Here is a 70,236-nt window from a genome sequence, read left to right on the forward strand (position 1 = left end):
CTGGGAAAACGTGGAGAGGCTGCGAGGCTGGAGTCGGTGGGCGCAAGCGTCTACGCGGGAGCGGGAAGGGGGGAACGAGTAGAATTATTTCACTCTCTTCCCCAAACCCCACAAAATTGTTCCCGATATCGTGGACCATTTAACGAATCCACGGCGAATTTAGAGGATTATATTCTCAGGATATCGCTCCTTTGCCCGCTGCGCCTTTCCCCCATGGACGCCTCGGCCTGCCTCCTCAGGTGGGGGTCAGGGCCACTCGGTTTCTATAATTTGCCTCTAAAACCTTTATAGGGCATTCTTGACGGCCCTAAGCCTGGAAACTTCCCGTTGATTATTATTATTATTATTATTATTTTGCTTTAATAATGACAACGCCCAGCGGACTCCACTCCACTCCAACCAGCACGTTCGCTTGGAATCCATTACACCTGGGCCCCGATAATTAGGAAATCTAATTATTCGCCTCATCACTCATTAATAAGAAAAAATAGTCTCAGGTTCTGTGCTACTTACAAGGTCTTTGGGGAGATATTGGACCACATTAATCAATTCGATTTTATATCTCAGACTAACTTTTATCTGCAAAGGAGCGTCAGTTCTTTTTCCCCTCTGGGCACGTGGGCCCATTAACCAAAATGTGATAATAAAATAAATTTTAATAAGATATAACTCTTTTTTAAAAAAATCTTTTCAAGTTAAGACTGAGCTGCAGTGAAGTATGATTCTGCGCGGCTGGGTCTTAGAGCCGACGGATTCCGGCGCTCCTCATCCTGATTGGCGCCAAGTCCCCAGAGCGGCTGGATTATTGGTCCAAAGTTCCCGGAGGGGGTGTGGCCGGAGCAAAGTAAAAACTCGCTTTCAGCAAGAAGACTTTTGAAACTTTTCCCAATCCCTAAAAGGGACTTTGCCTCTTTTTCCGGGCTCGGCAGGGCAGCACTCTGGATCCCGGCTCGCTGACCCTCAGGGCTGCCGATTTACTGGGGGGCTCGGAGAGCCGCCCTCCCTTTCCTGACGCGGACCGAGGGGCCAGCCTCGGTCCACCGCGCGCGAGGCATCTCTGCTCCGTCCCCGGCCGCCTGCCCGCCCGGGCTGCCACCCGCCGAGAATCGAGAGCGAGCAAGAGAGCAAGGGCCGGCGCTGCGCTCGCCGGGGCGCGCCCTCCAGGATGCTGCTCCGCCCGGTCCGCTGAAAACGAGCGTCCCTTCCCGGCCCGAAGGCGGGCGCCCAGCGCCGGCGCCTCCTCTAGCTCAGCCTTGAGGCTTCCAGGCGCCCGGGGTTCCCCGCGCCGGCTCCCTTCCTCCCTCTCTCGCTCGCGCTCGCTCTCCTAGGGCCTTCCTCGCGGTCCGTGCGCGCAGGCGGTGGCGTCTCGGACGCAGCATGCAGGCGCGCTACTCTGTGTCCGACCCCAACGCCCTGGGAGTGGTGCCCTACTTGAGCGAGCAGAATTACTACCGCGCAGCGGGCAGCTACGGCGGCATGGCCAGCCCCATGGGCGTCTACTCGGGCCACCCGGAGCAGTACGGCGCGGGCATGGGCCGCTCCTACGCGCCCTACCACCACCACCAGCCCGCGGCGCCCAAGGACCTCGTGAAGCCGCCCTACAGCTACATCGCGCTTATAACCATGGCGATCCAGAACGCGCCGGAGAAGAAGATCACCCTGAACGGCATCTACCAGTTCATCATGGACCGCTTCCCCTTCTACCGGGAGAACAAGCAGGGCTGGCAGAACAGCATCCGCCACAACCTCTCGCTCAACGAGTGCTTCGTCAAGGTGCCCCGCGACGACAAGAAACCTGGCAAGGGCAGCTACTGGACCCTGGACCCGGACTCCTACAACATGTTCGAGAACGGCAGCTTCCTGCGGCGCCGGCGGCGCTTCAAGAAGAAGGACGTTCCCAAGGAGAAGGAGGAGCGGGCCCACCTCAAGGAGGCGCCCCCGGCGGCGTCCAAGGGCGCCCCGGCTGGGCCCCCCCTAGCGGACGCCCCCAAGGAGGCCGAGAAGAAGGTGGTGATCAAGAGCGAGGCGGCGTCGCCGGCGTTGCCGGTCATCACTAAGGTGGAGACGCTGAGCCCCGAGAGCGCGCTGCAGGGCAGCCCACGCAGCGCGGCCTCCACGCCCGCCGGCTCCCCCGACGGCTCGCTGCCGGAGCACCACGCAGGCGCGCCCAACGGGCTGCCCGGCTTCAGCGTGGAGAATATCATGACGCTGCGAACGTCGTCGCCGGGAGGCGAGCTGAGCCCTGCGGCTGGGCGCGCAAGTCTGGTGGTGCCGCCGCTGGCGCTGCCCTACGCCGCCGCGCCGCCCGCCGCCTACGGCCAGCCGTGTGCGCAGGGCCTGGAGGCCGCCGGCGCCGGGGGCTACCAGTGCAGCATGCGCGCCATGAGCCTGTACACTGGGGCCGAGCGGCCGGCGCACATGTGCGTCCCGCCCGCGCTGGACGAGGCCCTCTCGGACCACCCGAGCGGCCCCACGTCGCCCCTGAGCGCCCTCAACCTCGCCGCCGGCCAGGAGGGCGCGCTCGCCGCCGCCGGCCACCACCACCAGCATCACGGCCACCACCACCCGCAGGCGCCGCCGCCCCCGCCGGCTCCCCAGCCCCAGCCGGCGCCGCAGCCCGGGGCCGCCGCGGCCCAGGCAGCCTCCTGGTATCTCAACCACAGCGGGGACCTGAACCACCTCCCCGGCCACACATTCGCAGCCCAGCAGCAGACTTTCCCCAACGTCAGGGAGATGTTCAACTCCCACCGGCTGGGGATTGAGAACTCGACCCTTGGGGAACCCCAGGTGAGCAGCAACGCGAGCTGTCAGCTGCCCTACAGATCCACGCCATCTCTCTACCGCCACGCGGCCCCGTATTCCTATGACTGTACGAAATACTGACCTGCCCCGGCCCGCTCCGGCTATGCCTACCAGACGCTACCCACTCAGACAGTTCAGGCAGCAGAGATGCAAAAAAACCCAAAACATGCCCACCGCTTTTTCGCTGACCCGGGAGCAGAGAGCGCGCGCGCGCCAGCCTCCGCCCTCTGCGAAGCTGCAGGTAACTTTAATTCGCCGCCCCGTTTCTGAGACCCCAAGAAGCCCCTGTACAGGGACGCGGCCCAGCGAAATGAATATTGGTTTAAAACTCCGCGTCCCCTTCCAGGAGGGCTGTGCTCACTGCTCCACTCGGGGTTTCAAAATTATAACTTATGGACCAAATCCTATAGCGACCCAGTAATGACTTTCTGTAGAGACCCCGGGTCTCTACAGATTATGTACTTGTTGTGTGTAATTTTAAATTTCTCTAACCGTGCTGTACAAATGTGTGGATTTGTAATCAGGCTATTTTTTGTTGTTGTTCAGAGCCATTAATATAATATTTAAAGTTGAGTTCACTGGATAATTTCTCATGTTGCCCAACCATTTCTAACTGCCAAATTGAAAATTCAAGAAACTTATGTGGGGTTTCCCCCCCTGTACAATTATGAGATATAATTCTTTTCCCAGTTGTAGGTCTCTCACAAAACAAGAAAATAATTTATTTTTTGTTGTTGGCGGATAAAGAAGTCAAGTATCTGATACTTTTTATTTACAAAGTGTGATGGTGTTGTATAGTAGAGTCCTCCCCAAGCATTCCTAAAAGAAAAAAACTAAAAATTTAACTTCACCTGTGTTTGTCTTACGTGGTCTTAATTGTTGTACTTGCCTTAAAATAAACCCATGTTGTTTTTCTGCCCAAAGTCCAAACAGTGTGTTTGTATTCTCAAATTAAAAAAAACTAAGGTGATTTCATGAATCCACCTGTTTTGTTATTCTTGTTACACAGGTGGGTAAACGTGTAGACCTCTACAGATGATCACAGGGGACTGGGGGAACCCCCCTCCTGTCTTGCTAGTGTTAGAAAAGGCTTTCGATTAATTCAGAGTCCCACCCTGACCAAGGCAATCAAGAAACAGTCCTGGCTGGACGTGGTTGCCTGAAGGACTGTGTGCCATAATGTCCTTTGCTGCAAAGCATTTTGTTAAATGCAGAAAAACATGCCAATAGTCAAAACAAACAGTACCATTCCATCCCCGTGTCCAGCCATCTCCAATTTAGGAGGTGACAGAGGGGAGGATAAACATTTTCCATTTGCTAACAGCAAACCAGGGGGAGTCCTGCTTTCCCTTGATTTCCTAAAATGCGGACTTACTTCCCCACTTTAAAGGTTTTCCAGAAAAGAATTTGAACTGGGATGGCGAAAATCCAAATGGGATTGATTTTGTACCATTTCATGACCATTCCTGGTGGCGGCCAGATCGGAGGTGAATTTCAGACCTCTTTACTTCTTGATTTGATTTCAACATCTTTACCCTATTGCAGTGAAAAAAATTTTAACCTTATAGCCCTTCAAAAATAATGTACAATGCTTTTAAGAGTTTTCGATTTGTCAACTCTTCCAGGACTTCAAATGATAGATTATTTTTCTTTTCAGTTCTGGTATCTCATCTTCCAAATTTTAAATAGCAATGCAACCTTTGTGAGGTGTGGCTGCGGGGGGGGGGCGGCTTTATTATATGTTTCACTGGCCAAAACACACAACTCCCCTCCTGGTCTCTGTGTGTGACTTTGGGGGCCAGAGCCCCAAACTGGGAATTAGTTCCCACCCCAGCAGGTGAGCTGTACCTTTGGAAGATGGTGATTTTCCAAAAGGTGATTTTGCTTGATGCAGTGGCCTTGACCGTAACCTGGGTGTTAAGTTGTTTTAAGCATGGTATTTTGTCTCTATGTTATGCTGAACAGAATTGGGCAAAGTGTGAGCATAATAATTGTCCCCATCTGTGGGACACAGATTCTTCTCATCTGTGGTCCCAGGGGTGGCACCTGGTTGAGACTCAAAGACTGCGTTGTATGCCTTTTCACAACCGCAGAAGCGGTGAGCCCGCGCTGGGTGCCTGCTTTTCAGCAGGGCCGTGGGCTGCCGAGCTCGTCTGCGTGAGGCGACCAGAGAGAGGGAGGAGCGGGTTTCGCTTGACTCCCGTTTGCTTTCTGCTGTTCGCGCAGCAGAGGAGAGCGGTCTAGCTGGCTTTGCCTTCCCCCAGGTGTCTCAGAGAGGCCCCCCTGAAAGCCTGCCTTCGCCCTAAGATGGGGAACGCACAGGAGGTCTCAGAGACACGGGGAAAAGCGCGGAGAGAGAATCGTAAGGAAGGGTCAGAGGTCTGGTCGGCCCGGGACAGCGCGCCGGGGCCTCCTACCTTGGGGAAGGCCTCTTAAACAAGTCCCCGCTGTGCGCCGGCCACTCGCCCGAGCGGGTAGATCGAGAAGGTTCCTGCACCCCGCGCGGGCCGCGGCGAGGGGCCCTTCCGCTCCCCTGGGAACGTGGGCACCCGGGGCGCTGTGCTGGGGGCTTCAGCAGGCCGCCGGCGGCGTCAGAGAGGAGGCGCCCGTCAGGCCGGACCCCGAAGGCTTCCGCCGTCGCAGGCCCGGGGGCGCGGCGGCCGGGGAGGTGCGGGCAGCGCCGGAAGGGAAGGCCGCCGCGTGCGGCGCTGCGCTCGGAGCCAGGCTCCGCCCGGCCTTCAGCAGCCGGCGCGGACCGAGGGGCTCCGCGGCCGCGGGGCGTCAGCTGCTCCCGCGGAGTGCGAAGGGCCGGCCCCGGGCTGAGCGCGCGGAGCCCCGGCGCCGCCCGGCCGCCCGCCGCCGGCGCGCGTGCTCTGCGCGGGGCGCGGGGCGCGGGGCGGCTGCGTCCACGCATCCGCTCGCCGCGCTCCTCGGGAGCCCTTCCGGAAAGGGGGAAAGGAGGTCCGGGGAATGCCGGCCGCAGGCTGCCGGGACCCCTTGCTCGGCGGCTCACTCAACGCCGTCCGCATGAAGCTGTCTGAGAGCCGTGTTCCTACCTGACCCAGGAAGACCAGTTCAGCAGGTGTCAAAAATACTGCAAATAAAATGGAAGCGACCCAAACACCACAACAGAGCCTGTTTCCCACGGAGTTAATCCTGGGTCCCTGACTGGCCTTGGCTGGGTGGACTGTGTCTCTAACAGGGTCCAGTTGTGACAGACGCCGGCGGCCAGAGAGACCCGGTGGCCTTTGAGCATCCGGCTTATTCTAAGCCCTGGAGAGGCTGCAGCTGGAATAGCCTCTGCTTCTTGTAAGACTTGAGAGACACCCCAAGCTCCCCGCTTTCAGGGAGAGAGGCTGAAAGCTGGGCCACTCTCCCACGGCCAGACTTGGGTCTGTGGCTGGGTGGCCCTCACTGCCCTAATTCAAGTGGCTTGCCCCTAGGACCCAAAATTGGTGGCAACATGCATCCTCTAATTTCTGGAGCGCTGGGCTGGGGTTAGAGGACCACATCTCACTGTGTGAACAAACTCCTCCCCTCCCTGGCCTTGGTCAGTCTTCTCACTTGTAAAATGAGCAGGTGAGTGCAAGGGCATTTTGGGCACCTCAGCTGTTCCTTCCTGCATAGCCCGGCTCCAGCCACCACCCCTCACTTACCCTGCTCTCCTTCCCTACCAGCAAGAAATGAAGGTCAGAAGTTAGAGGGAGAAAAAAACTCGAGTCCTGGGAACTTCAGCATTTGGGTCATAAATCTTTTGGGGTCCATCTCCTCCCCTTTACCCCAAAAAGGCTGCCTGGGAGTCACCTTTTGGCCTGAGAGAGGCTTGTGAGCTTCACTCAAAGCATAGAGCAGAGCTTCCAGGTTCCAGTGGAAAATGACCCCCGTGGCTGAGTGCTTCCTTCCTCCATCCTCATCCCCACCCCAAATCCAAAAACCTGGACAGGGGTGTTGGGCAAGGTTGGCCAATGGGAAGTTATTGATAATAACCATAATAACCATAAACCTGAGGGTGGGTGGAGAGAGCGACTCAGAGAAAAGACACTCGTTGATGAGTGAGCAGAACCAAGTTTCTGGAGGAAGCACTGGGGTCTCAGAGCCTCAGGGGATGTGTGCCTGTGTTGTCAGGACCATGCACTCCCGCAGCCCAGGGTGTGGTGGAAGTGACAGTAGAGACCTGAGGCTGGATGCCTTGGGTGCGGCCAGGCCGAGGATGGCTGGTAGTGGGGGGCCAGACTCCCCACTCCAGGTGAGTGAGACGCACTGGTCAGAGCCATCCAAGTGCCTTCTGGCACCACATACTTGACATGCTTTCCCAAACTTTGAGAAGCATTCCCTGCCTGCCTCTTCCTTCCATGGCCTCAGCTCACCAAGGCATTTGAAATGTTTGCTTTTCTACACAGGCATGCAAGGCAGGGGCGGAAAGTTGCAGGGAGTTTGGAAGGCTGGGCAGCTGCCTTTCGGACAGGGACAGCCGCTGCTCCTGGGAAGACACCACCGCCTCAGCTTACGCGAGCATTCCCCACCCTTCTGCAACGTTTCTGCTCTGCAGCAAAAGCAGAAGGGCGTTGCTTGCATGGGGTTTGATTCTTGTAGGCGTCTCTTTGGTGCCATGGTTTTTCCTGTGTCGGGTCAGCGGGGGTTTTATCCTGGGGCTGTGAGGGTGTGAAAACTGAAATGGAAGGAGCGGGTGGGCTGCCAGCTTGATGAGCTGGCCGGCATCCATGGTCCCTTTAAGGGAGTGGAGTTGGGGAGCACTGGGGGGCTTCCGTCCTCTGGGCCTGGGGTACTGCTGTGTGCTCAGTCTCTATGGCCACCTGGGCTGGGAAGTCGTGGAGGCCAGAGAGGCCGCCTTACCTCACGGAGGCTCAGTGGCCCTTGGCCCTGTGCCTTATGTATCCAACAGCCCCTCTGGGGCGCTCCTGCTGCCCTCACGTTATTTTTACAGACGGGCTCCCCAGTGGGGACTTTCTCTCTAAGCTGAATCCACATGCACCAACTCAGGGCCTATGCACAGGTCAACTGAGGGCTCACATGACCTCGGGCACATTACCTCAAGCTCTCTGGACCCACTTCTCAACTGGAAAAATGATGGATCACGAATAGGGTTATCGTGAGGATCAGTGGGCCCAACGCCCGTTGGGAAAGTGCTTTGATATTGTCTAGTGCACAGTAAGGACTGTTAGCTATTTGGATTTACCTGGATAACAGAAGAGGAAGGATTGTTGGGTCTCAGTTAATTGCATATGTCAGGCTAAATGCAATATCCTTGGGCAGGGCCCTGCCCAGGCCCTAACTGCCCCTGCTCACTGGGCTTCAATCAGCATTAGCTGACTGGCCAACCATCAGCTTCATGGCTCACTTCTCCCAAGAGGAGCAAAAGACACTGCTCCCTGATCCTTTCAAGGGGGGAGACGTGGGTAGGGGGGAAAGGGCTTCTCTGGTTTTGGTAGGATATAAAGGACTGCGTCTCCCACTTACAATGTCCCAAATCTCCCAGCTCTGGGGGCCCACCTCTCTCTCCTCTCCAGAGAGCCCCTCCCCTTTGATTACTCCAGACACACCTCTCAGCCTCTGTGGACACCTGAGGGTGTCCGACCTTAGAGAATCCACCTGTGAAGGAAACCCTGTGGGTTCCAATCCCTGTTCTATTTACTACCTCCATTGTCTTCAGGTAGTCTGTGCCCAGCCTCAGTTTCATCATCTGTGAAATGGGTGAATCCACTCCCCCCACCCCATCTTTCACAGACGCTGCCAGGGTTCTCAAGAGAATTTCCACTGGGCCTTTAGCATCCACACACAATAGCTACTATAACGTGATTGTTTTCCTGTCTTTGGAACACTTCCTCCTAGGAGACCCGAGGTGAGTTAACTTTCTGGCCTCAGTTTCCTGGTCTGTGGAATGGGAATGATAAAGATTTCTGTTCCTTAGGACTTAATACGAGGAAAGCACTTACAGCAGTGCTGGCACGTAGTAGTCTTCAAATCATGATTAGTTATTAATATTGTCCTTTTCATCAACCTCCTCTCCGGCACTTTTATGTCGTCAGTAAGGAGACCGGGCTGAGGGATCCCTGCATCTCTCCACCCTCACTCTTCTCACATGTATGGTAGAATCATCCATTCTTCATGTGTGTATACACACACGTATATAATTTGTTACCTGTCTTCCCACTTAGAAAAGTGAAGCAGATATTTGGAAATATGACGCCATCATCGTTAACTTGAATGCCTGCTTTTTAATTTACCCGTGGAGCGGAAGAAGGGTAGATGGGGGTGGGGTGGGAGGAGCTCCTGTCTCTCTCCCCTCAGCCTTTTCCCCTGAGGCCTCTTTGGGCCAGGCTGGTGCCTGGCCTTCGCTCACCTGGCCTTCCCAAGGAGCAGGCTTTCTGCCAGGCAGCTGGAAATGGTACTGTCTGCTCTTAGCCCTCAACAAACCTTACTTGTGCTTGGGCCCCAGAGTTGGGAACCGCCACGGTCCTTCCCGAAGTGTGATTTCAGGGCCTTTCTGCAGGCTGGAAGCTGCACTCCCACTGACTTCAGAGATGAAGGTGCCTTTCTGGGATCTGAAGGCTTATGAACCTGCAAGGGACTTGCAGTGTCCTCATCTGGCTCTCTGAGACACTCAGTCGGCCAGCTGTCTCTCAGGCTTGGCTGATCCCCACTGAGCCGCCGATCCGTCCTCACCCACCAGGCTTCCGCACGAGGGCGCATCCATGCTCCTGCGCTCTGTGCTTTTGCCCTGCGCTCCCCGGAAATAAGTCCCAGCTCGGGGTTCCTTCCTACAAAGTCCTCTCCTAAGTTCAAGTTACACATGTCACCTGAGAGCCCAGGATTCTCCCGGCGCCCAGAGCCAGGCTGGGGCGCTCTGCTGGAGGTCTGTGGCTGGAGCCTCCCATAGAGGCTGCTAACTGCTGCAAACACGTGGGGGCTGGACCGGCCGCTCCAAACCGCAACTAGAACTGGGTTATTCTCTCTGCTATCAGTGCCCCGCCCACCAGCCGCGCTGGTCTCCGCCTGCGTCCCGCCCATGCCCAAATTGGGCGGTGTTTATTATTGCACGAATTCAAGCTTGGATTCGCCTTAGCGTTTAGAAGGAGCGCGGCTGCAGAGCGCCTTTAGGGAAAGGCAGGGTGTGAGTGCTGGACTTCGGGTGCCCAGGAAACTCCAGGAAGGGCTCCGGGTGCGGAGTGGGGGATCCGCATAGCGACACCCGTTTGTTTCTTCCTCTGGATCTGTTAAGAGTCGACACCTAGTGGGATCCAGACTTGATCTTGCTAGTCAGGAGGGGCTGGGTGGCTCCGGGGACTGTGGGGCCCGTGGGTTGCAAAAGCGCGGACACTGAGGTTCTCTTCCCATCTCGGGGGTGAAAGGGATGCTCTGATGAAAGCCAGACACCCAGAGAGCAGACAGCGCCTGCCCCTCTTGCTAGCGGGCCGTACCCAAGCCCAAGGCCATGGCTCAGGTTAGAAATGGGCGCTGGGGACCGAGGCCTGGAGGTGTCCCCCGCCCTGGCCTGGCATTCCCTCATGCCCTGCCTGCACCCAAACCGGTTTTTCGACCCTGATTGAGGCTTCCTTTTCCATATTTCAAATGTATTTGCTCCCCACACGGTCCATCCGGAACCTCCAAACACATGAGGTATCTTCTGGATTCCCCATTTTGGAGCAGGATTTTCCCTGCTTTTCGGTGTTCAGGGGTGACCTGAGCACTGGCAGCCAGTTCCCCAGCATGGGGTCGCCTCCCTGTTACAGCAGCAGTGGCAGACTTCCCCCCTCCAATTAATGCACGTTTGTTATGTCTCCCAATTCCGGGGGGGGGGCTCGTGGGCAGGGCCCCCCACCTGCCATCCTCACCCCTCCCTCTTCTCTTGGGCATTCGTGTAATTTATTAAATGAAATGCTAATTCAGTTATCCAGAGCTCTTTTTTTCTTTCCATATTCAGCAGCGATCGTAAACAGGAACTAGTCACGCTATGTGCCCCCCCACCATGCGGTGACGTGGGGGAAGGGACACCTCCTTCTACATCGGCATCATTTAGGGTTTTGATTCAAGCATGGACGTGGCTAAATGTAAAATGAGATGGGGGTAGGGGGTGCTCACCCCCCAGGGTGAGTGGGCAGCGGGGCGGGGGGTGGGGTGGGGTGGGTGGAGAGTGAGCAGGCTTCCCAAATGCTTAATGTAATCACGGGCCAGCTGCGTGCACTTGTAAAGTTGTTATAACCCCCTCCTTGTTATAAACAGGAAAGCGCAGGATATAAAGCAAGAGACCCGCATTCGCAAATACCAGCTCTCCCCGCCAGCTGCCAAAGTCCCCTTTTATGGTGTTCCTCCCTTGCAACCTCAGACCCATCAGAAAGACCTTCGTTTCTCCCCCTCCACTCTCCAAAGGGGTTCATTCTGAAACTTCCTCCAGCCGAGCCGTGGACCTGGTACCACCGCACACCCTCGCCGACTCTGCAGTGCCCCATGCCATTGGCTTTGGGACGAGCTGGGCTCCCGGAGTCCTCTTCCTCAGGTCTCCAGGGAGCCCTGAGGTGGAGGCTTGCCCCTGTTGGGATACTAGGCCCCCAGGGGGTACGCCCCCACCCCCAATTCCTCCGGGGGCATCCAGAGCATCTCTCCAAGGAGGGCCGCATACTCTTCAAGTCAGACTCCCGTCTATTTCCTCTGAGACAGACATCTCCCCCGCCAAATATCTGAGAGTTCTCAAAGACCTCAGAAGGCAAGCTGTGAGGCTATGGCACCCACCCCTACAGCTCCCATTAGGCCTGGGGGAAGAAAAGGTCTTTTGTGGAAGCCTTAGGGTTTTGGGGCTCCCCCAGGCCAGAGGTAAAACGCCCCTCCCACCTCCACTCTCCTTCCTGGCCCGCCAGACCCTGCTCTGAGCCGCGGAGATCCACATCCTGCCTCACTGACTGTGTGTGCTTACAGCGTCAAGGGGTGGACGTGATATTTCAAACATCAGATCAGTGCGTTTATATATTGGGTGCCCGGAAATTTTTCCAAATAAACACAGCTTGATTCAACTTGGGTGGGCGGACTTATCAACAGACTAATTCTATAAACAAATGAAGGAATAACCCCGAAACCGATTGGCTGGTATCAAAAAGACACGTGGAGGGAAAAGCTTGGAGTTTTTCAGCAATGAAATTTTAATTAATGTGGGTGGGCTGAGAACACAGCGACTGTTTATCATAGACAATTTATTTTCCAGCGCTAAGTCAACATATAATAGCAAACTTACAACAATTATTTAACATTTTTAAAGCCATGAAGAAGGGACAGAGCGCGCAGCGGCTGGGGAGAGCGGCAGAGCGGGAGGCAGACGCAGGGCGGGCTCCCCGGGAGGGCCCTTGCGGCGCGGGGTGCAGTCCCTAAGCCACCCGGGTCGTCTGCGTTGCCGGGGGCGCAGCGCCGGCTCCGCTCGCCATGAGCCATCTCTTCAGTCCCCGGCTGCCTGCTCTGGCCGCCTCGCCCATGCTCTATCTGTACGGCCCCGAGAGACCCGGGCTGCCTCTGGCCTTGGCCCCCGCGGCCGCTCTGGCCGCCTCGGGCCGGGTGGAGCCCCCCCAGAAGCCACCCTACAGCTACATCGCGCTCATAGCCATGGCGATCCAGGACGCGCCCGAGCAGAGGGTCACGCTCAACGGCATCTACCAGTTCATCATGGACCGCTTCCCCTTCTACCACGACAACCGGCAGGGCTGGCAGAACAGCATCCGCCACAACCTCTCGCTCAACGACTGCTTCGTCAAGGTGCCCCGCGAGAAAGGGCGGCCCGGCAAGGGCAGCTACTGGACGCTGGACCCTCGCTGCCTGGATATGTTCGAGAATGGCAACTACCGGCGCCGGAAGAGGAAGCCCAAGCCGGGCCCTGGGGCCCCGGAGGCCAAGCGCGCCCGAGCCGAGACGCACGAGCGCGGCGCAGAGGCGCAGCCGGAGGTGGGGAGCGGGGGAGTACTCCCCCGCCCGGCGACCCCCAGCCACGAGGGAGCGCCCGCGCGCCCCTCGCCCCTCCGGGAAGGCTCCTCTCCGCCCGCGCCCCTCCACTGGCCCAGGCCCGCGTCCGCAGAGGAGGACGCGGGCGACGCGCTCCAGGGCGCAGCGGCTGTAGCCGTCCGCCGGCCCGCGCGCACGATGGATGGCCCGGGGTCCCCTCCGCGCCCCGCCTCCTGCAGCTCTCCGAAGAGTTCTTCGGACAAGTCCAAGAGCTTCAGCATAGACAGCATCCTGGCGGAACGGCAGGGGCAAAAGCCGGCTGGAGGGGGCGAGCTCCCGGGGGGCGCCAAGCAGGGCCCTGGCGGCTTCCTAGGCGCCTCGCTCCTGGCCACCTCCTCCAGCCTCCGTCCGCCTTTCAACGCTTCCCTGATGCTGGACCCGCACGTCCAGGGCGGCTTTTACCAGCTCGGGATCCCTTTCCTCTCCTATTTCCCTCTGCAGCTCCCCGACACGGTGCTTCACTTCCACTAAAGCCAGCGGTGGCGCGGTTCTTTCCCCTGCCTGGGTCTGAGCTACTTGTGAGCGACCACGACTCCCACCGTGGGGTAAAGAAGTCACTTTTTTTTTTTTAATGATTTCCTCTGCGGACGTGTGGATCCCGGGAAGTATCATCCACCTCTGTGCACAGATGGGTACACCCCCGCCTGCCTCCCGCAAGGCGGACCTTCCCAGAACCAGAGCAGCTTCGGGGATTTAAAGGACGCTTTCCCGCCAGGACTCGGGCATCCCAGACCTCCTACTGCCGGAGCAGGAGACTCCCTTGGCCTTAGGTCAGTCTGATGGCATGATCTTCCGCTAGCTACTCATGGCAGGTCCTGCCTGTCGGGGGAACGGGGCCCAGACAACCTGAGGGCAGACAGATGGCCGCAGTGTGGTCCTTTCTATCTGAGAGCCACTATCTGCCCGTTGCTGGCTGGGCAGTGGCTTAGGCCTTGGCTTCGAACCCACCAGAGTGGGGGGTGTTTGAAGCTAGGTTTGTCCCTGAAGCCCAGTTGTGGGGATGCTGGGAGTGACCCCTGTTTTTCAGGTTCCTTAGCAGATCCTAGGGCTTGGGGAGGACTTAGGACCAACGTTCAGGTGAAAGCTGAGAAACCACACTTTTATTTTAAATAGAGAAGTTTCCTCTTTTGTCCTTTCTAGACCGTGAAAGGAATATGCTATATTCTTTGGCTAAACGCTTGACTCTTTTTACTGTAAGGATCGCCCTGTGAAAACGTCGACATTAACAACTTCTATTAAGAAAGTGCACTCTATATAATATAGCATTTTGTTGCATTATGATAGCTTGTTGATCAATACGTATGTTTCCCAGTGTGTGTTTCCCACAGCAGCAGCCCTCCTATCTCTTCGTTTTTGTGTTTAAAGGATCAAAAGACTCTGAGGACACCGGAAGTGCGTCAGGGGGAGGGAAGAGGTCTCGGGCGACAGAGGAGTTTTGATTCCCATGTTTTTCTCAAGACCTAGGTTTGATGTTGTTACCTTTTCTAGAATTGTGTAGTGAAGGACTACTTTCGATCAAAAGCGTTGGGAGAAGCAAACACGTGGGAAGCAGGCAGAGGGAGAGATGGGTCAGGGCCCGGCAGAGCACGGCATGCGTCAGGGCGGCTCTCTGGACCCCAAGGAACGGGAGGCTGGCGGGAGGCTTCCCAGCCTGCAGCCCCGGCCTGGCAGGCCTAGGGCCTGCAGCTAAATAAACCCCTTATGGAGGTGACCAGGAGTCTGGTGCAGGGCCGGGAGGCAGGGAGCCACCTCCACAAAGGTCTGGTTATGGAAGTTGAGGGTTTCGCAGCCCGGTTCAGCTTGGAACTTTTGGAAAATGCACGTAACCTCTTATGGTATCTCTCTTTAGGTTGTTTTGGCAATTCTGAAACTTGACTCCCTGAGCCTCCAAGTTACTTTATCTGATGTGGGAAAATCACAGTAAGTCATGAGTTCTTGGAGACAGGCAGAGATAGGTCTATGAAATAACTTTTTCAAGCAGTTTCCATGACTTATATAAAAGTGAAAACGAACTTTACATCAAGAGAGCTTATTGGTTAACGTGTTGGAAAGGATATTTCGGACAAGCGTAATAACTTAATAATTAGTAGGCACAGAGCTGCCTTTCTGAAAATTCATCCTGAAAGCCGTGTGCTACCTACCCAAATGTGTGTCCGTGACCGCGCCCTGCCCAGGCTGGTGGGAACAATTCGGCGAGCTTCAGTGTCCTTGATTTTAAGAACTTTGATGAGGTCCTGTGGTTTAGGTCCAGGGTCACTGTGATTAACTCAAAATGTAGTACAAGGGCCATCATTGGATGTTTTGTTATCCCGACGTCTCAGCACCCGTGAATAAAGTTGTTTTTTCATTAACCTCTCAGTGACTGGCTCAATGGATGGGGCGGGGGTGGGAATAAACAAACCAGGTAACAGGAAAAGGGAGACTGGGGTTGCATCTGGGAACCCCGTCAGCATCTTGGGGGGCTCTGGCTTCCGGGGTTGGGTGCACACATAGACTGCAAGGGCCAGAGCTGAAAACCCCAGGACCAAAGGATGCTGCCTGCATGTCAGCAATACGATGAGAACCCCCTCGCTGTACAGAACGTGTTTCCAATGTTTCCTTTTTATGTTTGATTTGCTATCTTGTGTGCTTTTTAATGTACATGTGGCTGTTGTCTGGAGAAGCAAATAATCTAATACTGTCATTTTAAAAGGATTGTATTTTAGAATTACAATTCTAAAAAGTATAGTACAGACATTATTTTTATGGCACAGAAAAAAAAAGGCAGGAGTATGTGTCTGCTTGGTAAGAGTGTGTATTCCTTCAGAAAGAGGAAGCCTGTGAGCCAGTCTGCACGTTCACCTGGTATAGGAGAGCAGCGAGCGGGGGGCAGCGGGGCCGTTTCCCATGGTTCTGCAGGATTCCGTGTGCGTTCCTTCCTTCCTGCCGAAGAGGAGGAGGGCCTTTGGGTTTTAGTAATTGAAACAGCTGTTCAAATGTTCCAGTTTTAATCATGTGCTCCAAATTATGGATCAGTGAGACCAGGAAAAGGCTTCTACTCTTAATAAAAACAAAATCAGCTCTATTTCAGGTAAACCAGAAGCGACCCTATCGTCCTGGTCTTTGGCAATCTGAGGATGGCCTCTGTGTTCTCATGTAAACAAAGAGAACAAAGAGTTTTCTGTAAATGACCTTTGGCTTAAGCCCTGATCACACACCCACACACGCACACGCACACTGATTAGTACACTGATCATAGAGGGGGGTATGGCAGGTGCAGGTGTAATGATGAGCAAGTGTGTATATCTATGTATGTGTACGTATACATGTGTGTGTGTATGTACACATGCGTGTATGTCTGCTGCTTACACAAATGCTCAGAAATTCACCTTTTTTGCATAATTGGAACATAGAGTCAAAGTGCTGAGTTCTTTTAGATTAACCCAAGTATTGGTACTTTTGGAAAGATTTTGTTTTTCTATATAATTTGAACAAGCAAGAATTTAGTTTTTTCTACAATTATAGTGAAACTAACGAAGGCTTTACAAAAGAATCTCGGAAGACATACCAACTTGGGACCTTTACCGACCCGACTTTTACAAAAGCAAGAGAACTTCGCAGCGGCTTTTTGGTTTGTCTGGTCTTGGGTATTGGCTGGCTCCTGCGGGAGCTAATGCCCTCCTGGGTCTCCCGTGCTCCATGAGGTTTTCCAGAACCAGAATGGGATATGTCTTGCCATCTTCCAATACAAGTGCATCTCCCCAGAAAGGGGCCCACCTGTGGTCTCTGTCATTTCACGAAGAGTGGTCAGTGTATATTCACGTGTGGGTTAACGAATTAGCCACACGCGATGTTATTGTTACAGCTGGAGGCCAGAGCCCATCCGCCAGGACATGGGTGGGCTGCTGTTAACGTCACAAGAGTGGGTGCCGTTTCCAGGAATTGGCTGCCCAAGTGAGAGCCACGACTTGGTGGACTCCCCGTCTTCATGGTGGCTGGAGTCTTGCTTCTGTGAAACGGGCTGTTTCACAGAGTCACAAATACATGTGATAATAAGCCGAGCTGATTATTAAAACTGAAGCACATGAGTTTGTTGGAAAAGGAAAATTCTTTTAATCCACATTCCAAGCAGTTTTTACGCCTGAGTAGCCAAGTGGCAAGTTCTTGTCCACACTTGTCGTTATCCGGAGGCCCCGACTTGGGGTTCTGCGGGGTCAGGCAGACCCCTTAGACTGTACAGCACCCTAGGGGGGGCCATAGGGAGTCGTGGGGCCTGGGCCCAACTCTGGGGGCCCGTGTCTTCCGGTGGTGTCCAGATGCCAACTGCACTGGGAAAACCACGCAAGTGGCTCATAGGCCAGATGAGGATTCCAGCCTAGGGTCTACACTTTGGTGGACACATAAGACCGAGTGCAACATTCACTTCTCCCCCTGGGAGGTGGCTAGAGGGAGGGTGGGAGGCCTGTTAGAAGCCCTGGGCCTCAGGCGCCTTTGTTTACCTGGCAGTAAGGAGGGAGGGCATGGTCCCAGCCTCCTTTTCCCATCAGTTATGTAATCAGGGTTCTGGCAGGAAACAGAGACCCACTCGGATGGGCCACTGGAAAGGCCTGTTTACAGGGGAGTGGGCTGGGAGGGAACCCCTGGAGTGAGCAGGGTGAATGTGGATGCAGCCACAGAGCTGGTATGGGTGGGAACAGACCTCTCTCCTCTCATGTTGACACCTCTGACTGGCTAAACCCCACCAGAAGTCCAGTCCTGCAGGGAACCCAGGGCAGGCAGTCCGTGGGGTCAGCCCGCAGGGCCAGAGCGGGTGGAGAACGCACTTGGGTAGGGCCAAGGTGAAGCGAGCGTGGCCAGCACAGCGGGGTCCTTCCTCCGGGGCCAGTTGGTTACAGCTGCCCTGACCACACTGTCGATGTCCAAGGGCCAAGGCTAGGATGTCTGGGACGAGACTGGCAGCTGCATCCAGCATTCTCAGAGACTGATTCTCCCGTCTGGCAGGCTTCCAGGAGAAGGTGGCTCTAGGCCCTAATCTGAGGCCCTCTTAGGTGGGCGGGGTCTGGACTCAGCTCCTGAGGGCCCCGCTACTGGCAGTACAGTCTGCCCTTCATCTCTGAGCCTGGAGAGGACTTGCTGAGTGGCGGGGTGTTGCAAATGGTTGGACATGGTTTGTGTCCGTTGGCTGAGCATTTAAAACAAAGCTATTCCTTCTTGGGTACTGGGCTGGAAGTGAAGGATGCTATCTCACTCTTCCAGAACGTGGGGCCCACAGGCTGGTGAGGGCGTCCCCCAGCCCAGGTCCAGACGAGATCAGGCACAGAGGAAGAGTCTCAGCTGCGGCAGTGGCTGGGTCAGGCCCTCTGGGGAGAGTGGGGACGACCCCCTGCTGCTCACAAGACCATGTCACCTGGGACAACACCAGGTTTACTACGCGGTCCGCATGCTGTTCAGTGCGAATGTTACAAACATCCTGCCTCTCCAGCACCGGGTGCCACACTTCTCCAGGTAGAGTCACCGTCTGCTGTCCCACATGTCCCCTGGTCTCTCTGGACAAGCCTACTAGTGAGGGAAGCCCCTCCCACCCACGCCTACTGACACATGACCAGCCAGTAATCTGATGTTCAGGTGAAGGTGGGGAGGGGTACGTTAGCCTTCGCAAGAGTGAGCCCACCAGACAGAGGCTGACAACCCAGCTCTGCTCTGATGGACTGTGTGACGTCAGCAAGATGCCCTCACCCTTCTGTGCCTTCACTGTCTGGTCTGCACAAGTGGGACAAGGTTAGCAGCTGCCTCATCAAGCCGTTGTACGGAGCAAACTTAATAACGGCTGTAAGTCCGTGGGACAGCGCCTCCCCAGTTCTCATCTGTAAGCGGGAACAGTCGGAGCGGGGGAGTCGCTCAGCGGTGGCGCGCGTGTTTAGTATGCACAAGGTCCTGGGGTCGATCGCCAGAGCCTCCATTAGAAAAAAGGGGAATAATCGTAACGCCTCCTGCACAGGGCGGTTGTCAGGATTAGATCAGTCTCTGCACGTAGGTACCCGGCACGCGAGAGGCTCTTAGCAACAGGGGTCCTGTCTCTGTACGCAGACATCACCTCTGATCTAAACACATGTGCTTTACAAGTCCGTTTGTGACTTCCTGGTTCTGGAGCGAAATCACGAACCCACAGCTCTGCTCATGGTCCGTGATTCTAGAGCTTTCTGGAAACTCCTGGGACTGCTTCTCTCAGCGCTTCCTCCCGGGCTGGCCGGCAGCCATTTTCACCTCGTCCTTGCAGTGTTACGCTTCTCGAGTTGATTCAACCGTTCGAACGAACGTGAAACCAAAAGCAAAACGGGCTGCCACACAGGGTGCGGGTCCTAGGAAACCCCAGGGAGCGATTTTCTCGGGCGAGGAGAGCAAGTCCTTCGGCGTTTCCTTGCCTTGCTCAGGAGCTAGGGGCCTCCCAGGGCTGGCCATCCAGCTCTTGTGAACTCAAGGGCCTTGGGAAGGACTAAAAGTCTTTATTTCTGCCCCCTCCCCCAAGGAAGACAAGGCCTGTAGGCCAAGGAGAGGCTCCACCCCTCTCCTGGGGACAAAGGGACCAGACTGGGGTGCAGCTTCTCCGAAATTCATGCATTTCACAGCCCGCCTTATAAAGCGTAAGGAACATTTCTTTAAATGCTGTGGCTAAATATAGCAGAGGTCTGGTCAGCTCGGACATTTTTAGAAAGCACATTACAAATCAGGAATGTTTTGGAGAAATAAATAAACTTTCCCACATTTTTGGACTTTGTGCCGGCCCTGCGGGCTCCATCTTGGGGGGGGCTGATGAATAATTCATGCGGGCTCTGGCTGGTGGGTGCCCAGCCCGGCAAGTGGCTGCTCCTCCCCTTCCTTGGGCGCAGGAACGCGGTGGGGGTGGGAGACACCGTCAGGCTAGGGCAGGCCAGTGTCTGTAAGGGCCACTCGGCGACACGAGGGGGAAGAAGGGGAGGAGAAAGAAATCTGTTTCCAATGCATGTCATTTCTTGTCTCTGCTGCTTGTTCCGGGGGTTCCCTGGGCCTCCGCATAAGGGAGGAGAAACCAGGGGCCGTGTGCCCACCTCTGTGTCGCAGGAGGACCTCCCAGTGCCTGTGCCCCTTCTGCTGGCCTGTGGTGGGACCCGCTGGCGTGTTTCTGAAAGCTCTTCAGGGGTCTGCTCTGGGGCCGGGATGGAGAGCCTGGTACCAGACGCGGGGCCAGACCGGCGCCACCGGCGGGTCTCCGGGGCGGGAGAGCGGTGCGGGACGTGCGAGTCTCTTTTTCCTCCTTCGTATTTATGAGCATCTGTACTCAGCTTCCACTTGGTCGTCGTTTTAGACTCTGCCTCTCTCCGTGACCTCGAGCTTCCTTTCGCTTCGCTCAGGGCAGAGTCGCCGTCACTCAAACACTTGTCGGACAAGCTGTGTGTCCACACAAGAGACGTGGAGCATTTAGAAGAGAGCTGAAAAGAGACCAGGTGTGTGGCCCTGCAGTAATCCCAGCACCGGGGAGCACGGCTGGCGTTCCCCCCAGGTCACACATTTCTGCACCTTTCATAGCACCGTAGCTAGAGACAGATGTGTAAGTGCAAACGGCTTTCCCCTTCATCAGTGCCGCCACCACCCTAGAGCTGTGCAGTCCCCGTGCGGGGCACACGCAGCGTCCCGGGCCTGAGGCCTCTGGAAGGCACAGCCCTTTAACTGCTGACAGCCTGGCCACAGACAGAGGTGAACCGAAAACAGATTTGTTTATTTATTTATTAAAAGTCTTTTGCTTTGAAATAATTACAGATTCGCAGGAAGGTGCCCAGAAATGAACGGGGAGGTGAAAAAGACTTCTTTTGTACAAGAATCTTCATAGCCATTTTCTTATTTAATCACCCTCACACGAGGCAGGCATGAACGTGCTCCCCATTTACACGGGCACACGGACATGGGAACCAGCAATTTTGATATCAGTAAGGAAGGGAAGGCTTGGGGTCAAGTGCCCGGATTATGCGGAAGAACCACTTGGCACCAAGAAACAGAAAATGGGTTTCAAGTTGAATGAAGTCGCCTGGCTGCCGCCATTGGTCAGGGCTCATGGCCTCCCCTTGCCTTGCCCCAGAGAAGGTCCTGAGCTCAGGACCCCGCCACCTGGGGCCTCTTGTAATCACTGCGGCAAGCCCTCAAGGTTGCCTGGAGTCTTCCCACTCGATAGATGAGCACAGAGCATACAGCCAGGAGATGCCTGCATCAAAAATCCAGGCCATTTATTCCCAAAGCTCCAGTTCTCTCTCACTCCATCTGCGCGGCGCACGCTGCGTTTCACGCACGTGCACATACATTTCAGTGCCTTTGCCACCAGGATAGTTTGTCATTCTCCATCCATCCAAGAGTGAGTGTCACGTGCTGGCCTCTGACACACCCTAGCCGTGAACAAAGGGACCGGACCTGGTCCCACCCTGGAGGGGCTTATCTTCAGGTGGGGAAAGCGGGCGAAGCAGCGTCAACACGCGCTGTTGACATTTACGGCTTCTCAAAATCTTTTAAACGCTCTCCACTTCCTGGCAGATTCCCGTTCTTTCACACAGAAAATGAACAAGCCTGCTTGTCTCCGGCTCTGTGTGCTAGGGTGGCCCCCACCCCCGGTGTAGAGGTGCGACCTCAGGAGCCGGGTGGGCAGGGAAGGGGGTGCGGTGTGCCCGCTGTGATGCTGGGGCCACGGAAGTGGTCCTGGGACCGGGAGCCGTGCGAGCTGCCCAGGACTGAGGTCCTCCCAACCTGTGGAGGGGGCGGCCTCCGTGGGGGCCAGCCCTGCTGTGCCAGGCAGGGGCTCAGTCCTGGGAGCTCAGCCCAGAGTCCCCCCTGGGCAGCCTCTGCAGAGAGCCTGTGAGCGACGTGCAATTTCTTTCTGTGTAATGGAATGAGGGTTTGCAGTACAAACTTAAGCCAATAAAAGAGAGATAAGATCTGTGAGGAGCTAATTGTCATTGTAGCATCTGCTGAGTGCCCGGCCCCTGCTGGGGACGATTCTGAGTGCTTTGCATGCACTGTTACTCACTCACTACCCCCCCACCGAATGTGAGTTAGGGATGATAGTCCCCCTCCTTTTTTTTTTTTTTTTTTTGCAGGTAAGGTGGCAGGTTTGGAGAGCTTAGTCATTTCCCAAGGTCTCGTAACTGTCCGTGGCAGAGCTGGGTTTGGTTTCGGGCTGGGGCTGTTGGCAACGATGGAGATTGTTTTGGTTGCCATAACGAAGGGAGACGTGCTGATGGCACCCAGTGGGGAGGAACCAGGGGTACTGTTGCACATCCTGCAAAGCACAGACAGTACCCCCAGCGGAGATTCATCCGACTCTTACATCCCTGAGGTTTGAGAGACCCCATGTAGTCCCTCGGTGAGACCCCCGCCTGAAGAACAGAGCTAGTGGCACTGGACACGGTACCATTTTCTTCCAGTCTCTCTGGATGTTCAAACCCTATAATGCCTCTTGATCAGGGCTGCAGTTTTGGATCTTCTAGACCAGTGAGCCAAGAAAGAGTAGTGTGGCAATTTTAGTAGCCATATTTTTAAAAAGAAAAAGTGAAAAGATACAGGTAAAGTTGATTTTAGTGATATATTTCCTTGACCTCCACCCATCTAAGATACTACCATTTCAGTGTGTAATTTAATACAAAAGCTATTGGCAGGCTTTACATTGTTTTGGTACCAAGACTGCAAAATCCATATCTTAAGTTAGACGAGCCACACTTCTAAGAGCGGTACGAAACAAACAAAGCAACAAAAGCAAAGAGCCACGCGTACCCCGCCGCAGCCCCGTCCGACGGCTCGGACAGATTCGCTCTGGCTGCCCTTTCACACACTTTTCTAGAATTCTACAGCTCTTTAGAGTACTCGTCCCAACTGCAGTTAAGCAATTATTTGCCCAATAACGAGTCTTGCGTCTGTCCCTCCCCACTACGCAATGAGCGCTATGCGGGCAGAGGTCACCTCATTTTTTGCGGTGCCCCCTTTTTTCTATTATGTCCAGCCCAGTGCCTGCCACGCAAGCAGGTGTCCAAAACATGTTCGTTACAGGACTGCTTCTTCCTCCACGTCTGATGCCCCTGCCGGAGGGAATGTCCCTCAGCTTACTGCAACCGACTGCTCGGTGCATGGTAGACAGTCACTACCTGTAGGATGCAGAATCTCGGGAAGGCACTTGCCAGATTCCAAATGCATCCTTCCACGCGAGGCTGCTCTCCACACCTTCACTCACTCAGCCCAGGGCAGGTGGGTGGCGGTGGGGCTTATTTGACCTGTAAACATGGGCAGAGCCAGGCAGGCATCCAGGGCCACAGCCTGGCTCTTCTCCCCTGGCAGTGAGCTGCCCTCTATTTTGCTCTCAAGGATCTGCCCACTTCCCCCCACAACTATGGGGTGGGGGCTGTGGGGGTCTAGAGCAGCCACGGACTAGTGGTCAAGTCTGCTGTTCACCGAGGACACAAGCCACAGTCTCCAGCTGAGCTTTCAAAATGAGTATCTTTAACTTCTCTCTGTCCAATCCTGTCATTTCCCAAATGGCTCAGAATCCAGACGATCTCCTGATTTTACTGGTGAGGACCCCACCGAGGAGCATGGAGAAGTGAGCTCCCCAAGGCACAGAGCTATATGGTGGAGGGTCGAGTGGGGGCTCCCAGCTCCCAGCCTGGAGTGCGGGGGTCGGGGGGGCTCAGGTTGCAGCTCATGAGAAAAATGCATTTCTCAACTGGATGCGCCTCCACAGGCAAAGACCTCCGCGAAGAATCAAAGAGGAGGGCAGTCTTTACAGCGCCGTGGACGAGACCCAGGGGTCCCATTTTTAATCTCCGCGACGTCCCTACGGGGCAGGGAGAACGTTCAAGCCTCAGACGCGACCTCTGGATTTATAGGTTTTTGAGTGAGCTGTATCCCAGTCTCCTCTGGCGAGAGGGTGCTTCTTGGAAGCTGGGGTGGTGGGGAGGGGGGTGGGGAGGGTTAGGAACAAGGAGACGGAGTGGCAGCTGGGGACTGTGAGAAACAGGAAAAGTCCTTCGAGCTCCATTAAGAGCAAGCGGCTGTCTTTCCCAGCAACAGAAATTCTCCGTGGGCCCCATAATTCATACCGCAGAGCCGAGCCTGAAATCAGCTCCAAGAAGCTGCCCTCGGTGCGACCATGTGATTAGGACGTGTGTGTGTGTGTGTGTGTGGCTGCATGTGTGTGGTTGTGTGTGTGTTTTGGGAGGCAGAAAGAGACTTTGGGGGGAATCAAAAATCTCCAACTGTCCCCACATCGCAGGGGGCTCCTCGCCCGCAGCCGGCGTCCAGCGGTCTCCTGAGGACCCCCTCAGTGTCTCCCGGTGCTTCCCAAGGCTTTGTTTTCATTAGCAAAGCAATATGTAATAATAGTTGTTAAAATAATTGTATTTCTGTTTTTACATCTGTAAAGATTAAGTTAAACAGTATGAAGCCCATTAAAGTATTTCATGACACGCTGCCGTGAACGGCCCTCGGTTCCCTCGGCTACTATTATTCCAGAGTAAACTTCAGAGCTCGGGCGGCTGCCACGATGGGTTATTTATAGCGGCTCATTCATCAATAAAAAACTTCAAAAGGAATCTGTTCCTCTTCTATTGGGAAGCCAAAGAAAACTCACATAAGGACAGCGCTGTTAAGAAACAAAGCGGAGGCGACCGCAGGACATTTTGCGAAGTAAAACCCCAATTTCTAACAAACACCGTGTCGCAAAAAGCGATTGCTGGCAGCATGAATCCATTTAAGCTGCTGGGCCCCCACTGGACGGTTAAAGTAAGCTGTTAAACAGTTGTATTTATGTTGGCTTCAAAGGGCCTGAGCCTCCTCTCTGGGCTTTAAAAGTTAATGGGTCTGTGATCTTGACGTAGCGAAGCACGTCTTTTCATCTTAGATGAGCCTGGGGGATGGACTCATCCCTGTGCCGATGGCTTATGGTTTGATCTCGTTTTCTTGGCTCTTGCTGCGACACTGGACTGGGGATGGAGTGGAGTCGCCCCTGCGGGCAGACCGTTTTCCGAGCACTCCCTGTGTGCACGGCGCACCCTGAGGACGAAGCGGGCGCCGCTGGCTCTGTCCTGCAGATGGGAAGGGCAAGGCGGAGGGAGGCTGAGTCCGTATCTATCACGCTGGGCCAGAAATGCGTCCCATCTGCAGGACCCGTCTCTGGTGGCATCTCAGAACTGTGGCTGTTCGTTTGGCCTGGGATCTGGAAGCGTGACTGGATGTGGCCATTGGCAGGTTCAGGGACCAAACAATTGTGAGGGCCAACCCCCAAATGTCAGTGGAGCTACGCAGACAAGGGAGCCTGGCGTTTCCCTGCATTTCTATGCCCCCGTCCTGGGCAGGTCCTGGGAGGCATGAGGCTGGATGCCCAGGTGGGCAGGAGGGAAGAGCTGTGGAAAGGAAACCTCTCTTGCAGAACCCTGCGATGGAGACAGTCTGTACTTCAAGAGGTGGGGGCTGGAGCGCTGGGGAGTGACAACATAGCCCTAAGCCGCACAATTATCGGGCAGCTAGCATGTGCTGGGAGCCCTGCCGAGTGAGAGCAGTGCAGGCCCTCTGTCATTTATCTTTCCCAGCCTTGTGCTGTAAATACTCACAGCAGGCCCATTTTACAGACAAGGGGACTGAGGCTCAGCAAATGAATTTGCTCAAGGTTACCCAGCAGGGAAGTGGCAGAGCTGGGACTAGAGTCTGGACTGGAGTCCCAGGAGTGGGAGGCATTGGATTCAGCCAGGACGGTGGTGACGGGTCCTGCAGCTTGTCCATGGCACAGAGCTGGCCGAGGGGCCAAGGCTGAACACCCAGCCTGTGCACCCCAGAGAAGAGGCACCTTCTGGGCTCCCGTGGCCAGGGAGCCGGCCCGATCTAGATGAAAATCTGGCTCTGCTGCTCATTACCAAGTTATTCAGCCTCTTGGAGCCTCAGATGTCTCATCCCTCAAATGGGGTAACGACCTCAAGGCGGTGGTGAGGATGGAATGGGATGAGGTCATGGATCTGCAGTGACGGGCACCACGTAACAATCACAACAGTGGGCATGGAGCGGGCGCTTCCCCAGGGCCAGACCGGCGCCAGCAGCCTTGCCAAGTGTAGAAACTCACGCAGGCCCTCCAGCCCCACGCTCATTTTATAGACCAGTGAGCTGGCCCCAGAGAGGGGTGGTAGCCTGCCCGTCACCACACAGCGCTACATGCTTGAGCCGGGAGGCGGGCTGGCCCCCAGTCCCTTCTCCCATCGCTCTCCCACTCACCCCTTTGGCGGGTCCTCCGTAAATATGATGGATTAGGCACCACACCTTTCGTAGCACTGACACACTTGCTCTGGGAACACGAGGCCACCGACGCATTTCTGCCCCACTCCTGGGACACCATACCCAGGATTCTCATCACGAGTTATGCTTCAGAATGCTTTCCAGTTGTGTAACACGCATTCTGAGATGCAGCCGATGTATGGCCTGGGAACTGGGAAGCTTGGATCCCGCCCCGGCCAGCATCGCTGCTGCACACCTGGACAGGTGGCCCTACGTGGGTGGCCCGGTGCCCTCTGCGCTGCTTCCTAGCCTGTCATAAAGGGAGCTCGCCCCAGGCTGGCTGAGGGCTGCTCCATCGTCACACACTTCAGGTGTCTGTCTGCCTCTGCGTTCAGAGGGGCCCCCCGCACATATGCCTGACCGCAGACCTCCCTCCAGAGGGACTGGGTTCTCAAAGAACGTCAGCTCGGCTTTTGTCCAGAGCCTGAGGCGGGGGGGGCGGCCCATCTCAGGCACAGAGCTGCGACTACATCACGTTCTTTGGGTGAGAGCCGTTTGGGTTCCCCATAAATGCTACCAGGAGGGGTATGGAGGGTGTCTCAGATTTAGGGGTGGGGATCAAAACAAAATGAAAACGCTGCCTTTTGCAATTTCCTTGAATGCAGTTATCAAGATGAACGGGCCTCTACAAAGACCAGAACCCCTTTGTGGCACCGTTAGCTGGAGGTTTCCGCTCACAGCTCTCCGGTGTGCGGAGGGAAGACCTGAGCTTGCTGGATGAAGGAGATGCTGCCAGCCCCCTGGCGTGGCATCCCCAACTTGTTCAGCGGATCCTTTCCCGAGGCCCGCTGTCAGCACTGGATGAATTCAGCTGCATTTTGGATTTGCTGACCATCTCACGCTGTTTTTAAAATGCTTGGGGTTTGATAAAAACCGAAAAAGATATTTGCCGAGCTCCATTCCCCTTCATTTTTTAAACCCATGTGGATTTTAAGGGGAATTTAATCCATATGTTTCTGATTCATTTGCTCTTAACTCATCAAAACCTTGTTTCAAAAAAAAAAAACAAAACAAAACTCTATTTGATGTCCAAGGAGATTTCGGAGTTGGGTTTTAAATCTTTTAAAGTCTTCCTTTCCTGGCTTTGAAATGAGATGTTGCCTTTTGCCAAGCATAAATGAGCTCCCTAGCTGAAAAAAGGTTCATGTTTGGTTCACAATTAGAGAACTGTGAATTCTCAGTGGGCTGTGAAATGGGCAAAACCTGTTCCTTTGAAGACTGGTCAGGACCCTCTCCCCCAAATCCAGGACCTGGTCCTGCCCGCTCTGCATCCAGGAGCCGTGCCGATGGCCAAGTGAGGGACAGGAATGATAAACCCTTTAATTTACCACCTTGGTTCTGCCCAGAGAAGGACGGGCTGGAAGGCGTTTTCGAGGACTGGTCTCCACACGCTTTAAGGGAACAGAACTTAGGAGGGCCTTCTAACGTGTTTATAATGTCTGATTTCTATTAAACTTTTTACAACACAACATTTAAAACACATACAAGAGTAGAGGATGCCCCCTGTACTCACCAAGCTTCCACAGTATCAACCTGGACTTGGAGGTAAGTCCTGGATTTTCCATCATTGCATTCTTCAGTATTTCAGCCGATATCTCTAAAATATAAGGAAAGACTCTTGAAACACCCACAAAACTCTGGTGACAAATTGACAACACTTTCCTAAACGCCATACACATCCTCATTAACTTCCCCCTATTTTCTCATATTGTTAAGAAACGGGGTTCTTCGACTTGGCATCTGGACAAAGCCACGCACTGCACTTGGTGGCGGCGTCTCATAGGCTGCTTTTAGTCCTTTGGTAACTGTCTTCTCTCTTTCTTTTGACAATTTACTTCTTGAAGACGTAGGTCGTTTACCACGTGGCATTTCCCACGTTTTGGATTTTCCTGATTATGTCCCTGCATTTAACAAATTTCTCTTCCCCTACAAAGTACAGTTTCTTAAGGTTGATGTATTTACAAAAAAAAAAAAACTTCATAGAGTCAATTCTAGTAGAAGAATTTATTATACATTTTGATAGGCTTAATATTTCCTTTTATCTACCTTGAAATATCCCCTTTGGCCCTGCCTATAACTTCGTTCTCTGGTTATTCCTCTCCGGCCCCCATCTCTCTCTCTCTCTCTCTCTCTCTCTCACACACACACACACACACACACACACACGTGTTCACTTGTTTGGCCCTGCGGTTACAAGACATCAAATGCTGCAGCGGCAGGTCCCTGCTCCATCACATGCTGAGACCCAGCAGGAATGAGGGGACAGGAGAGAGCAGAGATAACCCTGAACATGAACACGCAGCTACAATAAACATGCTTGTCTTCCTTCACGTATTATTCTAGTTTAACTAGATTGTTCTGAAACGGTATCATTAACATGACTGCATACCCAGGTGTCAGTGACGCTAAACGGATGAAAATAGACTAATCAGTGATAATGGACCCTCAGCTGAAATGCACGCGCGGCGTTCCAGCCAGTGTCAGTGGGCGCTGGCTCTCGACTCCCCAAATGCTGGAGAAGGTGAGGAGACGCTGGATCACTCTTGCTTTCCTAGTGGGAAAGGAAAATGGTACAGTCGCTGTAGAAACCAGTAAACACGCTTTTCCACATTCGATCTTGCACGTTACGTATCACTGAGCCCCCCGGCGAGGAAGCGTTTCCCCTTTCCGTTTTCCTCCGTGCCATCCGATTGCACCAAGGAGAGTCTCAGTCAGTGGGACGGGCTCTCACTTCCCTCTAACACCTGCCAGGCTTCTCACTTCAGGAAGGCAGATCCAGGCCTGGGCACAGAGCCGTGGGCAGGTAACGATGTCTGGCTGGCACTGAATAACACTGCTTTGCTTTTCTCATATCTGCTTTTGGTTACAGCCCACATATCAAGAGATACTGACTGTCCATGGACAGCCATCCTTCAAAGTTTTTACTTTTAAAAATTGTGAAAGTGAAAAGAGTACGTCGACTTAAAGGAAAACCCTCGTGAAATCGTGGGGCAGCGGTCTGTGCTGCGGGAAGCCTCACGCTCACGGGTGGCTGATGTTCAGAGTCAGTGCAGGGGAGGAGGGAGCCCTGGGGGAGGCAGTGAGAAAGCCTGGGTCCTTTCCCTCCTCTTCTTCGTAGCTAAGCAGCAAATGCAGGTGGTCACTTGGCCCCCCTGCGGTCTGCTTGTCTCCCCGGTGCAGTTGGAGGCAATCCATGCCCTGAACGCTCGCCCCACCTCCCAGGGCTTCGGTGGAGGAACGGAGATGAGGAATGTGACGCCCTGTAAACAGTGATTGCCATGCGTACTTCAGTTGTCTGCTTTGCACCCCTGTAGCCACCATTTCTTCTCTCTTCTCTCCTCGTCCTTCAACACAGTCTTTCCTCTCTTCCTGACACCCTGCTCATTCATCACGCTTCTGGAGCTCAACAGGAGCTAGCGCAGGTGGTTGGGAAGAGACGAAAAGAAAACCACAGCTCCTCGTTGGAGGTGCCAGAAATAGCTGGGGCTGGCGGCCGCGATGCCGCCAGTGCTTCTGTCTGCATCAGACTCCACCCCGGGCCACAGTGATTGGCCCCAGCTTCACCCACGTGACCCCTGCTGGGCCAATCAGAGTCCACTGCAGGACTTTTCTCACAGGACCGGGGAGGCAGCTACTCCTTGAGAAAGATGGGAGCCTGGAGTTGCCTGCAGTGGCGGTTCCCGCCTGGCGGTGGGTGGCGGAGCTGAGCCAGAGCCACCCGGAGAGATGGTCCCCCCCTTTCAGTTCTCTCCCACATCATCTCACTCTGCCCAGGAGAGTGTCAGTGTGGTGATTTCTTTCTTCTTGAAGGAAAAAGAGAAGGTGGAGAGAGAGAGGACCGCATTTGAGTCTCTGAGGCTCGCTCTGCCCCAGATATTTGGCTGGAGGAGCTGATAAATTCTTAAGCTCAGTTTACTTAAGCCAGAGTGTGCTGTGTTTTTGTCACCTTCAATCAAGGGTCCTAATGAAATAGATCAGTTTAAATCACATTTAGAAAGCACATACTGGACAGTTTGGTGACTGGACCACAGGATATCTGTAAACAGATTTAGGACTGGTCTCCCTGCTTTGCGACGGCGGACCCCAAGTGCTCTGGAGGGAGAAGCCACGGTCCTACATCGGGTCCCGGAACCCAAGCATCCTCAGCACCGTCGATGCTGACGGCTAGCTTCCTGTGATGCACTGTTCCGGATAGCAACTTGCATTTGATAACCTGGCTGTGTTTCCATAGTTACTGTGTTTTCTCAGAGCTTCCCACCAGTGTGGTCCAGGATGACTGAGTGGCTGAGCCCCTGCAATGAGTGGGGCGCCCCAGAGGGATGGCAAAGATGTGAGCAACATGGAGTTTCTGTAGCCAAACAGGCGATGCTCAAGAGTCATTGTCTACTTGGTAAAGAAAGTGAGGCACTGAGTGAGGGTGAGAGACCTACTCCAGGAGCCTTAGAGCTTTCGGGCACAAACGGCCGTATCCTGTACCTTCCCCGCCGGGCTCTTCCCCTGCAGCCTGCTGCCCGTTTCACAGCGTCTGAAGGAGGCTGCCTCTCGGAGTCCTCTCCTGGCCTGCTTTCTGTCACTCAGCTGTGCCAGCATGGGCAGGCCCTCTGCGTCTCTGGGCCCCTGTGCTCCCCACTGGGGAGCGAAGGATTGCAGACTGTGGCTTCGGACTGCAGCTGATGGCTGAGGGCACGCCAGCCTTAGCTGTTTCCTATGGTTCAACAATATTTTAAAACACACTGTATCTCACAGATCTTATCCTCGGGAGCAATCTGAGCAGCCTAGGGTCTGTCTCCTGGCCCACGCCAGCGGCTCATTCCCTTCCTGGCCCTTGTAGACTTCTGAGTTTGCAGTCCCTGGAGCACAAGGCAGTCTCTGACTCAGTGTCCAGCCTTGACATTTCTATGATCATATCTTACTTTTTATACGCACACACACACGTACATGTATAAAATTCTGGACACTCTTTTGAGCACCTCTCAGGCTATGATTGGGAATATTTCCGTCACCCAGGAGGTTCCCTTGTGCCTTCTCCCAGTAAACACCCCCACCCCAGAAGTGCCCACCCTTTTGACTCCTACCAGCACGGGCTAGTTTTATCCGTTCTGTCTGCCATATAAATGGCCTCACGGGGTGCGTGCCCTCGTGGGCTGCCTTCTTCCCGTGCCGTGGTAGCGAGGCTCACCCGCATGGTTGTGTGTGGCAGTGGCTTGTGCCTTCTCACTGCAGCGTACGGATAAACCACGGCTCCTCATGCTCCTGCTGGGTTGTCTGCCGTTCTCGACGGCTCGGGGTCACATTGCTGGGAGCGTCCTTGCACCCGCCTTCTGGAAGAACACATCCCTCATTTTGACTGGGGGTATACTCAGAAAAGGACTTGCTGGTCCCAGGCTGTCGCTCCTTAGTTTTGTCCTGCCGGACAGTACCCCGGCGAGACAGAGCTCCTGTTCCTCCCCTTCTCACTCTTCTCAGAGAAGCTGCATTTACACTCACTTCACCCTCCTTCTCTCCTGACGTGTGGAGAGCACCAGAGCACAGTAGGTGTTCAGCTACTGCAGTTCATTTTTGGGGAATGAATACTGATTGAACCCCCCTTATCATCACACCACCATCACCCCATCACTGCCAGCACCCTGATCACCATCACAGGTGACTTTCGAGCACGACCCAGTAGGTTCTTGATTTCCTCTAATCTCCACGAAGCCCTGAAAGGCTGGCCTCACCTGGCCCACCTTGCAGGTGTGGAGCCAAGGCTCAGCAGAGCTAAGCCCTCTGCCCTGCGCTTCCTGCGTGGAGCTGGGATGCAGGTCTGCTCGAGGCCGTGCGCTGTCCCTCTGCCGCCCTGACACCCCTGCCTCTGGAAGGCCTGCAACCCATTTCCCAGATGGCTCTCGGCGCTCGTCTGTTCCGGGGGAAGGTTTCCAGGGGCCAGCGCATTTCTAGACGGCTCGACTTCCCCCGAGATGTCTCCAGAGGATACGGTCTGTTTATAAACTGCCCCTGGGCCTTTTCCTTTACTGGCCTTTATTGACAAATAAATGGCTGACTCACAGGAGTGAAAATATACTTCTGGTTTAGAGTTGTGTAGAGTTATTAAAAGTTTGTTGTGTCTACTCGGATGGTACAGCCACTGCCTGAGGACAAGGCAGCTGATCTGACTGTGAGACAAGCACAGATAGACGCTCCCCCTCCTGACTCAGTCGCTGCCGTATATTGTGGGTCATGGTCAAGTTTCCAGGAGTCGGTCCCCGCTGGGATTTGGGCAGAGCACTGGGTCTGGAGCCAGGGACCTGGGCTGGTGCCACAGCTCTGTCGTTTCCCAGCTGTGTGACCCTGGCCAAGTCACCTCCTCCAGCCTTTCCCCCAACGCAGGCAGAAAGTAGGAATCATAAAGCTGGCCTTCAGGGCTGGTAGGAGTGAGCAAACACAGTTTCAAACAAGCTGCCAGAGTGACCCTTAGAGCTAAGAAGGGCTGAGCTGACATGAGCTCGGAGAGCAGGGCTGGGTCAGAGAAGGAGCTGGGACCAGAGAAAGCCAAGCGTATGACACAGGTTCTCCCCATCCTGTGCCCTTGGCAGGCATTGCTAATCGATCACAGTGTTCGTCCCACTAAGCTGGCAATAGACTCTCAGGGCACGTTCTCCATGGAATCCCTCCCAGGGTGTGGCCCTGGGCAGCCACCACCAATTGATCAGAGCGGGCAGGGGAGGTGAAGCCATTTGCCCCTCTTACTGAAGATCGTGTCTCCCACAGTATGAGCCACATGCTACTGGTTTAGGTGGGACAGCAGGCTTGATGGCAAATGCATCTGCATTAAAAATGCAGAAAGTGATGTTCTTTTGCTCCTGGTTGAAGACTTCATCGTGGGACAGGGAAACCTCTCTGACAGGCCTGCTCTGCCTTGCCTCCCCTCTCTCATCACTTGCTGATCTCCGTTTTTAACAGAGAGAAGCCTCAGTTCAGAGCTTCCAGGCAGCTGGAGCGTCTGCTTAGCCGCAAAGACGCATTGTCTTGTTTCCAAGGCATTTATTTCCAGGGCTGCCCTCTGTTGACGGCCCCCACTTTGGGTTCTCCATTTGCAGAGACATGAGGTTTCTGATAAAGCGAGTTTTGTTAGATGAAAGCGAGCTGGAGCAGTGGCGTGGCGGACAAGGGTGCAGGGTGCATGGCTCTGTCAGAGCCCGTGCGGACGGCTGGCAGCGGTGCAGGCTGTGGCTGGACTGCCGCTGGGCAAACGTGTGTCTCAGAAATTCGGGACACTTGGTCCCAAGCTCTGGGGATCCATGGGAAGGCTTGAGCCGGGCAGGCAGGCCTGGAGCGGGCTCTGGTCAGACTCCGTGGCAGCCAGATGGGAGCAAGGGGTGGCTCTCGGGAGCACCAGGGCGGCGTGGATGCAGGTCGGGGTGGGAATAATAATGGGCTTTGTTATGGGTGGGTCTGGGGTGAGGGAGATGGGGGAGTCCAGGTGTCACCTAGGACTTGTGCCTTGGTGATGCGGTCCCAGGACATGCCACCACCAGCGTGTTCCTGGGGGCAGGGAGAAACACTGATGTGATGTCCCCTGCTGTGGTTTGCCTGTTTCCAGACCTCAAAATTTATTTTTAAACATTTAAAATTTAAATAACATAAAATTGATCATCGTAACCGTTTTCAAAGTGTACAGTCCAGTGGCGGTAAGCATGTCCATGCCGTTGGGCCACCGCCACTGCCAGCTGGCCTCCAGACTGAAACTCCGTCCCCGGTCGACACCAGCTCCCGCCGTTCCCTCCCTAGCCCTGGCACTCACCACGCTGCTTTCTGCCTTATGATTTTGCATGCTCTAGGGATCTGGGACCAGTGGAATCACAGAGAATTTGTCTTTCTGTGACTGGCTTACCTCATTCAGTGTAATGTCCACAAGACTCATCCGTGCTGTAGCAGGTGTCAAAACTTCCCTCCTTTTTAAAGCTGAATAATATTCCACTGTGTGGATGGACCACATTTTGTTTATCCACTCATCGGTCGTCGGACACGTGGGCTGCTTCCACCTTGAGCGACTCTGCTGTGACCAGGGGTGTACAAATACCTCTTTGAGCCCCTGCCTTTTCCTTTGGTGTTTACCCCGTGGTGGGGGGCTTGCTGGCTCACATGACCAGACTTCAATCTTTCAACCCTGCAGGCGCGAATCGCGAACGGCGAGATTCAGGGGTAAGTGATGGGCCTGTGGCAGCAGATGTTACAGGGAGGAAAGAGCCTTCCCAACATGCTCTCAATCACAGGACACATTTCTAAGCTCAGGCTCCCCAGAAGCAGAGCCTGAGACGAGGATCAGGGACGAGGAGCTCACCCCGGAGGCGATCCCAGGAAACACAGGTGGGGGTGGGGGCAGGGAGTGGGGCAGGGAAGGGGCAGGGCCGATAGACAGGCCCTAACCAGGAGGCGGCTTCTGAGGGCACCGGACACCTTGGGAGATCACAGAACATGCCTCAGAGTTGTCCTTCCTCCATCCATACTCGTGGGGCAAGGACGCTGGCTTATTCACCCCCCATTCTGGTTCATGGTTGGTTGAGGGCTGCTCCTGGGGGTGGGGGTGGCACTTCCCAGCATAAACGAGGTCTGAGTGTCTGTGGCCAGGAAGTCCCTCGGGTAGGGCTTGGGAACTTGCCATGGGAGGCTGTTGGGCGCTAAGGCAGGATGGCAGTGTGAGGGCAGGGCACTGGCAGCCTCTGCTGCAGTAGAGGTGGCCGCCCACCCTGCCGATAGCTGCTCAACCCCAGAGGCTGGAGAAAGAGCCGTGCTTAGTTCAGAACTCACCCGTGGTCAACTGCCCTTTTGCCATGAACTTCTGCGTTGCTTCAGTTCTGTCTCAGTGGGCTGGCATCTGATGACTGCAGAGAGAAGCAGGAGTTACTGTGTAAGTCAGATAGTAAATACTGAAGACTAGCAGGCAGCAATGATGAAGCGCCGGCCAAGGGAAGCCCTGTGCTCAGGCCTTTCCCACCCAGCACACTTCTCCTGAACTGCTGAGCCTCCTCTGAGCCCTGCAGGCTACACCCCCCGGGTCTGAGTGGGCACACGTGAGCATGCCTCTCCGCCTGCCAGCCCTGGTCCCACCTCCCTGTTTACAGCAGGAGTGGAGGCCAGAGCCCATGGCTTAACTGGGGCTACGGTGAGCCCTCCGGAAGCAAAGCCCCATCATGAACCCAGGCCTCCTGTCTCTGAGGCCCCGAGCCCTTTCTCTGAGGTCCCGGGCAGTGGGACGACCGTGGTCGTCTCTGCCTCTCACTGTCTCCTGTGCCCGGACACCAGAGTTAGGCTCACCGCCAGGCTGTGCTTGGGGGATGGGCTTTGGCAACTGTGGTGAGACAGTATTTAACATTTTGGAGACAGAAATGGCCATCTGAAAAGGCTAAAATGATATGTTTTGGCCCCGTCTCTAACCTTTGGAACGATGCCCAGCTTCCGACAGTCTCTGAAGCTGTTCTGGGGGAGGAAACCTTACGCTGAGGAAAAGCACATTGCTTTCCTTCAAGGTTCCCCTGAAGCTTTCATTTCAGGGGCCGCAGATGCTGTGTCCCGCCATGTTCCTCACTGCCTCCGAGAGGGGCATCCCCGGACCCCCAGGTGGACGGAGCCTGGATGTCCTTTCCAGGACGGCGCAGAGAGGAAAACGTCCTCTAAGAAGCAATGGCTGCCACCTCCAGAACACTCACGGTTCTTCCCAGGAAAACACACTCCCACAGTGGTTTGTAAAAAAGATCCAGTCAAGTCCTTTTATCAAGAACGGATTTCTCCCCAGGGACCAACTCGCAGAAAACAGGCGTGTTCCGTGATCTCCAGAACGCACCCTGGCCCGCGTCACTGGGCTCTTGCGGACCGTGTCCCCACGCAGCCCACTCAAGGTCCTGCTTAGAATCTCTGGATCTGGATCAGATGCAAAATGCGGTCTAACCTGGGAATAATAATAACAACTACAAGAACCTAGCGCCACACTCTTCAAAACACAGTTGGTTGAATCCATTGAAAAAACTGTGCTGATGGGTTACCTACAGTAACGACTGCCTGGTTGTTCCTTTCCTGTTCTTTGGAAGGTTAGCGGGGTTTTTGTTTCTTAGTTTGTGTGGTATTTTAAATGACTTGAAATTGTCTCCCAGATTAGTGTTGTATTTGACGCGAGAGTATTCATTTTTGATTTGTTTTGATTTGAATGACTGCTCGATGAGTCAGGTTAGTGGCGGCAAGTAAGGCTTGGCTCTGCTGGGCCCCCGGCTAGCCCTGAGTCACCCCCTGACCCTGGGCTTCGGTTTCCCCGCTTGGAACACGATGCTTTGGAAAGAATCATTCTTCTTGGGCTGTTATTTACTAAGAAGAACATTAATGTCAAAAGGGGCAGAGGCTTATGCTATGATTGCCGAGAACAGCATTGTCCAGAAGAACTTTCTGTGACAATGGGAGTGTTCTGTAGCATAACGTGTGTGTGACTCCCGTACGGTGGCCGCCGGGCACTTGTAATGCGGTGAGAGCAACTGAGGAAGCACGTTTTAAATTTGCTTTAGTTGTAATTCATTTCAGTTTAAGTAGCTATGCCATTCGTGACAACGGCTCTGAGCCGAGCAGGCTCAGGGGGAAAGTCTGCAAACCGGTCAACATGACAGGTGGTTCCCCACGGACCTCCGTTTTCTCCTCAGAAAAAGAGAAGTCTGGACAGATTAGAGCTTCTTAAAATTTTCTACCCAGGTTCACAGTTAGGAAAACTGAAGCAACACTAGGTATTTCAAAGGGAAGGGCCTGGATGAACAGAAGGAGGTGTTTATCAGTCCTTCAGAGAGCCTGGAGGAGGGACGTCAGGAGGGGTTGCATCCAGCTTTCAGGCTTGTCACTGTGAGTGGAATTCCAGGACAAGCGAGTGCCGTCGCCCAGAAGCCAGAAGACCGCAGGGCAGCCTTGCTGACACGTCTGCGTTGTGGCCCCGAGGGGGGTGGCTGGCAGGGGAACACAGAGGCGGCTACAGAAACATGCATTTGCCATCAGCATCCTCTGCAGCTGCTGGAGCAGCTCAGTGTCTTCTGCCTCCTCCACCCTGTGTGGGAGCTTCTCATCCGTGGGCAGGCATGGGTCTCTGTCCTCCAGGTCTGTGGTGCATGGGGCGCGAATCAATGTCGACTGTCCAGACACAACACCTAGCAAATGCTCCGAACATCATGGGAGGTGAACAGACGTCATCCCCACATGCCAGAGACTGGCGTGCCGCGCGTGGGGCCCGCCCCAGAACAAGATTGGCACCTGTCGTTTGGCTGGCCGCGTACAAGTGCACCTCGTTTGATCGCACGTCGAGGTTTTTACGACTGAGGGTCGGTGGAGACCCTGCGTTGAGCAAGTCTGTTGGTGACACTTTTCCTACACATTTGCTCACTTATGTCTCTCTGTCACATTTTGGTAGCTCTCACACCATTTCAAACTTTTTCATTATTATTATATTTGTTATGTTGACCTGTGATCAGTGATCTTTGATATCACTACTGCAACTCGGTGAAGGCGCATGGCCAGCCTTTTTTAGCAAGAAAGTATTTTTAAATTAAGGTATGTACTTTGTTTTTTTAGACATAATGCCACCGCACACTTTATAGACCTCAGTGTAGTGTGAACGTAATGTCACACGCACCGGGCACCCCGGTGTAGTGGGACCATAGCGGCACGCGCACTGGGGAACCACAAAAGTCGTGCGTCTCCCTTTAGGCGATAATTGCTTTATCGCAGTGGCCTGTAACCGAACCTGTGATACCGCCGAGATGTGCCTGTGTCTATTCCTGTCTCCTGGCAACAGCACTGTGATTTTTCCATGGGCATCACCCCTCCCCCACATTCAGTCCATTTGTTTTGGGTGGGGGTACTTTACACCTCTGTGTCCAGAGCTGGCCTAGGGATTCAGGCTGGCCAACCAGGTAATTACCTTACAGCCCCCGCCACAGTGCTGGGGTTAGGGATGGATATGGGTCCCATATAATTAGAGACCGGATGGTCATGGGCCACTGGGAAAGGAATTTCTCTGACTGGGGTAACTCAGGGAGATAGGATGCAAGCCTGGAGCTCAGGCAACCATTCTGCCTCCATGAGGGTAGTTCCTGCCTGAGAGTAGAACCATGAGAGAGGAAAGCAGAAGTAAAAGATGGTCCTGTGGCCTGAATGTTGTGTCCCCCTCAAATTCATATGTTGAAATCCTAACCCCTCAGAGTGATGATTAGGAAGTAGGGCCTTTGGGAGGTGATGAGAGCATGAGGATTGTGTCCTCATGAACGGGATGAATGCTTTTATGAAACGGCCCCGAGAGAGCCCCGGCTCCTCCCACCATATGAGGACATAGGGAGCAGGTGGCCCTCTGCAGCCTGGAAGGGGGCCCTCCCAGAACTGCTTAATCAGTCTTCATAAAAATCATTAGAAAGCAGTCGCACGAAGCTCATCAACTCAGGTAATAGCTGGTGCGCTTCTGCACTCAGACGGGCTCCACGGCCCTCGCAGAGGGCGTCTGGGGTGCCCTCCGGGCTCTCTCCAGAGTGAGGAGGATGCAGACATTCACTGTGCTGCGCTGTCAGCACACAGGCACACCGCGCCCAGGAGAAGAACGGTAACACAGACTGCTTCAAAAGCCGGCGAAATACCAGCAGCTGAGTTTCAAAGAAAACACTTTTTTGGTAGTTTCTTTAAAACACTCCCCCCACCGACAGCAACATTTACACGTGTCTGTAAAACATTCCAGCTTTACCGATGTACAGCAGATCTTACTTCTTAGAATTTTCATTCAGCTCACTCTCTGGAATTGAAACCATAATTTTAAACTAATTACTTTTGTCCACTTATATTTTGTTTAAAACATGTTCTGAAATAAATAAGTAACATATAGCTAATCCTTTAAAAATTCAAATAACATTAAGCGTATCACACAGGGAGCGTCAGTGCCCACCCTCGAGGCAGCCACACTAAGGGAATTCGGCGCATATCTACTGCCCCTCTGGCATAGATTGTTTCTGTTTCTTTTTAATAAAAGTTGGTGCTGGACCTCACTTCCTGTTTTTACTATTTTTTTTTCACTTAGTCATAGACCCTGGGCATCCTCTGGGCCTGTCACACGGATCTTTTACTCTTTAACGGCTGCAAGGTTTTCTGCTGACTGCAGTTTATTTAACATCCCCTGCTGGTCCCCGGGTTTTTCCTGAAGATTCGCTGTGACAGATGGTGCTCCAGTGAAAATGCTTGTCCAGTTATTTCGGCACATTTATAAGAGCATTTCTCAGGATAAATTCCTTGGAGAAGAGTTTTACTTCTGAGGATAGGTCCTTCTCTAAAAAACAGCCCCTGGGTCTGACCCACATGCCCTTCACGAAGGTTGTTCCAGCCAGCTGGCGCCCCCAGACGGCTCTCCTCATTCCGCGCCCTGCCCGTCGCTCTGCACCCGTCCAGGCGCCGGACTCAGGGTTAATGCTCTCCTAGCAGCGCTCCCGGCCGGGCCGCCACCTCTAGCTGCTAGCGTCAGTGTTAAGCAGACACAGCTACAGCCCTTTGAGACGCGCTGCTGCCCCAGAGCGCGCCCGGCGGGCGTTCCGGACAGCGCCGCCTCCAGCGGCTCTCGGCGGCGGCGGCGGCGGCGGCGGCGGCGGCATGAGTCCTGCTCTCACGACCAGAGCGCGAGCGCCGACGCGACGCAGCTTGGCCGGGCCTTCCCCGCCGGCGGCGAGGGCGGAGGGCCCCGCGGAGTCCCCGCTGGGACGGCCGCAGAGAGCTTGGTGGCGGGTCCCGGTACCACTCCTGGGACAGACGCAGTCTCATTCTTCAAATAATGCAACAGCAGGGCCTGGGGAAGCGCAGCCTCCTGCTGGCTGGTGAGAAGCCCTCCGGGGGAGGCTTCCCAAGGCGCTTTTGGAGTCGCCGTGCTGTTTTCTCAAAAGCAAGGGGAAAGGACTCTTCTAAGTAACGTGGCTTCGCCTGCAGGAGGCCGCCCGCAACGCCACCCTGCGCCTTTGCTCAGGCCGGGTCTGCTGCTTCTCCACCCACCCTGGCCCTCGTCCACCCCCCAAGGCTGTGTGTCCACAACTCCCTTTCCCTGCTCCCTGGCCCGGCCTCCCGCGGGGGGAGTGGTTCTCCATCCCAGGGGCTCGGGCTCCGCGGGGTGCTTCCCAGCTTCCCCTCCGGAGCATCCAGCCTCCGCCGTGGGAAGAGCACGGCCCAGCCGGCACTGCTGCCTCTACCTGGGTCTCAGAGTGAAAACTGGAGCGATCCCTGGAGACGCCCTGCTGAGGCATGCATTAATCTGCTTGCAGGCTCCTTGAATCCTTTCTGACTCCTACTATAACAACGTGGGTCAGATAAGTGCTTTTCCAGCCTCTCTTGCAGTCAGAAAAGGCTGAGTGAGCCACTCTTGGCTCATGGCATGAAAGCAGAAGTCTTCTGGAGAGATTTATGGGGATCTTTTGTGTTTTTCACCTTCACCCTTCATCTTGTCTTGAATATGAATGCGATGTCTGGTGCTGCAGCAGTCATCGGGTGCCATGAAGCGTAGCAGAGACTACTCCAGCGACGTGAACTCTGTCCACTTACAGTGCTGGCCACTGGCCACACTGCCGCCTCTAGAAGAGAAACCTGGTTTTTTAAAGCCACTGTGGCTGGGTTTTCTGTTGCCTGCAGCCAAACACTCCCAGTGGATACAGCTGGTTAGTAAATGACGTATTATCACACAATGGAATATAGCAGAGCCATTAAAGGGGATGGTGTTACTGTGTATTTTTATTAACACGAAGAAGTCAGGATATTTTGTTACGTGGGAAAAAAGTCAAGTTCCAAAGAGCAATTTTGTAATTACATTGCGTGGACAAACATTCACACACACGCTCATCTTTCTTAATTTCTATTTGTAAGAAAGTCCGTAAGTACAAGCGTTAAGACGTTGCGTGTGGTGAGACTTAAGGGCATGTCTCGTTTTCTTCTCTGCTGCTCCAGACTTTCTGAATTTCCTGAATTTTGTAATTAGAGAAAAACGACAGCTAAAAGAAACACAGTGGGGAAGAAGCGTTTCAAGGGATGGATGGCGACACCAGCTGCAAACCACTCCCGCTTCCCAGACAGGCTGACAGGTGGTGTGGGTGTACTGGCGTCTAAAAGCCCCGTCTCGCTGCCCTTCCTCAGTCCTGCATGCTCTGCACGCTCCCGTTGCCCCCAGCACCGGTGCCATCCCAGGAGGGCGCCGTGGCACAGACGGCTGAGCTGTCTCAGACATCTCCCTCTCTCTCCTCCTTCCCTCTTCCTTTCCTCCCTTTCGCCTCTGCCCTCCTCCCTCTGTAGACACTCCTGGGTACCTGCCCCCAGTCCCTGGGTGCACAGTGGGAGAAGGAAGCTCGGGCCCGGCCCCCGGGAGCTGAGCGTGGGGAGGGTCGAGCAGAGCGACTGTGTCTGTCCCTCGCTGCGGTGGAGGAGTGGGGGCCCCACAGGGGTGTGTGTAGGGCTTGGTTTGTGAAGAGCCTGGCACACCCAGGGCTTTAGTCGGCAGCCACAGTCAGTCAGGGCTCTTCTGCGGCAGGCAAGTTCCAGTGCTGGGGCTGTCAGCTCCTTCCTTGTGCCCACAGGCCCCCCGGGCGCCTGCTTAGCATGTCTTTCTGCCTCGCCACTGTGGGCCCACGTTCCGGCCTGATGCTCCATCCTCCCCTGGCTTGGGGCTCTGTTTGCCTTTCTCAGTCCTTCCAGGCTCTGGACTCCTGTCCCCGAATCTGCCATCACAGAGGACCCTGCAGGGTGCACCCAAACCTCGCTGCCTCACCACTGGGCTGGGACCCTGCCCAGGCGCTGGGGCTCCCGGTCCCTGGCCCCCTGCTGCCAGCACCACCTCTCACATTCTAGAGCCACACCTGTGCCACCCAGCATCCAGCCACCAAAGGCCCTTCTGCATCCTGAGCCCAGCAAACCTTCTGAGGGGCTTTGCTTGATCTGTCTTATCAACGGCTCCCAGCCCCAAGGCCCCAGTCCTTCCTCCTCCCACCACGTTCATGGTGGGACCGACATTTATGTCACCCCTTCCGGCCCCACGCCAACCAGGCGAGTGGAGAAACTGAGTCACAGTCTGAATTGTCTAAAACCTTCCATGTCCCCAATTCATCTTTTACTGACAGCTGTTTGGAACCCAGACACCTTAGAAGTCACTGTAGGCAGGCAGCTGCCATCAATTCTAGAATAAACATTTAGCCAATAGAGAAAACTGCCTCAGATATCAGAAGGTGTGAGTGTGGCCTGAAACCCAGGGTGTGGGCATTGAGCCGTGCTGAGCAGAGCAGCGCCCTTCCTCCCGGCGGGGCCCCCTCGGCTCCTGATGAGCCGGATCGGCCCACGCGTCACAGCGCCTCCTCGTACAGAGGGCTGTCCTTGGCGTCCTCCATCCCAACAAACGCTGAAGTGTGACATGGCGTGGGTAGGTCTGGGTCGTGCGGGAGCTGGGGTCGCAGACAGAAGCTGACCGCGGGGTTGGGGCTTGGTCCAGGCAGCGCAGGGGAAGGGCCTTGGGGTGAGCGATGGGGCAGTTTGTGGTAGTCAGTCACTTGAGGGGACCCAGTGGTGCTGCGGGCCTGCTTTGCACGCTGGGCACAACCAAAAGGGGCGTCTGGGAGTGGAAATCTGGGCAGAGACAGTGGGACGCGCACTGAAACGCGGGTTGAAGAGGAAAGGCCAGGTGCAGACCCGGAGGCTCCTTGGTGGACTCAGTGAGTCTCACTCGGGAAGCCAGTGAACGGTAAGATGCTCGCAGTCTTGTTAACGAGAAGCTGCCTTCAGGGTGACGGAATAGGAGGGGTTAGCTGACCAACGAGCCTCTCTATGTGGGACACAGGGTCCAGGAGCCCAGGGACTCCCCAGCGGGACAGAGGCTGGGACTCCCCACAGACCAGGCGGCGCCGCCCCGCCAGCCCCACGCACACAGCCCCCTCCTCCCTGTCCCCGCCCCGGTTTGCAACACCTCTCGGCTCAGGGCTCTGATAAGAGCCGCATTTACTCTCAGACCCCCTAACACAGTGCCATCCAGGAGAACTTTCTGCTACGACGGAAGTTCTAGAACCGTGTTGTCCCAGGGGGTCGACACGTGTGGCCATTAGAGCGCTGAAACGGGGCTGGCGTAACCGAGGCACTGAACTTTCAGTTTCGGTGACTTTTAATGGTTTAAATGTGAATGGCCACACACATAGGGTGTGGCACGATGGGCCCTTTGACTGAGGGCCCTGCCTTGTTCATCTCTGCCTCTCGGCACCGAGGAGCTGCCTGGCAGGCGCCGACCCGCCCGGCACGGGAGCTTGTTTCACGGCTCTCTTTCCTGCTATTTGCTGGGTCCTGAGACCCAAGAGGAAAGTGGAAGCCTCTCTCCCCTCTGCATGTGTCCATTAAGCTCATGAAGGGATTCGACTGGCAGGGCCTGGCCGTGGGGCTCCTTTGTGCAGAACCATTCTGACACATAAACAGTGAACAACGATTCTTCAGAACGACCAAACGCCCAGTTATTGCTTAAATTTTCCCAGCTGCCATATCTGCATCTCCGTGTGTCATGTATTATCTCTGTCTATCCAGCCATCCCTCTCTCTCATCTGTCCCTGTTATCTGTCTACTCAGCCATTATCCCATCCATCCATCCATCCATCAGGGCGCACAAGGTCCTCACGTTGCCTCCGCTCTTCGTCATGTGGCTGATTCCTTTATCACCTGGCCAGTGACGCGGACAGGGTCCCCCCCCTTCCTCCGGTCCAGTGCTGCATCCGACCACCGACGCTTGCCCACCTGGGGAGGGACAGCTCCCTTGGCCCCAGGACGCATCTGACGGCTATCTGACCTGCCTGCCTATCTCCCCATCGGTCGCAGAGGATGCGCTAGCCGAGTGGAGGCAGAGCTGGCAGCCGCACAATCTGATACGGCCTGTCTCAGGCGGATTTCAGCACCTTGTCACCCTCCCAGTCCTGGCGCCAACCCTCGGCCCAGCCCACTGCCGAACGGAGCTGTCAGGCCCCACCGCGGAGCTGCGCGTGCTCGGACACGGCCAGGCCCGGTCTAGACAATCCCAAGCATCCAGGCAACCCCCCGGGTCTGGTCAGACTGGATTAAGCCCGACTTCCCGGAGGCCCGGAGCCCATTTTGGCTCTGGCAGCCTTGGGTGCTGTTTTCATGGCACACGGCTCCGGAAAGCAGCCTTTTTCCAGCCTGGAAAGCCCAGGGGACGGTGCTGTCACAGCTGAAAATCAGGGAGCATTTCAGTGCTTTCTGAAAAGTTGAAAATATTTTTCCTCTTAATTTCTCCATTTTCCAACCTTCCCTCAAATCCTACACCTTCCTTAGGCCTGTCTCATTCAGGCCAGCAACAAATCAAGATAATACTATTTATCGTGTTCCTATGATGCCGCTTTTTATCCTCACCATCTTAGAGGGACCCTTAGCGTTCCAGTTGGACACAGATGAAGACGGGAGCCCAAGAGACTAAGTCATTTGCCCAGGGTCACACAGCAGGGTTGGGTTTGAACCTAAGCTTTCTGATTCCAAAGCTTGGAAGAAACTGATTGTTCAACAGGCTCATTTCTTCCTGGATTGCAAGGTCTTGTGGCACCCAGGGGCAGGGGACAGAACCTAGCAGGACCTCCAAAAATGCTACGGGGACGAGGAGCCTCTCCACAAGGCCCAGCCCAGCCCAGGACCCAGACTGGTCCTCCTCTCTCACTGATTTCTCTCTCTCTCCGGGCTGCACTCTGGGCACTGCAAGAACAGTGTCTTCTCAAGCCCAGGTGAACAAAAGCTGGGGGGCCACCCGCCCACCGGCCACCTGGCCAAGTCTGAGTCCCAGTTAAGGCCTCTGGGACACACACACCATCCCCATTTTACAGATAGGGAAACTGAGGCTCAGAGAGCTAAGGAACTCATCCACAGCCCCACAGCTGTGAGATTCAAAGCCAGTTGTTTGTACCCATTGAAATGGCAGCCCCTAGTCTTGACCCAAGCACAAGAGGATCAACTGCAGAGTTTCACGGAAACAAGGGGTGCCTCTCCACCCGCGCTGACTTGAGAAGAATGAGGATTTGACTAGGAAATTCAAAGTTATCAATAAGGAGATGTTAACTTTGGGGAACATATTTTTGGAACACTTGGGGCTAATAAATTGTACAATCAGTTGAATGGCTCATAAGCAGTGTTTTGTGTCTTTTTTTTTTTTTTAAGAAACAGAAGAGAATAAACCAGACAGAGACAGAAAACCAACTGACGGTCACCAAAGGCACAAGGCGGGGGAGAGGGATAAACTAGGAGTTTGGGATTAGCGGGTGCAAACTACTGCATACAGAATAGACGAACAACAAGGCCTTCTGCGCAGCACAGGGAACTGCATTCAGTAGCTTGTAATAACCTACAATGAAACAGAATATATACGTATAACTGAACGACTATTCTGTATAGCAGGAATGAACACAACACTGTGACTCAGCCATACTCCAATCAAAAAAAAAAAAGAATAAACTAGACTGAATAGAAAGTTCCAGACCCCATCAGGGACAGGGATGTCGTGCTGGTTACGCCGGAGTGAGGTGTAAGCTTGTGTCCTGTCGTGCGTGCGGTGCGGGCGGGAACTGAAATTCGCCCTCACCCACGTGACCATCCCGTGCTGCCCGCATTCTCATCTCATCGTCTCATTTTATGGGGAGGAAGCTGGGGCCCAGACGGCTTGTGTGCGTTTCACAAAGCTACAGAGCCGGTCAGCGGGCGGTGGCACAAACCCCACCCACCTGACTCGTCTGAAGCCCTCCCCCCGGCTACCCCTCGGGTGCTGAGAACCAGGTAAATAAAAGTTCACGGCTAAATTTCTGGGGCCCGAGCATCCTTTTCCACTTGTAAAAATTCCCCATCATCACCACGCTTTGGGAATTACACTTTTAGAATCTATTTGTGGAGAAGACAGGCAAGCTTCTACCTTTGGAAGTAACTCTGGGCGGAATTTGTCCACACTGGGTGCCATCAGCAGCCTGTGGAAAACCCATCTGACCCCCTGAATTCTTGGCCTTCTTTGCCTGTGGCTTCACCTCCACTCGACCAAAGCCACACATCCCTGAGGTCCCTCCCTGGATTGTCACCCCTGATTGACCCCATCTCTGCAATCATCGGTTCCAGCATCCACTCTGACTGCGGGAAGCAGTTGCAGCAGCCACAGGGGACCAGCCCAAGCCTCCAGCAGCGTCCGTGACGCCCGCCCTACCGTGGACGCGGTGGCCGGCCCGCCAGACCCCGGGACCCTTTTCCACTCTGTGTGCCCGTCCCCCGCTGCCCCCAGTGTTGCTGCCAGCAGCTCACACCTGCCCCTTCTGTCTGGGGTGACTGACGCCACATCACCTGGAGGGGCCTGGAAGCATGGTGCCTCCCTCGTCCCAGAGTCAGGGCAGCCTGTAGCCAGCGGCTGACCAGTGTGAGGGCGCCCCGTGCAGTCCCCGCTCCAGGAAGGAGAGACGAGATGCTGCAGGACTTTTCCCAAGCTTCTGCGACAGCAGGCTTTGGACATCGGGGAGTGCTGCCCCCGGCTCCAGAGGGGTCCGAGACGAGTCAGTTATGGGGCAGGAATGTTCCAGTTCCCAGTGCCCACAGAGTCTGTCACGGCGGGAGGTCCCAGAGAGCTTGCCGGCATCCCCAGGCCAGGTCCCCAGGGCTTCCGGGGCCCCTTTTGATCTGGCTTCTTCTCTGAAGCCTCCCTTCAAGGAGCCAGCTCCATCTCCCCCCCGGCAGCGCCCTGCTGCGTGTCTTTCCACTCGGCTGGAATCCTAACTTGTCGGCCTCTTTAGAGGCATGGGCCTCTGCTCCCTTCCCCGAGGCCGTGCTGCTGGGCGGGCCGAGCTGGAGCCCCGGCCTGCGGTCCCGGGCACAGGCGCCTTCCCGGAGCCCCAGGGTCCTCCTGCCAGGTGACTTCAATTTGCTGTGACCGTGTACAAAGCATCACTTCATGTGAATAGTATGTACCTCTGGTGACATTTTAATTGCTGACTCAGGGCCAAGAGAAGCCCCAAGCATCTTGCAGGCCCAATTCCACCCGCTTTCCCCACTCGCCCCACACCCTTTGGCCCTACAGACGCTGTGCGGTGCGCCCAACCTGGTGCTGCGACTGCCAGGTGAGGGGCACGGCAGACTCCCGGCCCCCTCCCGGCCCCCTCTGTTCTTCGACCCTCACAGCCGGCGGGGGCCCCCAGAGGCCGACTCTGGGAGGAGGGCCGAGTGCAGCCTTCCTTCTCTGGATACTGTTGTGGTCATCACTGCTGCGTAACAGACAGCCCCCAAACGTAGCAGCTTAACACAACCGTGTCTTCTTTTGCTGCTGAGTATGTGATTTGGGCAGGGCTTGAGACCTCTTGTCTCTGCTCTGTTTTGTTGGAGGCCTTGTCGTGATGACGGGAATGGGGCAGGAGAGCAGGCACCCCCTCTTCATGCAGGTGCTTTCACTGGACCTTGAGGAAGCCACATGTCCCACACAGTGGCTCAGGGCTCCAGACCACTGTTCTGAGCCCATGGCGGAAGCTGCAAGGCCTTTTGTGGCCTCGTCTCAGAAAACGCCTGTCATCTCCCAGTACGATACTGGTCACCTAGGACCAGTCCTGATTCAATGAGGGCCACACAAAGCATGGGATGATGGAGGTCACCTTGGAGGCCCCTACTGAGTGCCAAGGTCTGGGCTAGATATGGGGATACAGCCACCAACAAGCTAGAGGAGGATCAATACTAAATAGAAAAGGATACATTGTATCAAGTGGAATAAACACCAGGAAGGTAAAAGCAGGGCCAGGGAATAGTGACTGGAGGGGAGGGGCAGTGATGTCACACAGAGGTACGGGGACAGCCTCTCAGAGGAGTGGCATTTGAGTGAGGTCAGAGGGATATGCAGATGGAGGGTGTTTGGGGAAGAGGGAAGGAACAGCCAGTGCAAAGGTCCTGAGGCAGGTGTCTGTGTGCAAACAGAAGATGGTCAGTGCAGCGCAGCAGAGTGGGCTGGGCCAGGGAAGGGGCCAGGGTGCATGGAGGAGAGGAAGGCTGGGGGTGGGCAAGGGGAACCAGGGTTTGTGGGATCTTGCAAGACTTTATTAATTCAAAGTGAAGTGAGAAGGAGAGTTTCAAGCAGAGGAACAACATCTGACAGGTTTTAGAAGAATCCCTGCAGCTCCTGCACAGGGAGGATGCAGGGAGCTCAGAGGAAGCGTGGGGACCAGGTGAGTATGCTCTCCTCTTTCCAGGTGAGGAGGCTGGCTCCTCTGCCTGCAGCACCCCAGCCCTTCCCTTTGCTGGTCCGGCTCACCCATCAGCTCCTGCTTGAGTCTCTGTGACTCCCTAGATCTCGAACACAGGGAGCCTAAGACAGTGTCTGGACAGCATCCTCTGCTTGCCCAGCTCAGTGCTGGCACGTCAGAGCCCAGGGCAGACTTCATGCCAAACCGAATAGGCAAAAGGGCTGGGGGCATGATGCCCTGAACTCAGAGGCCCGGGCTGTCCGCAGCCCCTCCACCCTGGGAAGGAATGACGCACGTGAGAAACGATGCAGGAGCCGGTGAGGGGGCCGGTGCAAACTCTGAGCAAGATCGCCCACCTGGGGCGAATGGCAACCCTCAGCTGGGAGACGGCACAGAAGTGAAAGCGGAAGGGGACAAACACATGTTGCCTGCAGTGCCTGCACCCCTCTTTCCTGGAGCACGACCACCCCAAGTCGGCGCCCAGGCGGCGGGTGTGTTCGGGCCCCGGGGGTCAGTGGTGTGCGACGTTTGCTGACTGTTTCCATGTCGGCGAGAGTGCAGAGCTGACTTCTCAGTGCTCTGGTGAAAAGCCAGAGACCACCTCCATCGTCAGCCCCAAAGCACTGCTAGATTCCCAGTTAGACGTTACTAACTGGGCGCCGCCGGGCCTTTGCACGCGACAGCATAAACACCCGTAACACAGGGCTGCGTCAGGACGCACTGCCCCGGGGCTGCAGGGGTCTCCCGTGGCCCCCTGCCCCCTCTTGCCTCTGCCCAGGCCCATGACTGTGGCGTGAGCCATGCTGCATGGCAGCTGAGGCCCGCACGGGAAGGCGACACACCTGGACTTCTGGGGAAGCTCAGCTTCGGAACCCGGTCACCATACTCTGAGGTGCAGCCACGTGGAAGGGCCACGTGTGGGTGCCCTGATCCCAGCCCACTGAGGTCCCCCCAACATCAACCACTAGCCAGGTGAGCCAGAGGACCTTTGGATGACTCCAGACTCCGCCTTGCTGAGTCCTGGGTGATGCGATGCTGAGTGGGGCAGAGATGAACTGTCCCTGCCTAACCCAGCACGATGCGCAGATCTGCGAGCAAAGTAATGCTGCCATTGCTTTAAGCCACTGCATTTGGGAGCGGTTCCTGACGCAGCAAGAGACCCCGGCACGCTGGAGGCGCAAACCCCATGCGTGAGGAGACTTCGCCCTTGGCCGGCTTGATTTTCTTTTCTTTTATCTCAATTATAAGTCATTTTGCAGGACAATTATTTTGGTTCTACCATGTATTTAAACACATTGAAGAAAAGTATGTTTTTAAATCAAGGGTGGAATTCACAAAACATAAAATTAGTCATTTTAAGTGCACAATTCACTGGCGTTTAAAAGTTTCACAATATTGTGCGACCACCATCTCTACCAGGTTCCAAAATGTTTTCGTCACCCCAAGAGCAAGCCCTGTGTTCATTAAGCGGTTGCCCCCCAGGGGCCCCCTCCAGCCCCTGGAGCCACTGAGCTACGTTCTGTCTCCCTGGTTTATCTGTTCAGAACGTTTCATGCAGATGGACTCATACGTGGTCCCCTGCGTCTGGCTTCTTTCACTCAGCATAAGTGTTTTCAAGGTTCACCCATATTGCAGCCTGTATCAAAATTTCATTCCTTTTTATGGCTGAATAATACTCTATTGTATGGATGGACCATATCTGGCTTATCCACTCATCAGATTTTGGACCTGTGGGCTGTTTCTACCTTTTGGCTATTATGAATAGTGCTGCTATGAATATCCATTTTTGTTTTCAGTTCTAGAAGGCATCTTCCTAAGAGTGATGCTGCTGGGAAGATGGATATCTTTTCAAAACATTAACAGTGCCATCTAATGCATGAGGCGGTGAGAGGCTGAGAATCTCTTTTACTGACTCGTCTGAAGCATCAGGAAGTGACAGCGCACCAGGGAGAACACGATGTTTCAGACCTGTTACTACGGTTCTTACGAGACCGAACACTAGTCCCAGAAAAAAGTCCCGGAGAGCGGCGGTTTGCTAGTGCTTGTTATTTAGATTTATAGTCGATGAAGACAATCTAATGACATTTGGGGGGAAAAAGTTTCCCGTGGGAGGTCAAACTTTGTAAAACTGCCATTTCTGTGGGTCCAGACAATCAACTATTGGCAATGTCCCGCAGTGCCACCCAATGTCCGAAAGGGGGGACCCTGCATATCACAGAAACTCCACCCAGGGCGTCATCGGGTAAAGTCAAGCTACAAGGCTTGATTTTCTCATGCGACAAGGATCCCAAAGAGGGACAGTCCAGGGCAACGCAGCGGCTGGGGCACTTGTTAAGAACTGGCTTACTGCTCTCGTGTCCTGAGTACACACACGAAGCCTGCATTTCAGCCACGAGGAGGTGATAAGAGCAGGGAAGAGGTGAGTGCCAAGATTTTATTTAAAACAGAACAAGACACGCACACACACGCACACCCACAATAGCTTTCCTACAAACCCAACACTGTGGACAGACGTCTGTTCACATCTCATTGGCCAGAACAGGGTCGTTTGGCCACCTTTAACGGCAAAGGATGCTGGCTATTTCTTTATTCTAATGATGTTTTCTTTGGAACAGTTTTAGATTTACAGCCAAATCTGCCGAGACAGTGCAGAGGGTTCCCGAGTGCCCTGCCCTGGTTTCCCCTTCTGCTGCCACCCTCTGTGACGATGCACGTTTTCAAAAGTGAGAACCAACTGTGATGCGTTACTGCTGACCGAGCTTGTCAGGCGCCACCAGTTCTCCCACCAAGGCCCTTTTCTCTCCCAGGAGGGTGTCCGGGATCCCGAGCTGCTTCTAAGCATCTGGCTCTGTAGCCTCTGCTGGGCTGTGACAGTTTCTGAGACTTTCCTTCTTCTCATGACCTTGACAGTGTCAACAGGACTGGGGGATGTTTTGCAGAATGCCCCTCAGCTTGGCTCTCTCTGCCAGTTGGGCTTTTCTCACGGTTAGACTAGAGTTGTGGGTAGAGATGAAATGCCCTTCTGGTCACGTGACAGTGGGGTGGGGGCGTCATGCCCTCATGGCCTATCACCACTGGCGCTGGCCTTGGTCACCTGGTTAACACGGTGTCTCCACTGTAAGGCTGCTGCTGGGCTCGGGTCTTTGGAAGCCAGGCCCTGGACTCAGCTCACGCTCAAGGGCTGGGTTAAGCTCAAGGGCTCTCCCTGGAGGGGAGAGCATCCACCGAGGTGCTTAGGACTCATCTGTAGGGAAGAATGATGGCTCCACTGTCGCCCCGGATACGATCAGGGTCCTCTTGATAAGGAAGCAGAGGAGCGTGGATATCGCATCCTCAACTGTAAATGGGGACACTGGCATTTGCCCTATCCATGCAGATAAAAGAATTTTTACATTTAGTGCTGGGACTTCCAGAAGCTTGGAATAATGGTCGGGGTTCTTACCAGGGCTTGGCAACCTTGGACAGGTGAGGGTATTTATTCAAGGCTTAGGTACTGGAGATGTGATTGCTGCTGGGGGCACAATGGCGAAGAAGACGGTGGCAGACGCAGCAAACTGTCATCCAGTATCACTCCCCTCTTCTCTCTTAGTGACAGAGTCCCAGAGTCTCAGCTGGGCGTGTGGCTGCCCAGGTAAGGACTACATTTCCCAGGCTCCCTGCACGGTCATGTGTCCAATGTCTGGCTAATGGGAAACGAATGGAAGTGATGTAACCAACACCTGAATGAAGCCATGGACCAAGTCTCCGGGAGGGACAAGTGGGAAGAAGAAAGTGGCTTCTGGTTGTCGCTCTTTACTGGACTAGAAGCTGCTGGTGTGGTGGTCCCTTAGGTCAGAGCTGCAGGATGATACCCACAAATTCTACACTCATGAGCGACTCAGATGATCGTGAACCCACCCAAGAGAACTTTGTCCTGGGTCCACCTCAGATTGCCTGTGTCAGCGTGAGCACAGCCCTCCTGTGCTCCTCTGTGAACTTGTCTGTAAGTGTCCACGCCTCTTACACAGACAATGGGGAAAACCCAGGGCTCTGTGTCTGTGAGGTGCTCAGTGCGGTGCCTGGCGGGAAGTGTCTCGTACAGGTTTGCTTCTGTTTTTGTTACTGTCATGATTATTATCACAATGTTTGTAGAAATAAAAAAAACATTTATAATAATAGGGTCACAGATCATAGTGTTCACCAGTTTTTTTTTTTTTGGTCTGTTTGTTAAACACAGTTCTAAATTGCAGTCCTAACGAGGCTGCTCTTAAATTTACGAAACAATTTTCAAATTTGTGACCGCTGAACCAATTCAGGCACAGGAATTAGTCTGCATTCCAGATCAGTTAGGGGAATAGTTTGCAGCAACTATGACATTTTGGAACACATCAAATAAGAAGAGAGATCACTGTTGTATGTCACAGTCAGAAAGAAGTGAGGCATTTCTGTGTGACTTCAAGAACGGTTCACTCACAGGGTCCCCGCTGGAGACGCAAGAAATAGCAGGCTCATGTCAAAACCACAGTGACCTTCTCACTGACTCAAAGACCTCCCACCCAATCCCAGGGGATGGGGTAATTCAATGGAGATTAAAGGCTCACTCAGTCCTCGTAACCAGAGAAACGCAAGTTCTATCAGGTTACCGTTGCCATTATTCTGCCAAGCAAAAAGGCAGAGTTTCCCTAGAGGAGGCAGAATATTTGCTCTCCGCCAGAAGACCCCAAAGGACCAGAGCTGTTTAACCGAGATTATGAAAAAGAAAAAAGAGTTTAACTGCGCAGCTTTGCCGGCCTGGACGTTACCGCCAGCCCGCACCATGAACTAAAGCCCCTGGCACTCAAGTCAATGAGAAATGAATAATGCACTTAGTTAAACATTTCCTCCCACCATGAAAGTCCTCGGTCACCCTAATTTCTTTTCCTACTTGACATTTTCACTTCTTTTTCTGACCAGATATCCATAATAAAACCTGGCAGTCCGCGGACAAGTGCTTTCCATGCGGGCTTTCGCCCGCGTCCTATTAGGAGCCTTTGAAACTGAACACCCTCTTTTATCCCACATCACTTCCTCCCCTGGAGCCGTTCAATCTCCACTCAGCAATCCCATTAGACTTTTAACTTCCATTTCTTAAAAGCTGATAAAAATGTGTAGATGTTTGAACCCCATCCAGGGAACTTGGCTTCCAAGCTATGCAGCGAGGGGGGAAGGCGGCCGTGGGAGAGCAGGGCGCTGGGTTGCCAGCACACGGGGGCCTGCGGGGTGCTGGGTCCCCTCCTTGGGGGTCCACCTGCGCCGTCGGGTAGGGAGGGGCCCACTTTGGGCACACGCGTGGCCTCTGCAGCATGGTGGCGGGGTTACTGCACACATTCCACGTGGCTAGAAGTTCTGGTATTCATCTTTCTGGTAAGTGGCTGAACTCTACAAATGAAGGGAGTGACTTAGCAGGAAATAGTAGGACTAAGCTCGTGGAAACACGATAAGGTGCTTTATCATGTGCAGCGGGTCAGTGTATTCCCGCTCTCCCCTCTTTTTCAGGGAAGGGAGTTGCCAGCTTTGCTGCCAGGGAGGGAGGCGTGGAGGAGCCTGGAAGAGGCAGGGCAGCATCCACTCCAAAGGGAGAGGAAGTGTCTACGGGAGCTCTGGTCACTCTGGGAGAAGTGGAGGTGTTGGGGGGAGGCGGCGCCGCAGGGACCAGAGCTGTCCTCGGGGCCCGGCCCGGCCCCACCCGCTCTCCTCTGCAAACCCCTCTCAGGGCCTCACACCCGGGCACCCGGCACCTGGCTGGGACGCCTGGAGACCACGTTGGCAAAGCAGTGGGCTCAGCGTCTGGTCCACACGAGGCTGGGAACACCTGTGTCGAGAGCAAGCCCGTGGGCTGGGCTGCCCGTGTGCGGCTGGGGCAGCGCCGTGGAAGGAAAGTAGTCAAACCGAAGATGCCTATGTTGACCTGTAGCGCGTTGGATGCCACTTCAGTGACATTTATCACAGCAGCTCCCCTTCCCTGGCCCTGGGGCGCGTTCCTTCTGCGACCCGACATGCAGCTGTGTCAGGGACGACTGCCTGGGGATACTCGGTGATTGATCAGCTCTCCACCGGACCCTCACCCGGCGACAGCTCCTCTGACTCCAGGCGGCCAGCACCGCCTCGCTGCGACTCGGCCAGCATCACAGCGTGGTCGTGGGGGAGTCACTGTCCGTCAGCATCTCTCACAGCAACAGCTGATATGTCTGGAGCCCCTTCCTGTGCAGGCTCTCAGCAGGTGTGGTGTTGGCCTTCGTCACTGATCTCTCTCCTGTTTCTCAGGTGTGCGGATGGACGCCGTGGCCAGGACACTGCTCCAAGTGTGCAGATAAAAGCGGCTTCCCTGTGCGCAAGGCTCAGCCCTGGATACATGTGCCCTCGGTCCTTCTATGTACAGGCTCAGTCCTGAGACCCACACCAGGAGGGAGGTGCCGTTATGTTGCAAATGAAGAAACACAATTAAGTGACCTCACTGCCAGCCGTGCTGCTGAGGACAGAGAGGAAACTCGGGTGTCCAAGTCGGAGCTGGGCATGGAGCCCGCACTCCCACGGGCCGGGGTCAGCCTGCCTCAGTCTGGGCCTCCCTGGGGCACAGCCTGACACGCAGCTGGTGCAGAGTTGGGAGCGAGAGGAGGAAGCGAGAAAGGCAGTAAAGGTTCCTTCGCGATGCTTTGCCGCTGTGGGCACGTGCAGGCCAGACGGAGTGCACGGAGGGCTGGAAGCCACCGATACACCCACAGCTCCCAGTCACGGGAAGGCTCCTGGGGGCCCTGGCTCCTTTTGGCCTGTCCTGGGTAGGGGCTAAGACTGTCCTCAGGAAGCCCTCAGCAGGTGGGGGGCTGCCTGCTGCCAACCTCCAGGGGCCAGAGCGGCTGGGCAGGCCCCGAGGTAAGTCCTTTGTCATTAAGCTCCTCGCTTACTCGTGGTCTTCAGGGCTCGTCCCCAGTCCCAGCAGAAAAGAGCTGAGGACACACTGCAGTGGACGTGCCCCTTCCTGGGTGTGTAACTGGGGGGCTCCCATGCCGCCCGTCAGAACCTGCCCAGCCTCAGCAGGGAAGCAGGGCCAGCGCGAGTCCGCTGTGGTCCCGGAGACCGCGCAGACGGCAGGACGGCTGGAGGAGAGGTCCACCTGTCTCCTGTCGCTGCTCCAAGTTCAGGGCAGGGAGACGCAGCGAGGTCAGTCTCGGAGGCTGAGGACAGTGCTGCTCGCTCAGCAGCTGCTCTGGTGCCGCATCCACTCTTCCAGGGTCCCCGCTCTGGCGACAGGTTCCGCTCGAGTGTGATGGATGGGGAGTCTGCTGCCGACAAGCCTGGCCCCAGACAGCGGGCCCCGGACCCTCGGGGGGAGGCAGCGTCAGTGCTGAGCGCCCCTGGGGGCCTGGCTCTGGCCGGCACGGGCCGGGAGCTGGGCGCAGAGCTCAGGAGTGACCCCTGGCCTCAGGGAGCTTCCCTGGAAGACCAGGGCCTACAGAGAGCACCCTGAGGGGGCTGGCGCGTGGTCACGGGGGGCTAGCGAGGGTCGCCAGTGCCAGGCGCCATGCTTGCGCTCACACACACGAATCCTGGCTTCCAACGGCCCCACGGGGCTGGCACTGCTCTTACCCCACTGGCCACGTGAAGAAGCCGAGGCACACGGGGTGAAGTGACTTGCTTAAGGTCACGGCCTGTCAGCTGTGACGCAAAAACTCGAACCGGGTGATTTGGTCTCGAAATTCGTATGTGGACCCTGCAGGCCGCACAGCCTCGGCCTCATGCCTGGTCCCAGCAAAATGTAATGAAGGAAAAGCAGTGACAGCCGCTGGTGTTCACAGAGTGCCACTAAGTGCCAGGCACCCGGCTAAGTGCTCTCTGTGTCTTCTCCGTTTAATCCCGACTGCAACCCAGGCAAGTGACACTGCTGGTATCTCTGTTTTGCAGATAAGGGAAGTGAAGCTCAGAGAGGTCCAGTGACTGTCCCAAGGTCACCCGGGTCGGGACCGTGGAGCTGGGATTTGAACCCAGGCAATCTCGGGCTCAGAGCTCACCCTCCCAGGGCACCACTGAGTCTAATGCAGAATCCAAGGGACAAGCCACATGATCTCCCAAACCCCCTTTGACCATTAAAAGAGACACTCCCGATGCTTCCAGGCCAGTCCCTGCGCCTGGGTCGTCTGAGGTCCAGGGGCTGACCGGGTGTGCGCTTCAGGGCCAGTGCTGACCACAGGGGCGCTGGCCCAGCTCGTGAAGGTCCCCTTGGGGGGAACCAGCTCCTCAGGACGGAGCCTGCCACAGGATGTTTGCCAAGAGGCCTCCAGGTTGGGCTCGGGCTCCACAGTGTGCCTGATGGAGTCATCCCTCCGAGAGATGCTACGGAAAAGCCGAGTTTGGGGGCCAAGTCGGTGTGCAAAAACGCTGAACGCTACCCTCCCTCCTGGAGATTCAAAGTCTTCCAGCACGTGAAAGGCTCTGAGAAGCCCTGCAGTGAAGGGCACCGGCCTGGGCTGTAAGACGTGCTGGGGTCTACCACACAGCACGGCGGTTACGGGGAGTAATGCTGTCACCAGGTGCTTAACGCCGCTGAGAGAGTCGATCTGAAATGCATACAGAACTTTTTGCCCAACAAACAAGGCGCACGCTCTTCAGTGATCTTCTCTCCCGGCTCTTAACATATTCTCCTGTTTTCCTCCCAGCTTCCCTCTGCTCCCCGCTCTAAACCCCGTTTTGTTCCGTGTTTTAGATGTGCCCTAAGTAAACGCTATGATTTTAAAACGGCTTGTCGCTAAAGGAGAAAAAGAACGGCATTTGCAAGTTCCTTTCAGTTTGTGGCTGTGAAGGAAGGGGTTGCGTGAAGTATTGATAGTTAACTGCTCTCTCAGGGGCGGGCTTGCAACAACGGCAGATCAAAAGCTGCTTGAGCATGTGTACGGGTGTGTGTTGGGAGTCTGCTCTGCCCAAAGGAAATCTCTGGCAGGTATTAATTTGAGGGGGTAAAAAAAAAAGAGGTTTTTTTAAGGCAAGTCATCACTAGAAGGAAAAAAGGGAGAAAAATTACAGCATGTTTTAATTGTGACTCGGAGACTTTATAAACACAATTTACACACGTATCACTTATAATCACGGTCCTGGCCAGAGCAATAATTATGATAAATCCTTTGTCAACCCTGCTGAGAAGCCCTTATGAAGTAGTCGGAAATTAGTTCACATTCTCGACAATAGTTCAGTAAAACTCTGGTCCAACCCAGCCTCTCTGCACATGGAATTCCACACGGCTTGTAATCAGATGTTCACCAAATCACACTTTTTCATTGCCAAGCGCCTTGGCAGGTTAGCATAAACAAGTCTTGAATTCATTAAGTTGCATTTTTCAGTCTTCTAATTAGCTAAAGGCTGTACTTTTCAAACACAGCATGTCGAGAACCCAGTTTCAAGGTGTAATGATATGGCATAGAAACCAAAGCCAGTGCCTTTGGTCGGAAATGTTGGTTGACGACTCTTTGCTTAGCTGATCTTGGGTTGGCTCTGGGAGGTGACCCCGGAGACGTGCAGAAAGGGGTTGGCAAGGAGGCGCTCTTAACACATGGTCCTCCTTTCTGAACAGCCGCCCCACTCTGATGTCTACCTTTTCCAACACCAAGGTTTGAGTGCTAGAAATCAGCCCTCTAACACAGTCACCTAACGAGCAAATTGTTTTCTTTTTAATATTCCAGTTTTTCTTCCCTTCAGTGATTTCACATCAGCAAACTCAGCCACAATCCAGGCCTTATCATGATCTTGTTGAAACATAAACTTGTCTCCCAAGGACGTTCCACACTCTCATCTGCAGAGCATTCATGCAAAAATGACAGCACTCCCATAGTATTCCAGCTCGTTTGCTTACATTTAGAGTTAAGGCGCTTTGGACCACGAAGCGGAGGCTCGGGGTGGGGACCGGAAAAGGAGATTCTAAAACGCCAGACCTTAAAGACCGCTGACTCCAGTTCTCTCCTGTGTGAGAAGTGACAGCTGAGAGCCAGAGGGGAGGGAGGGCACTGAAGTGCACGGAGTTGGTCAGCGTTGGAGTGGGAATCTGAAGACATGATCACCTTCACTTTCCGGAGATGGTTCACATTCCTGCCCTCAGTTCACACTCCAAGGGGCCCACGAACTAGGGCTCTGGGTACCACGCCCCCATCTGCCTGCTGGGATACAGAGGAGCGAGGAGGCCGTGTGTCTTGCCGCAGTACGTGACCAGTTAGTGCCGACTAGGACTGCACGTAACTCGCCTGAAGTTCAGATCACGCCCTTTTTACCAAATCAGAGAATCCTGGGGGGAGGGGGGTGCATAAAGGACAGGAGTGTCCGTAAGGCAGCGGCTTTCAAACATTTCTAAGAAGAAGCATTTTGCCTGGGTGTCTGGGGCCATGGAGGATGCCACTGGCCTCCAATCACCCTTTCTTGCTTTCAGTTCTAGAGCCGCCTAAGTTCTGGGGGACACCTGTTTGTTGAGCTGGAAGACTACAAGTCCCATCGGTCTCTCCTGGCAAGTTGGGGGGGCCTGGAGACTAAGTTCCAGCCAATAGGACATAAGAATGTGAACGAAAAATACTGCAAACTGTATCAGTAAACAAAGAGTGCTAAAACCATCAAGTCAGCAGCGGCTGCCGCCACCCCCCACTGAAGACAAGCCTGCAGCCCGGCCTCCGCAGCCACTCACAGTGGTGCCCTCTGAGGGGACTCAGAATAAGAAAGGACAAGATACTGGCCCTAGACAGCTAGGTGCTTGTCAAAGGAATGAGTTCAATGAGCTCCCTCTCATATATAGAAAAGCGCTAAATTCTTTAACTTGAGATATCTGATTTTCTTCAGTTAACAAATAATCGTTCAATGTTCCAACTACCTGGTCTTTGTCGTAAAACTCCTGTCTGTCCTGGCTCCTCCCCCACCTCTTCGGAGCCGTCCCTCAGAGCCATCTGGGAGGCTGCCATCCCGGGCTCGAAGGGGGTCGAGTCCTCAGAAATGCCCACCAAATAAAACAACTCTCAACTTTTAGGCTGTGCATTCATTTCGTTGACAAGAGGAAGGTGTGCACCCCTCTGATCGGGTCCCTGGAAGAGGAAAGCGCCTTCCCCGGCAGGCTCTCCCGTGGGCTGCGCGCAGGCTGAGGGCAGGGCCCAGCCCGGCCAGGCTGGGAGGGTCACACTCAGGGGAGGCAGAACCAGGGGAGATCGTCCACTCGGCGCAGCGCCCACTCAGCCTGCCGCCCTCCACGCCTCTGGCCAGGGCCGGGAGAGGAAAGCCACCTTCCTTTTGAGCCACTCTACTTTGTGTCCCTTTGTTGCAGCAGCAGAGCGTGTCCCTGACTAAAGTGCCCAGGATACACACTCACACACATGTGCACGCACACACACACGCGTGCATGACACAAATGTTCCAGATCACATGAAGTGTGCACTGTGTTTTCTATTCTATTCTATTCCATCCTACCCGGTTCTACCTTTTTTAATGGCTGTCATGCCTTACCCTGACTTAAGGACCCACTAGTGGGTTACGATCTCAGGGCGAGGGCACCTGGAGACAAGGCACGGACACCTGCCCACGGCCCCCCGGGCAAAGCACTTTGTGAAAAGAGGTGGAAGGAAGCCCCGAGCCGGGCAGCTGGGACAGGCGTCCACAGGGGTGCACGTGTTCACAGGGGCGCGCAGGGGGTTGGCTGTGGGAGCCGGTGGGGAGGTGGAGGCTGGGTGGATCCCGGCCCCCAGGGCCCGCGGAGGTGAGTTCACAATGGGAGAGGCCCTGGCTTTGCATCCTGCAGCATTAGAGCACCCCGAGCTTGCAGGCTGCGCCTCCCCACTCTGCAGTCAAGCTGGCACCTTGATGCTCTCGGGCTCAGGTGTGCCAAGGGTGAGATGCCTGGGAAAACCGGAGCCTCCTGCTCTAGGCAGCTCGCTCAGACCCCGCCCCCGCCCTCTACTTTCTGTTTTCTGGGAGTGATTTCATCTTCCTCCGGTCTGCTCCCGCCTCTCCCCACCTCTCGGCTAACTTCACAGGCAGTAGTGGCGTCGAAAGAAAGAACGTGTCCTTTGGGCTCAAAGATTGGCCACGTGGCCCTCGGCAAGGTGGGGGGACTCTTCCTCACCTGCAAAGTGGGCACAGCGCCACGTGTCCAGGGAGGACCAGACTCCAGTGAAAAGAGTCAGGCGGATGGTGGTGTTGAGCATCTGCTACGGGACAAGTTCTAAGTCGGGCACTGGGTCCAGCGCGCATGAGAGAGAAGACACACGAGGCTGCTGAGGCTTGGCTGGTTTTCGGGTTGTGGTGTCACCTACGATGGTGTGGCTTTTATCACCACTATGAGATCGTCGGCGCCTTGAAGATTTGGGGAGTAAATTATAAAATATTGGACATTATCCCATTTGACACAAGGGGCAGAAATATAACCACATTTTTTCTGCAGTAAAAATGCTCACTATCGTGCAGAAAATTGAGTGAATTAAGTGAGTGGAAAGGACTCTCCTCAACGGCTCTTTTTTCACAAGTTTACGTAAAAGTAAAACATCACGGCTACCACTCTCCATTTCTGATACCACATGACGTCGGATGGATGTTAGGTTAAGACACGAAACTAAAAAAAATAAAAAATAAAAATCTCCCGTCATTTGCCCAAAGGGCAGAACAAGCAAACACAAGACGTGCGAGACTTTTCAGGAAGTGGATGCTCTCCCTTTCACAACATTTTGGAGAGAGAGCGCGGTGAGCGCGCGGAGCATTTTAAGTGAGCGTTGAGACCCCAGGTTTGCACTGGAGCCTCGGGCTGGCTGGGGCCCAGCCGCCAGGCCCTCCGCTTGTTGCCGCATTTGCAAAGGAGCTTCTCCTGGTGGCCCGTCTGCCCCGCAGGGTGGCTGTGGATAACGGGGCTTTTCTGCTAGAAGCATCTCGGCAGCGAGTGGCCCTGGGGGCGGGGGGCCCGGGCAGCGGGAAAGCAGCTCGAGAGGGCTGCGTCCGTTTGCAGGGCTCTCAGGGAGGGGCGGCTTTCTCCGAGCAAACCCGCCGGCAGCAGCTGTGCTCCCTGAGCAGAGCAAGCTCATGTTCTGGCACCCAGAGAGGCCCGTGTCCGCATGCCCGTCGGGGGCTCAGGGGACGCCGAGACCGGCCTGGCTGAGGGGGCCTGGCCGTCGGGGGAGGGCTCCGCAGGGCTCCGTCCCCGTCGCCGTCTCACCCGGGGCCCCGGGAACACCCTGAGCGGGCCGCGGGGCGTTCCGTCCCCCGGGGCAGGAGAGGCGACGCGGCTGCTCTCGGACCCGGGCCAGCCGCGGGCGCCTGGACACTCCTTCCCTTCCCTGCTCTGGGCTCAGGTGAGGCGGCAGAGCAGGCAGGTCCCCCCCTCCCCGGCTTCGTGGGGGTGGGGAAGGGCTGCCCTTCTCCAAGGGGAGCCGCCTCTCCTAGACACTTGGTTTAGCTGTGTCTCCCCCCACCCCCTCTTTAACAGACGACATCAGAGGGCACAGAAACTCCAGGAGGAGGGGGACACCAGTCCACCTTCTCGGCCCCTCAGTGTGCAAACGAAGACACCCCGGGTCTAGAAATGTGGTCCGGGAAGCGCAGCCGGCGGGGAGCAGAGGCGGAGAGGGGACCTTCACCTGCGGAGCTGGCGACAGGACAAGACCTTCATGGAGGCCCGGCAGCCTCCGGTGGGGGGGGGAGGTTTCCATCTCAGCAAGAAAAGGCATTCATTCTACCTGTTTGGGTTGATGGATTTGTCCATTGAAACCCATTCGGGAAAAAAAATGTATATATATATATTTTAAAACGACATTTAGTTTATTTTGAGTTAAAATAAACCTCGGTAAATATTTTTGTGATCTCTTCTTACTCTGCCACAAATAAAATATAATGAGCTCGACGTTTAGATAATCCTCTGATTTTTCTCAGTAGACTTTTTAGATAAAAGACAAAGAGTTTCTTATTTTGGGGTTCATAAAACATTCTACATTTATGGCTTCATTTTTCTGAAATCCAGATCAAAGCGTGGCTGTGAAATTTTACTGTCCCACTGCTCACGGGTCTGTTGACTTACTGCATACTTCAAAAATCCCTTCTTCCCTCTAGACCCGCTGACCACCTCCTTTATTTTTCCTTTTTCTTTTTTTTTTTAAAAGGGTATTTGCATTTGGTACTATTCAGGACCTTGGAGATGTAGATTGGCAGAGTGAGGTGGGGGGAGCTGAAACAACATTTTCCTGGGTTCTAATTAGAAGAATTAAATGTATTCATGGTAAGGTCCTCCCCCAGGCCCCTGCTTCCCCACGAAGCAAGATGCTCTTGTGTGGAATGCAAGTGAAGTCGGTGGTTCATAGTCTGTGATCTCCGCCCCTACCCCGTTCACTAGATGCCTTTATGATCTTTGTTTATATTAATCCCCAAAGAACTAAGCTTCATTTCATTTTATTTGGGAGAGAAACCCAGCAGAGAAAAGTTCAGGAGACCCAAATGTTTCCATAATTGCCTTGAGTTCTGAATGTATTTCAGGCTGACAGCTAAGATAAAAAGCCCCTTGCGGTCTGCTGTTCGGAATCATTTTTCAGTGCCGTGTGTGGGAAATGGAGCCCGGGCTGTAATGGGGTCGCTTCAGGGAGGCTGGAGTTTGCAGCCTGCAGGGAAACGGGCCCCGACTGTCATTTTAAATCATCCGCGAGTTTCGAGCCTTGGTATCAATCGCTCCTCAGATGAGCAACACGACATTGGGAACAAAGCTGGGGAGAAGCGGACAGGAGGGCGGCCGGCTCTTGTTTACCTCTAAGGTCGTGTTTCTTAAATTGCTCACATTTTCTTTTTCCACCCACTTGGATAATTCCTGCTTTCAGTGGTGACGGAAATGAACAGGGGCCAGAATACTGCAAGCTATTCCCACGATGACTGCGGCAGAGACCACAGGCCAAACCATGAACGTGTCATGAGAAACGCTGGGTCCTGCACCACTTTCCGGGCGGCAGAGGCTCCCAGAAGGCTGGAGAACTGGGTTCCTCTTCATTCCGTAACAACATGGATACACCCAGGATCTGCTGTTTGGCATGGTCTCAACTTTGACCTTTATTTTCCCCATCTGAATAATGGGCCCATTTTGTCTTGTCCCTTCCTAAAGTTCTAAGAATCTCTGCAAACACATTCAATACATTTAAATTTCCATTTTTTTTTTATTTTTGTTTTTTGGAAGGGAAGGCAATTAGATTTTTTAAAATTTTATTTTAATAGAGGTCCTGGGGGTGGAACCCAGGGCCTTGTGCCTGCTAAGCACGCGCTCTACCGCTGAGCTGTACCTTCCCCGAAACACATTCAGTACAGCTGTGAAAGACTCAGGAAGCTGAGGTCACTTTAGAGCAAGAGTTGTCCTGCTTTCTGCTCTGAGCGCCGGGCCTCCGCGATCATGCCTGGAAACGTCTCCAGCCCCTCAGGAGCCACTTCCACATGGAGTTCCATTTGGGGGGAACTTCAGGAAGTACTTAATTTGAGCAGTGGTTCTCAAATATTTTGGTCGCAGAACCCTTTACAATCTTAAAACTTACTAGGAGCTCCCAAAGAGCTTGGTCTCTGGGTTATATCTATTAATAGTCACTGAATTCCATTCAAAACTGAGAAATGTTTAGAAGGTTTATTAACTTATTTTAAAGCAGAAATAATAAACCTATAACCTAAATAGTTCACTTTGAATGAAAAATAACAATACGTTTCCCCTACCCCCCAAAAATCAGTGAGAAGAACGACAGATTGTTTGAGCATTTTTGCAGATCTCTTTAATGCCAATTTGTAACCTGCTTCTGACTTCAGTCTGCTGTGATCTCTTTTGACTGAAGTGTATGAAGAAAATTCATCTCACACAGACAGTTGGAGAAGGGAGGAGTATTTTAATCAGCTTTTCCAGGTAACAGTAGCTTTGCTTCTTTGGTACTACACCAACACTCAACAAGTGGCAGTTTCGTAAAGGTCCATTGCAGTGTGGGATCTGAAGTCCTGTGCGTGAACTTGTAATTCTCTGTTGCATTAAAATCCACTGGTGCCTCTGGCACTCTGAATGGATCTTTTACCCGAGAAAGGATGGAAATCACCGCTCACCAAACACCCACCCGTTCTTTTTCTGCGTGACATCGCTGAGTTCCTTTCAGCGTTCATCCGTCATTGAATGGGGCACCTAACATAACCAAACACTGGATGACACACTGGGAGGACGTGACGTGGACAGAGATCGTTCCTGCCTCCGAGAGGAAGCATGGAATACAAAGAGGCTGGCAGCGAGCTGGACGGGCCTTGGTGGAAGTCCAGCTCAGCCTTGCACCACGTTGATGTTCAGCAGTAAACAGTTCATGAAACGCTTCTTAGAAAACACTCCGATGTGGGGTTCAAATGAGTTTGTGAAGCACCTCCCACCTCTGAGAGTCTCTTTCTGTGTAATGGCAAGTCAAGGACTCCTTTAAGTCCTTTAGTAAAGAAACTTGCTTAGTGACCTAGCATCTTCCAAGCTTACTTGACCTCGAGCTCTTTTTCATGAAATGCCTGCTGGCCTCTTGAGGGAACCTGAGGACACTAACCTGGGCGATCAGACTTGGCTCTGGTGAGGTCACCTGCTGCATCACTGGCGATTCTGGACAGCTCTCCCCACCTGTGGACTCTGGGGACAGTAAGACCTGCTCCGACTGCCTTGGCCTGTGTCACGCGATCTCATTCTTACAGCAGCCTTGGAGGCGAGAGGCTCATTGCACCTGTTTTACGGCCAAGGAACGGAGGTTTAGGGAGGATAAGTAACCGAGGCTGCTCCTCTGGTTTGCGGTGGAGCCAAGACTCAGCACGGGTCTGGCCGGTGGACACCACGTGCCTGATGGTCAGGGCCCTTTATTTTGTCTTTTTTCTCACACTGCATTCTTGCTTGCATCTTGCATTTTATCTGAGTTCTGGCCGCTTCGTCGCATCCCCGGCAGGGCAGGGATTTCTGCTCCGCGCCGGCGGTGCCTTGTCTGGGGGAGGGGCAGGGATGTGCGCGGATGGAATGGCCGCGCTCGCACTGGGAGTGTTTTCCAGCCACGTGCTCGGCTCCTGGGCCCCCGGTGTCCGTGCTGTGGTCTTCGGGGCAGGGGTGGGCCTGGCAGGCTGGTTGCCTTCCTCGTCCCTCTGTGGATGTTTAGCCCTGAACCCACCCTGTCTTCCCACTTCACGCAACGTCTCCCAGCCCCAACCCGTGCAGAAGTCACGATCCAGAAACCCTGCTGCTGCCCAGGTCACCAGGAAGGGAAGACGTTTCTCTAGCGCGCACGGCCGCAGAGCGGATCTGAACCATTAGCAACACAGACGTGATGCCTCGGAAAGGTAAGTTCCTTGCGCGACTTCTTGAGGAGCATATTCGGAAGCGTGATTTTATTCATTCATTTGCACGTATTTATTGGGTCTGTATCTTGTTCTCAGCCCCGTGAGTTATTCCAGAGAAGTTTAAGACCCCAGTCCTTGAATCAACTCTGAATTCATTCAGAGTTTCTTTGCTGTAAGGGTTTCCATTGATTCTTTTTTAAAGAAAGCCAGAGAGCTGATTCATTATCATGAATATTTCACCCCAAAGCTGCTGTCAAGTCATCCGTGTTTCCTAAGCTACAGAAAGACGCGTGTTAATACTTCTCTCAGGTGTTTATGAACTTCCAAGGGAAAAAGAATTGGAAAAATGAATAGTAATTTCAGGAATTTCCAGAGCAAATGAGGCTGTGAGCAGCGCCTGTGATCAATGTGCACGATTCATTCGCAACAAATCACTCTGCAGAACTGGGTAAGCCAACACCCTCAGACCGTCCCTGTGTGCCATGCGCCGGTCGCTTAGTTCATGGCTGTTGCTGATGAAGCTCTTCATATAAATTTGAGAGTGAAAAAAAGAGGGGCAGCTTTATTTGCTGGGAAAGCAGCAGCCAGTATCCCTGCCCAAGTCACACCGGCCCTTAAGATGTGGTTCGGAGAAAATTATCCTCCTGAAGACACGCCGGCACATGCGTGCGTATGTGTGCATGTGTGTGTGTGTGCGCGCGTGCGCACGTTTGTGTACACGCAGAATTATTTTGCATTGTTACAAAGCTATGGAGACATAGACTCTGTTTTAAATTACTAGTCTCTTTCAAATAGGGGACAAATTAAGACGACAAGGGCAGTCGTAGAAGCGAGCCTGTGCTGTGACAACCGACGAGGATGCAGTCAGCACTTTTCTGCACCTCATGTCTTACCATCTTCTCAGCAAGCCTGGAAGAGACCCCCACCCAGGCTCAGAGAGGGGAAGGGATTTGCGCTTTACACATTGAGCATCCTGGAAGTAGCAGACTGAGGACCTAAACTCAGGTTTCTGAGTCCAAAGTATGTGTTTTTCATCACTGCCCTTTATTCATAAATCTGGAAGACGCTGTGGAAGAAAATGAAACTGAGAATGCATCTCTTATTTACCAATTTGAACACAGAAATCTCAGTGGCTGAGGAAAGGGCGACTTCGGACATGTGTTCTAGATTAGATGTGGGCGGTGCTCTTAGTCACCTCCAAATTGCTAGTCCCTCGTTTTGCTGGATAGCGTTGGTGTTTTAAAATTTCTTGTTGTTTCTATTTTCTTTCTGTTTGTTTTGTTTTATTTTAAAATTATCCTAATAGGAGACGATCAATTCAAGTTCAGAATTCTGACTCAAAATATTCCAGCCAATCTAGTCCTGGATCTCTAATTCCTTCTGCAGGAAGGAAACCCCCCGTGGCTTGATCGGCACAGTGGTTCTCGCCCGGCGTTGGAGCAGGTTCTGTAATGCTTTTATGACTGACTTCAGTACGTTACAGTGATCTCTGTAAAAAGCAGTAAGCACCACCACCACCACCAGGCTTCACCCTAAAAGCACGCTCCCGCACCTGCGGACGAGCCGTGTGGAGTTCGAGAAGCAACCCGGAGCTGAACGAGTCCGGAGGCTGGGAGGGTTTGTGTGAGCTGACGGCCTGCGGCGACCAGGACGGCTCTTAGAGAAGTTTCCCCAACTTGTTTTGCAGCCTGGGGTCTTACTACTCCTTTGTTGACTTAGCTGTTTTCCCTGGAGTTTGAAGGGGACATTTTTGGGCAGCCTCTCTCGTCCCACTCACTTCAGCCAACTTCAGACACGACGGCAGATGTCCACGCGGGGTTCGTGGAGGGCTGGCCCACAGGGGTGAACCACGTCAACTCATCATTCTCTCCCCACAGTCTGGATTCCTGCAGGAACCGTTGACTCTTTCCTGATGCTTTTCCACCTTATTTACTTGGGGAAAAAGTACAGAACACACGGATATTCTGAAAGGTTTCCAGAACGATTACACTCGCTGGCGGGTGATCCTTTCACATTTCTGCCACGTGGAACGCCATCTGGTCCCCCTGCCGTGGCCTTTTGGGGGACAATCAGGAAGGGAAGCTCAGAGACCACGTACACTTCAACATGGGGAATTCGACTCCAACAAGAGAACGGCCAAGGACCTCTTGACCTTCCAAGTTTGCCTCTTCATTTTTTGACCCACGTTGGAGTCGGCCTGGCCGCGTTTCTGTTCTCTGGTGCTTGTGGGCTGGTTGGCGTTGGCCCTGGTCAGAAGCAGAACAGAGAAATCCTCAGGGAAAGTACAGGATGTGACAGAAAGCTGAGCTGGTGAATCAGGGGTGGCTGGCCTCCATTGTGTCAAAAGTGCAAGAGCTCTTGAAGGTTGTGGGCAGGAAATGGCATTGCTGAGTCAGAGGAGAGGACCTTGCCCCATGAGTCAGGCAGGACCCACGGCAGACACACCTTGGGGCACAGACGTAGATGAACCCCCAGAGAAGGTTACAGCGGGGTTAACAAAAAAGAGAACGAGCGAGCTCGTTGAGTGTTATTGCGTAAGGAGCTGTCCCAAACCTCTACGCGTCTTAGGGAAAAGATCCCTTGAGCTGCAGTCTTGGGTGGGCTCCCTAGAAGCAGACCCTGGGACCAGGATGTGTGTGAAGGGGATTGACTAGGAAAGTTTCCGGAAAGACAGGCAGAGGAGGAGTGAGGAAGTGGGAGTGGGGAAGGAAGGAAGCCTGGCCAGGCTGAGGCTGCAGGCACAGTTTCAGCCACCGGTGTCGGCTGCTGGGCGGCCTGGTGCCCACAGCTGGTCCGGGGAGCTTGGAGGGCGCATGCGGCAGGTGCTCGCACTGCCTCCGAAGAGCAGATTGCCCGCTTCCCGCTCCCTGTTGAGCGACAGCCATGGATGTGGATTGAAATTAGCCACACGTGGGAGTGTTTACACCACGGGGATTGGCCAACGCTACACTTCAGGACTCTTTTTTTTTTGGAGAGCTCACTGTTCAACAATGACCAGCTTGGTGGACTCCTGCTGACGCGTGGGGCTGATACCCCCAGTGGACGTTCAGAGCACTTCCTGTGAGGCAGGCACAGCTGTAAGCATTTTTGTACACGTTAGTTCGTCGGGTCCTCCCGATCATCCCACGGAGAGAACGCTACTTATCACCCCCGTTTACGAAAGAGGAGGCGGAGGCACACGGACGTCAGGTGGCTTGTGAAGGACAGGCGGCCCGTGAACAAGGGGCAGAGCTGCAAACACAGCGCTCGCGTCCCAGAGTCTGTGCTCTTAAACGTGCAGCACTCAGCAAAGAAAAGTAGTCAAACGCACAGGATTGTGCTGCATAGAAAATAGTTTCCTGCCCAAGAAGAAAGCATACATGTGGAGGGCATTCGTTGCAACATGACTTGCAGTTGCAAAATATTGGAAATTACCAAAATGCCCACACCTAGGACAGCTGGTGGAATAAACCATGGCCCGTCCACACAGGAGGCCTATACGGCTGTAAGAAGGAATGAGAAAGTCTGCCGGTGAGTGGTGTGGGGTGACACCAGGGAACAACCTCAAGGGGGGGAACCCTGACTGCAAAGCAGGGCGTACAATGTGCCACATTCGTGTATTAATACATTTATGTATTACGTCTCTCTCTCAGGCACACACATAGATACCACACACATGCGTGTAATATTGTCCCCCAAAGACACGCAGGATGGATAAGCTCCAAATAATTAAGGCAGTGCATTCCCTACAGGGAGCAGGGGTGGGCGAAGGGTTAGAGGCGGGAGGGCGATGTCCAAGTAGACATTTTTGAATAGTTCTGATTTTTGGAACTAAGTTCATGTTGATATTTTCCCTATTTAAAAATTTAAATCCATAAGGAAGGGGAAACGTCTGCTGGACGCCTGCACGTTCGCTCGCGGGGGCACCACTTGGCAACGGTGGTCTTTGGCGTGGGGGGTCATCACGATTACTCACACGCGTGCCTGTGGTTTCTGAGGGAGGCCCCATCACAAAGGCTGAGGGCACGGGGCTGTGAAAGGGGTCAGCAGCGGGCTCCCGGGGTGGGCACCAAGAAAAAGTTCCCAAGTCAGATTTGGGGTGCTTGGAAGCAAAAGAAAATCGCCCAGAGACGAGTCTCTCCAGGTACAGAAGGCAGTTCTTAGGAGACCCCTGGCAGCTCCGTTCCTCCAGCAGAGTCTCGCCATGACCCCCAAAACAGGGGTCAAGAGGTCATGATGCTGGGCTCTAGGTGAAGACGCTGGAGGACAGCTTTTGTCCAGATCCGTGTTTGTGGTCTCCCTTTTGGTGCCAGATCCTCTCTCACGGAGCTGGAGACTCGCTGGAGACGGGGCCAAGCGAGTCAGCAGATAAGAGAATGTGAAATTAAGCTGAACTTCCCTTCCCACTCTGAGCAGCCCAACCCGGCTGTGGATTTCATGAGAACGGCTCTCTCCTGAGGTTTGTGCTAATTCCTTCTCCCCGCCGGGCTGGGAATGCCATCAGGCAGCTGTGCTGGTGTGGTCTGGGGTGTCTGAGTCTGTCTTGACAGCCCCTGGAGAGCCCACGCGTCTGCGGACGCAGGGAGGACGTTTCAGGAACCTGCAGCCGTGT

The 70,236-nt window shown here is 54.4% G+C and overlaps 2 protein-coding genes across 2 annotated transcripts; both read left to right on the plus strand.

Annotated features, from left to right (window-relative positions):
- The first annotated feature begins 875 nt into the window (after window positions 1–875).
- FOXC2 (forkhead box C2) lies at window positions 876–3,725 on the plus strand. Its single transcript, XM_072945924.1, has one exon. The coding sequence runs from the start codon at window positions 1,378–1,380 to the stop codon at window positions 2,881–2,883; it is 1,506 nt and encodes a 501-aa protein (XP_072802025.1). The 5' UTR covers window positions 876–1,377; the 3' UTR covers window positions 2,884–3,725.
- An 8,319-nt stretch (window positions 3,726–12,044) lies between these two features.
- On the plus strand, window positions 12,045–14,178 carry FOXL1 (forkhead box L1). The gene has a single exon (XM_072945925.1). The coding sequence runs from the start codon at window positions 12,232–12,234 to the stop codon at window positions 13,270–13,272; it is 1,041 nt and encodes a 346-aa protein (XP_072802026.1). The 5' UTR covers window positions 12,045–12,231; the 3' UTR covers window positions 13,273–14,178.
- The last annotated feature ends 56,058 nt before the right edge of the window (window positions 14,179–70,236 follow it).

The sequence above is a fragment of the Vicugna pacos genome, chromosome 21, assembly GCF_048564905.1.
Source record: "Vicugna pacos chromosome 21, VicPac4, whole genome shotgun sequence".
NCBI classification, from domain to species: Eukaryota; Metazoa; Chordata; class Mammalia; order Artiodactyla; family Camelidae; genus Vicugna; species Vicugna pacos.

Coding starts and splice junctions, on each gene's coding strand:
- FOXC2 (XM_072945924.1), top strand. CDS start 1,378: ATGCAGGCGCGCTACTCTGTGTCCGACCCCAACGCCCTGGGAGTGGTG.
- FOXL1 (XM_072945925.1), top strand. CDS start 12,232: ATGAGCCATCTCTTCAGTCCCCGGCTGCCTGCTCTGGCCGCCTCGCCC.